Below are 71,438 nucleotides of genomic sequence, written 5' to 3'. Positions count from 1 at the left end.
ATAAATGTTTTAGTCTTTAAGGTGCCAAAAGACTCTTTGCTGTTCATGTATGTTATGGACAAATTAGGGGAAATTAATTTAAGTCACCCATCTGAGGAAACCCTTGCAGTCCACACTCATCCAGTAGAATATGTGACCCGACGCTACAAGAGCTGAGGGCATGCGGGCCAGTCCTTCCAAGAATTGCTACAGCGGTTGGCTGGAAAGTGTGGACAGCAGTAGTACTATCTCCCAGTACACTTACTGTTGCAATAATACTTTCTCGTCCAGCATACATCAGCCTTGCTGTTGGCGCGTTTCTGCCTCTGCCTCCCATCTGCCATGAGATTGTTGCATTTGTCTGTATTCGCTTCCATTGGACTTCTGTAAAGAGAGAAGTCAGCACACCATTTGTGGAGCACAGTACCCACTACCCCAAGTGTTCTGGACCATTTTTATTTCAAAACCACTGAAAACTACCATTCAGTGCGATATATGACAACTGTTATATTTGAGTGGCAGGGATCACACACATTACCTCTCCTCCCCAAGGCCTTCTTAACCTTCTGATTGCCACAAGAAATTTGTTTGGTGAGCCATTCTAGGGAGGGAGGGCTGCAGGTTAGGAGCCAACACCAAAAAGGCCCTGTTCTTTGTCACAACCTTTTCCATCTCTCTGCAACCCACTGTGCAAAGTAGGGTGGTCATTATGGAACATAGGACTTCAGGGTTTCTTCAGTTCAGTCTCTCCAGGCGCCAGGCAGGATTCATTCCTAGCCCTACCTGGAGATGCCAGGGATTGAACCTGGGACCTTCCCCATGGAAAACAGGGGCTCTGCCACTGAGCCATGGCCCTCCTATGCCTCAGAAGTGATATCTCTGGTTAAACTACATTCTCCACTTTGAATGTCCATTAGTGTTTCTCTGTTATATCAGTGTGTGTGTGTTTAATAACTTTTGCTATGTTTATATTATTTTATATATTTGTCTCATCATAATGAACTGCCTCATGCAATAAAGTTAGAAAGGCATTACAACCATTTTTTTAAAAAAGGAGCATTGGTGATCATACACATTAGTGGCTGAACAGAGAAAAAGTGTGAGTAACCATTGGTACACACGGGCATCCTGATCTATTGGCATGTTTACTTGGAATAAAATCCAACTGAAGTCAGCGGGTCTTACTTCCAGGACTGTAGCCTTACAGGCATCCACAATTATTTTCTTTATTGAGCCACTGGTGGACAGTAAACATAGTTTTCTCAGTCATCTTTACCACAAACATTAAATGTTCTCCCTCTCCCACACACACGCAGACACCTCACCTTTTTGTGTCCTCTTTGTGGTTCATGATTAAAACCCCCAATAGCCCTGTGAGGTGATGGTGGTTGTGAACATAGCTAGAGAGCCTAATGATTTCAGCATAAATGTAGGTTGGTGAGTAGTGCTTCTTTACAATATCTAAACTCTAGGTGGGCTTTTTTTTAGAACTCGGTCAACAGTTCTCTACAGCATTAATGGGTGCAGGCAAAATTCCAGATGTTTATAAACCCACTGAAATTACTCAGCAGCCTTAATCATTTGCCTGTATTTGACAAGGTGTTTTGTACGTGCTTGGGATTTGTTGCTTTAAAGGTCATCTTAGGTGTAGAAAGGAACTGATTCATTTCTACCAGGAAGTGTATTTCCTCTGCACCTTTATTTGACTAATGTCTTGGAACAAAAAGCCACAACCAACCTTTATAGAAAAGGCTCAAGGCTTTTGCATAAAACAGTTATGGGGATGGACTGAAAACCTGGCCAAGTCATATTTGAGTTTGGGGCTCTGGGACTGGAGGCTTTTTGGAAGAAAATAAACCTGTTTGCTCCCTGATATTCCTGTTGCGCATAAGAAGATCCTGCAGCTGGCCAGACCAAATGTCCATCTACTCAGCATCCAGTTTCCCAGTCTGGCCAGCAAGATGTCTCTGGGAAGCCCACAAGCCAAAGATGATGTAGCCTCTCCCAGTGCTGGCCCCCCAGCTTTCAGTGCACACACTGGGGCTGTTCACACAACATGTTAACCCACACTCAGTAGTTGAGTGTGGGTTGTTTTGAACCATGGTTTGTTTGTTGAACTGTGGTTACTGTGTTCTCTGAACGCAGCCAGAGTGGCTTGCTGAACATGCACAGTGGCATATTTCCTTGAACAAGCCACCTTGAGAACCCACGGTTTGTTGCTGGGTTGTTCAGGGTGGTTAACAAGCCACCCTGGCTGCTTTCAGACAACATAACCCACCCTGCAAGAAACGTGCTGTGTTCAGATAATACACTAACCCACGGTTCAACAAACAACCCACAGTTCAAAACAACTCATATTCAACCACTGAGTGTGGGTTAGCATGTTGTGTGAGCAGATACTGGAGGTAGCACATAGCTAGAGATGTACGAAAGTTCTGCCACGGATCTCGGGGAGGCCAAATGCCAGCACATTCGGCCCCCCAAAATCGGTGGTGGAACGGCCTGTCACCCACGCCACCCCCCCGGGACGGAACTTACCTGGGGCGGATCTTCCTGGTAGCGGCGGTGGCGGCAGCGGCCAGTCTCCTGAACGGCTGCTGCCACCGCCATTTCCAGGTTTAAAAACAACAACAACGTGATATCACGGCTAGATTTTTAAAAAACACCGTGATAGGCTACGTAAATGTTTACGTAGCCATTCCCCTTATTTTCGCCGTCTTAGTCTACGTAAATGTTTACATAGACTAAGAGGTGCCAAAATAAGGAACGCAAATGGTGGCGCCCATGGGCACTGCCATTTGCGTACGTGTGTTTTTTTAATCAGCCGTGATAGGCTACGTAAACATTTACGTAGCCTATCACGGCTGACTGCAGGGATGCAAACGGCGGCGGCTATGGCCGCCACCATTTGCGTCCCTGCTAGCTAGCAGCCAGATGTCTGGCTGCTGGCGGAGCCGGCTGGCGGCTCCGCAGAATCACTGCGGAGCACAGCCAGCTGGCCAGGATTCCGGGGGGGGGGGGGGAGGAACGGAGCGCCTCCCCCCTGGCGAGGATTCCGGGGGAGGGACGGAACGCCTCCCCCTGCACCATCAGCATAATCCCCGAAAGGTAAGTACCTTTCGTACATCCCTACATATAGCTATCATGCCTAGTAGCCATCAATAGCCTCATCCTCCATAAATTTGTCTAATCCCCTTATAAGTTCATCCATGACCGACGGAAAGTGGCCCTATATCTTGAAAGTGAGACTCCTATGTAGTGACACCCACTCTCTGGAACGCCATCTCCCATATGGTTCAGGAGGCAGAAAATGATGAGTTTAAATGCCTCCTGGAAACACACCTGTTTACTCAAGCTTTCCCTGGCGTGTATTTGATGGTCACGATGCTGCTCCATTGGATTGTTTTCTATTGTTTTTTAAATTGTTTTTGTTGTTGTTGTTCCTGTTATTTATCTTTGTTGTAGTTGTGGTTGCTTTACTGAGTGCTTCAATAGTGACTTTGAATACTTCGTTATGTAAACCACTTTGAGATTTTGTTATATCAAGCAAATAATGTATTATAAAAAGGTTGAAATGGCAAGTATAGTTCTACTGACATGTCACTGTGTGAGGGCTTTTCCCGATCTGGACCAGGAAAGAAGCTAAAGTGATAGTTTGGTGGCAAGGGCTACATTGCTCAGTGGGAGAGCACCTGCTTTGCTCACAAAAGGTTTCAGATTCAATCCTGCTGTTTCTAGGTATTTCTGGGAAAGGCTCCTGCTTGAAACCCCGGAGAGCCACTGCCAGTCAGATACCAGTTTAATGGTCTGACTTGCCAAAAGAGTTTCCCCACGCCCTGCGGTCACATCAGGAACGCTTGCAAGCACCGAACACCACGCTAATGTTCAGCAGTGGGTTTCCCCTGCGTCTCCACAGGTGCATAGCCATCCACAACTGATGGCTGGCTCTGTCCAATTGACAAGTGCCCAAACCCAACATAATTACTATTGCAGGACAGCTGAGTGATTCAAGAGCCTTTGTTGTGAATTATTTCCTTGTTTATACATCGTAGTTACAGCAACGGTATCAGTACGGGTGAAGCAATCACCCCTGATACATCTACTTTTAAAAGAAAAGCGATCCATGCTTTTGGTACACATTCTGAGTATATATTGTTGTTGTTCAGTCGTTCAGTCGTGTCTGACTCTTCGTGACCCCATGGACCACAGCACACCAGGCCTTCCTGTCCTGCGCTCTCTCCCGGAGTGTGCTCAAGTTCATCTTCGTTGCATCGGTGATGCTATCTAGCCATCTCATCCTCTGTCGTCCCCTTCTCCTTTTGCCTTCAGTCTTTCCCAGCATCAGGGTCTTTTCCAGAGAGTTTTCTCTTCGCATTAAGTGGCCAAAATATTTGAGCTTCAGCTTCAGGATCTGTCCTTCCAATGAGCACTCAGGGTTGATTTCCTTTAGGATGGACTGATTTGACCTCCTTGCAGTCCAGGGGACGCATAAGAGTCTTCTCCAGCACCACAGTTCGAACTGAGTATATATAAGCCCTGTTTATTTATCACAATAGACTTGGACTAATTGAGCAAGCCAGGGAATCTGTATTTGTACAAAATTTAAATGAGATTGGAAATGGTTCAAATAATATTGGAACGATAAATTCCAATGAGAGCCAGCGTGGTGTAGTGGCGAGAGTGTTGGACTGGGAGTCGGGAGATCCAGGTTCTAGTCCCCACTCAGCCATGGAAGCTCACTGGGCAACTTTGGGCCAGTCACAGACTCTCAGCCCAATGCACCTCACAGGGTTGTTGTTGTGAGGATAAAATGGAGAGGAGGATTATGTACGCCACCTTGGGTTTCTTAAAGAGGAAAAAAGGTGGGATATAAATGAAATAAACGAACAAACAATAAATAAAATTGCAAAATGCTTTTCTGCTTCTATAAGTGGATTCCCTAAAATAAATGGGAAGTATTTGTATCTTAACATATGCACCCTGTGTATCATCCATGTAAGTACAGGAGATTGGATTATATTTCAATCTGAAGTTTGGAGTGGCAAGTAAAAAAAGTAGTAGAAGGGAAGAAAGTGAGAAACTCTATTGACTAGGGGGCTAAGTAAATGGCTGAACTGTTTTTGGTTTCCTTGGCTTGCCTTTGTAACGTATTTGGTAATCTTCTGACTTATGAAATGATATAATGGTTGCATATCTGTATTTTTCTCCCTCACATTATTAAATGTCAATGATTTAAAATTTAGAACAATAACCAGGGTGCCAGTCCCAGTGAGCCAACCAGAGGTGAATGTGTTCCTTGGACTCTATCACCCAAGGAAGGAAATGGGCCCGTTTTCCTTGAATGGCATTCCTGATTGCAGGGATTCAAAGGATGCAGAATGGAGGTGGGCGATTCCATGTTAATGATTTAAAATGCTCAAAGCAAAGAGCTCTATGCATTTTTTCAGGCCATGAAAGGGCGCCAGTGTTTCTGTATTTTTAAACAGAGTTATGATAGCAGTAGATCAATGGGGAAGCTTCACAGCGCCACACCCGATTATTGAATCTGTGTGCCAGGAGATACATGGGCTGGGACGGACTTCACATGAGAGTGCTTTTGCATGATCCCAAGAAGGGCCGCAACGGAAAGAACAAATGAGCAGCTCTTCCTGTTTTTGCGTCTGTTTGCTCCAAAAGAAACATGTGCTCACCTTCCTTGGGAATGAGATCTGTAGCCTCTTTCCTTTCCTTGTGGAGCCAAGGCACAGGAACACATGCGCGCACACAGTCCTGCAACTCTGGGAGACCTTAAGAAGGAAGCTTGAACCTCTCCTAGGCCCTGCTCCGCAGGGACATCAATCTCTCACGCCAAGAGCCATGCTCATGTCTCAAAAAGGCTTGGGGAGGAACAGAAGACTCTGGGGAGGATTTGGATGGGCAGCGATCCATAACAGATGGGTGGTGGTGTATGTGAGGGCTTGGGGTGGGGTGGTAGCTGTGGGAAGGGGGCAGGGTGGCCCCAGAGAGCAAGTGTGGGTCAGTGACTCAAAGGGAGAAAGTAGGTAATCCCCCTGGGCTCCTTCCACAGAACAAGTGAGACAAGCCTGGGCAACGAGGCCCCTTGGGCTGATGCAGGATGGGGCAGCTTCCTATGTTACTCTTCAGTTCAACTCCCCCACCCAGCTCTGTAGCTCACCGAGTGATACTGGGCCAGTGGCTCTCATGGAAAGAACAGGATTGTTGTGAAGATAAGGTGGGGGTGAGGGTGGGGGTTGGGAGTACCACGCACATCGCCCTGAGCTTCTTGGAGGAAGGATGGAATAAAAATGCGCAAAATTAAATAAATACATAAATAGGCTTTAATAAACAAACCACCCCATAGCTCAGTGGCAGAGCACAGACTTCACAGGCGAAATGTCCAGGGCCAGCCCTGCCACTAGGCAGAGTGGCAGAGGGCAAATGTCCTAAGATGTCCAGCAACACGGCTGGGAAGGACCCTTCTCTGCCTGAGGCCATAGAGAGCCCCTGCCTGTCTCGGTAGATAGTACAGGGTGTAATGGGCCAGCGTTTGAGTGGAGGAGGGGGCAGCTTGACACGTTCACAATGCATGAAAATTGCGATCCGTCCCACCCACCCCCACCTCCTATTTCATGTGGTCAATCAAAGCATTGTTCATGTAAAGCAGGTGTGGGGAAACTTCCAGATGTTGTTGGACTCCAAATTTCTGGACATGCTGGCTGGGGCTGATGGGAGCTGAGAGTCCAGCACCATCCGGAGCGCTGCAGGTCCCCTACCCTTGATGTAAAGAGAAGGAAGGTGAGCTTAAGACAGCAGTGGCAACTGCCTGGAATAGTCTCTGTCTCTCTCTGCTTTGCAGAAACAAATTTGCCTTTTTGGAGTCTCTGGATGTATTTACTAGATGTAGTATTTACAAAACACTTAAGTCAAACTCAGAAGATTCATCCTCTTTCAACATAAAAAGGTGGCAGAGCAGCTTTTAAACTAAACCCTGGAGGAAAGCCGACAGGAGCTGGGAAGCATCTGGTTCAGGTTAAACCATCTCAAGGGGATGAAGATGTGAATGTTTTCGATTGCCCAAATGTAGAAGGGGAGGAAAATAGGCCATGAGTATATGGTAGAACATGATAGCCAATCAGAGATGCCTAAGTGCTATAGTAAAAGAGGCACACACCAGACACATCCGGGGAGGGACACCGTGTATAGGTGTTTCCATGCAAATGCTGGAAGTCTCTGAGCCAAAACGGGGAAGTTTGGAGTGCTTGGTTTTAAAGGAGAGCCTGGATATAGTGGGCATTACTGAAACCTGGTGGAACGGAGAGAACCAATGGGATACGGTCAGCTCTGGATATAAGCTCTACAGGAAGGACAGGGAAGGGCATACTGGGGGAGGTGTTGAAAAAGAGGGCATAGTGTCGAAGAGGGCATAGTGTCGAGCAGACTAGGACCATGTCTCCACGACAACAGAAGGAGAAGCAAATGGAGTGCTGGATTTTTTTTTAAGGAGTCAGCTTTGCTGCGCTTTGATCCATGCAGGGCTCCACGAGGGAGTGCTCTGCACCAGTAAAATTCGCTTCACAGAACATACTTCCTGGTGGGGGTGGGGGTTGGAGTGAACGTCAACTGACTGGCAGGGGCTGCTCAACCGATCAGAGAGGCTTCCCCCCTCCCCTCCTTTCCCCTGAAACTCCCGATGCACTTGCATTTCAGGAGCAAGGTTCACAGAGTAAAATGAGAATTACTTCCAAGTAGACACACATATGCTTGTGCTGGAAAAGCGGGGGGGGGGAGATAGGGATGGGAAACCAGCCCCCTTTCTAACCGCAGGATCTCTACAACGAAGGTGTGAAGTGGTTACTTCCTAGGGCAATAAACCAAGCCATGGAGAACTGGAGAATTGCAGGTTCGGTAAAGTGCTTTACAGGCAGGCTTCAGGGAATCAGCGCTTTAAAATATGTATTTCAATTCAGGGGGATCTCTGTAAATTCTGATGTGCGCAAGCCTCATTGAGCACAATGGGGGTTACATCTGAGTAGACACTAATTGGTTTGTGCTAGGAAACACGGGACAGGAAACATCAATTGACTGGGGTCACGGTGAAAGGCGCACCCCTGGACAGGGCTGGCACAACCGAGGTCAACGCAGGGGTTGGGGCACACAGCAGCCATACCGCGGACAAGCCAACTTAAGGAAAAGGACCAGACTTCACGCAGACTCAGGAAAGCTGGTTTTTCCCTGAGAAGCTCCGGGGCGGCTGCTGGGTGGGCACGACGTCATCATCCCTAACGACCTCAGCACACAGCCAGCATGAAGTAAATATCTGGTGGAGACACCCAGAACACCTCAGAGGGGCAGGCTCTTCCACAGAAGCGCTGTGGGCTCCAAAACTAATTTAGTGCTAGGAACATGCTATCGTGCCCCAGACCGGAATGCTCAGGGTGACCTTGAGATGGAAAACGAAATCAGGGAGGCCTCCGAACAAGTGATAATGGGTGACTTCAATTACCCCCCCACAATTGACTGGATAAATGTGTGTTCCAGCCACGACAAAGAGGTTACATTTCTTGATGCCCTAAACGAATGTGCCCTAAAACAGTTGATCATAGAACTGACCAGAGGGGAGGTGACCTTGGATTTACTCCTAAGTGGTGTTGCCCAGGACCTAGTACGAGACGTAAATGTTGTTGAACCAATTGGAAACAGTGACCAAAGTGCTATCGAATTTAATATATATTTAACTGGAAAATTACCCAGGAAATCCAGCATAGTCACATTTGACTTCAAAAGAGGAAACTTCTCTAAAATGAGGGAACTAGTGAAAAGCAAGTTGAAAGGAGGAGTCAAGAGGGTCAAATCCCTTCAAAATGCTTGGAGGTTACTCAAAACTATAATAATAGCTCAGCTAGAATGTATACCACAAGTTAGGAAAGGCAGCAGCAAGTCCAAGAGGTCGCCGGCGTGGTTAACAAGCAGCGTCAAGGAAGCTTTTAGAGAAAAGGAGGCTTCCTTCAGAAAATGGAAGTCTTGCCCAAGTGAAGAAAAGAAAAGGGAGCGCAAGTTTGTACAAAGGCAATGCAAGCAGACAATAAGAGATGCCAAAAAGCATTTTGAAGACCATATCGCTAACAATATCAAAGCCAGCAATGAAGAATTCTTTAAATATATCAGAAGCAGGAAGCCTGCTGGGAGGCAGTTGGACCACTGGATGACAAAGGAGTTAAAGGTGTACTAAAGGAGATTGTGGAGAAGCTGAACAAATTATTTGCATTGGTCTTCACTGCAGAAGACATAGGAAAGATACCTTTGCCTGAACTGATGTTTTCAGGAAGGGAGTCTGAGGAACGGAGGCAAACAGTGGTGACAGAAGATGAAGCTCTCAACCTTATTGATAAATTGAAAGCAAATAAATCACCGGACCCAGATGGTATCCATCCTAGAGTTCTCAAAGAACTCAAATATGAAATTGCTGATCTTCTAAGCAAAATATGCAACATGTCCCTAAGATTAGCCTCTGTACCAGAGGACTGGAAGATGTAACACCAATTTTTAAAAAGAGATCCAGGGGCAATCTTGGAAATTACAGGCTGGTTAGCTTAACATCTGTTCCAAGTAACTTGGTTGCAAGCATTATTAAAGATAAAATTAATAATCATATAGAAGGACAAACCCTGCTGAAAAAGAATCAACATGGCTTACACAAAGGGAAGTCCTGTCTCACTAACCTTTTAGAGTTCTTTGAGAGTGTCAATAGACATGTAGACAGGGGTGATCCAGTAGACATTGTTTACCTGGACTTCCAAAAGGCTTTTGATGAAGTTGCTCACCAATGACTCCTGAGCAAATTCAGCAGTCATGGAATAAGAGGAGAGGTCCTCGTATGGATCAGTAACTGGTTAAAGAACAGAAAGCAGAGAGTAGGAGTAAATGATACATTCTCCCAATGGAAGGAAGTAAATAGTGGGGTCCCACAGGGACCCAATGTATGGGGACCAGTGCTTTTCAACTTCTTCATAAATTATCTGGAATTAGGAGTGAGCAGTGAAGTGGCCTTATGCCACTCATATTGACACTGATGACACCACATTATGTAGGGTGGTTAAAACAAAAGGGGATTGTGAGGAGCTCCAAAAGGATCTCTCCAAACTGGGAGAATGGGCATCCAAATCAAATGGCAAATGCGATTCAATGTAAGCAAGTGTAAAGTGATGCACACCGGGGCAAAAAAATCCCAACTTCAAGTATAACCTGATGGGATCTGAGCTAGTGGTGACCAACCAAGAAAGAGATCTTGGGATTGCGGTGGACAGTTCAATGAAAATGTTAACCCAGTGTGTGGCTGCTGTAAAAAAGACAAACTCCATTTTAGGCATAATTAGAAAATGTATTGAAAACAAAACTGCAGATATCATACTGCCCTTATACAAATCTACAGTGTGACCGCACTTGGAATATTGTGTACAGTTCTGGTCACCACACCTAAAAAAGGATATTGTAGAATTGGAAACAGTGCAGAAAAGGACAACTAAAATGATCAAGGGGCTGGAGCAACTCCCCTATGAGGAAAGGTTATAACTGCTGGGATTGTTTAACAGGAAAAAAGGTGAGTAAAGAGACATGATAGAGGTGTACAAAATTATGGATGGTGTGGAGCATGTGGACAGGAGGACAGTTTTCTCCCTCTCTCAAAATATTAGAACTCGGGGTCATCCTATGAAGCTGACTGGTAGAGATTCAGGACAGATAAAAGGAGGTACTTCTTCACACAGTGCATAGTTAAATTATGGAATTCGCTACCAGAAGACATAGTTATGGCCACCAATTTGGATGGCTTTAAAAGGGGGTTAGACGAATTCCTGGAGGAGAAGGCTATGAGTGGCTACTAGTCCTGAAGGCTATATGCTACCTCCAATATCAGAGGCAGTATGCCTGTGTACAATGCATATGCAATGGAAATGGCAACCCACTCCAGTATTCTTGCCAAGAAAACCCCATGGAACGTATCACAAGGCTAAAAGATATGACGCCGGAAGATGAGCCCCTCAGGTCGGAAGGTGTCCAATATACTACTGGGGAAGAGCAGAGGGTATTTCCAAGTAGCGCCAGAAAGAGTGAAGCGGCTGGGCCAAAGCCAAAAGGACACTCAGCTGTGGATGTGTCTGGCGGTGAAAAGAAAATCCGATGCTGTAAAGAACAATATTGTTTAGGAACTTGGAATGTCAGATCAATGAATCAAGGTAAGCTGGAGGTGGTCAAACATGAGGTGGCAAGATTGAACATCGACATCTTGGGAATCAGTGAACTAAAATGGACAGGCATGGGCGAATTTAATTCAGGTGACCATCATATCTACTACTGTGGGCAAGAATCCCTTAGAAGAAATGGAGTAGCACTCATAGTCAACAAAAGGGTGGGAAAAGCAGTACTGGGGTACAATCTTAAAAATGATAGAATGATCTCAGTACGAATCCAAGGCAAATCATTCAACATCACAGTAATTCAAGTCTATGCCCCGACCACTGAGGCCGAAGAAGCTGAGGTTGATCGGTTCTATGAAGACCTACAACACCTTCTAGAACTAACACCAAAAGAAGATGTCCTCTTCATCATAGGGGATTGGAATGCTAAAGTAGGAAGTCAAGAAATCACCGGGATAACAGGCAGGCATGGCCTCGGTGTACAAAATGAAGCAGGACAAAAGCTAATAGAGTTTTGCCAAGAGAACACGCCGATCATAGCAAACACTCTTTTCCAACAGCACAAGAGGCGACTCTACACATGGACATCACCAGATGGTCAGTATCGAAATCAGATTGATTATGTCCTTTGCAGCCAAAGATGGAGAAGCTCTATACAGTCAGTCAAAACAAGACCTGGAGCTGACTGTGGCTCAGATCATGAGCTGCTTCTTGCAAAATTTCAGCTTAAATTGAAGAACGTAGTGAAAACCACTAAACCATTCGGGTATGACCTCAATCATATCCCTTATGACTATACAGTGGAGGTGAGGAATAGATTTAAGGGATTAGACCTGATAGACAGAGTGCCTGAGGAACTATGGACGGAGGTCCGTAACATTGTTCAGGAGGCAGCAACGAAATCCATCCCAAAGAAAAAGAAATGCAAGAAAGCAAAGTGGATGTCTGATGAGGCTTTACAAGTAGCTGAGGAAAGAAGGGAAGCAAAAAGCAAGGGAGAAAGGGGAAGATATATCCAACTGAATGCAGAGTTCCAGAGAATAGCAAGGAGAGACAAGAAGGCCTTCTTAAATGAACAATGCAAAGAAATCGAGGAAAACAATAGAATGGGAAGGACTAGAGATCTCTTCAAGAAAATTGGAGATCTCAAGGGAACGTTTTGTGCAAAGACGGGCATGATAAAGGACAAAGAAGGCAGGGACCTAACAGAAGCAGATGAGATTAAGAAGAAGTGGAAAGAATACACAGAAGAACTATAAAGGAAAGATCTTAATGTCCCTGATAGCCATGATAGTGCGGTCACTGAACTTGAGCTGGACATCCTAGAGAGTGAAGTCAAGTGGGCCTTAGGAAGCATTAGTAACAACAAAGCTAGCGGAGATGACAGTCTTCCAGCTGAGCTATTTAAAATCCTAAAAGATGATGCTGTTAAAGTGCTGCATTCAATATGCCAACACATTTGGAACACTCAACAATGGCCGCAAGACTGGAAAAGGTCAGTTTACATTCCAATTCCAAAGAAGGGCAATGCCAAAGAGTGTTCAAGCTACCGTACAATTGCGCTCATTTCACATGCCAGCAAGGTGATGCTCAAAATCCTACAAGCTAGGCTTCAGCAGTATGCGAACCGAGAACTACCGGAAGTACAAGCTGGGTTTCAAAAAGGCAGAGGAACTAGAGATCAAATCGCCAACATTCGCTGCATCATAGAGAAAGCAAGAGAATTCCAGAAAAACGTCTATTTCTGCTTCATTGACTACGCTAAAGCCGTTGATTGTGTGGATCACAACAAACTGTGGCAAATTCTTAAAGTGATGGGAGTACCAGACCACCTTACCTGTCTCCTGAGAAACCTGTACGAGGGTCAAGAAGCAACAGTAAGAACCAGACATGGAACAACCGAGTGGTTCAAAATTGGGAAAGGAGTACGACAAGGCTGCATATTGTCACCCTGCTTATTTAACTTATATGCAGAGTACATCATGAGAAACGCTGGGTTGGATGAATCACAGGTCGGAATTAAGATTGCTGGGAGAATTATCAACAACCTCCGATATGCAGACGATACCACCCTAATGGCAGAAAGTGAAGAGGATCTAAAGAGCCTCTTGTTGAGGGTGAAAGAGGAGAGTGCAAAAGCTGGTTTGAAACTCAACATTAAAAAAGCTAAGATCATGGCATCTGGCCCTATCACTTCCTGGCATATAGAAGGGGAAGAAATGGAAGCAGTGACAGATTTTACTTTCTTGGGCTCCAAGATCACTGCAGACGGTGACTGTAGCCATGAAATTAAAAGACGCTTGCTCCTTGGGAGGAAAGCTATGGCAAACGTAGACAGCATAGTAAGAAGCCAAGACATCACCTTGCCGACAAAGGTCTAATCAAAGCTATGGTTTTCCCAGTAGTAATGTATGGCTGTGAGAGCTGGACTATAAGGAAGGCTGAGTGCCGAAGAATTGATGCTTTCGAACTGTGGTGCTGGAGAAGACTCTTACGAGTCCCCTGGACTGCAAGGAGGTCAAATCAGTCCATCCTACAGGAAATCAACCCTGAGTGCTCATTGGAAGGACAGATCCTGAAGCTGAAGCTGAAATATTTTGGCCACCTAATGCGAAGAGAAAACTCTCTGGAAAAGACCCTGATGCTGGGAAAGACTGAAGGCAAAAGGAGAAGGGGACGGCAGAGGATGAGATGGCTAGATAGCATCACCGATGCAATGAATATGAACTTGAGCACGCTCCGGGAGAGAGCGCAGGACAGGAAGGCCTGGCGTGCTATGGTCCATGGGGTCACGAAGAGTCGGACACGACTGAACGACTGAACAACAACAACAAATGCCTGTGTACACCACTTGCTGGGGATGGTGCTGTTGCACTCCTGTCCTGCTCATGCGTTTCCCGTGGGCAGCTGGCTGGCCACTGTATGAACAGAATTCTGGACTAGATGGACCCTTGGCCTGATCCAGCAGGGTTGTTCTGATGTTCTTTTATGGGCAGTTTTTGAGGCTTGACACAACCATCCAAGAACGTAAGAAGAGCCCTGCTGGATCAGAACAAGCGCCTGCCTAGTCCAGCGTCCGGGTTCCCACAGTGGTCACCAGATGCTCCTGGGAAGCCCACACGCAGGGCATGAGAACAACAGCCCTCTCCCGCCGTTCCTGCCCAGCAACTGGTATTGACAGCATGCTGCCTCTGATCCCGGCAGCAGCATGTAGCCATCACAACTAGGAGCCCTCTCATATCGCAGTGCACGTGTTCAGCAGGGAATGCTGCGTGCGCTCATTAGGGAGTGCCCATGTCCACGTAAAGCATCGCTGGAGAGAAGAGGCACGACCTCCTCCCCTGTGCAAGAAACCAAAAAGAGTCCACCTCTAATGACAATTTTTATTTTATTTATTTATTGCATTTATATCCTGCCTTTTTTCCTCTTGCAAGGAACCCAAGGCAGCTTACATTATCCTCCTCCTCTCCATTTTATCCTCACAACAACAACCCTGTGAGTTTGGTTGGGCTGAGAGTCTGTGACTGGCCCAAAGTCACCCAGTGAGCTTCCATGGCCGAGTGGGGACTAGATCCCGGATCTCCCGGCTCCCAGTCCGTCACTCTCACCACTACACTACACTGTCACTACAATGACAAAACTCTTGTAGTCTCTCCAAGACTAAAACAAACTAAAGGTAAGGAAACCAACGTTTCCTGTCCGTCTCGTGGCAGACAGACCAAAGAAAAGAGTAACACGGCCAAAGGTGGCCGGGAATCCCAACAGGACCTCCAGCAGTCAGAGTTGAGGTTCAGTGCACACACTGCCTAGTTCTTTGACTCTCCCCTACGGCCAGTAAGCAAACTATGCCAAAGGAGTAAATATAGGCAAACCTGTAAAAAGGGGTTGGAGATACATATTTCATCTATATTTGGTACACAGCCTATACATTCTGGCTTCTGCATTTTGTGTCACACGTCCACCCATACACACACCAGCTAATTTACAAAACAGCCTTGCGTTTTATTATATCCCATTGTACAACTTTACACAGTACCATTTTCAAGTTCATTCTTCTGTACAATGCAGTTTGATGAATGCTTTTGGTGTCTTGTATATATTTAACAATGAAAAAAAGATACAAAAAGAACATAGGGAGGAACTTTCCTGGTTGGTCTGTCAATTAAGCAAGTACCCTGTTTGGAAGCCTGTTGATTCCGCTTTGAAAAACATTGAGCATATTCCGGTCACGCCTTTGGAGTTAATGCCTCTCAGGCAACGTTCTGAGTATTCCTGAGAAAAGTCTGTAAAATGTCGAGTTGCTCCTAGCTCTCTTTCAGAATTCAGATGAAGATCTAAGCGTGCCATAGCCATCCCCTGAAGTTCCACTTATAGCACAGAACACATGCAAGGTGTTGTACACTGACGAGGAATGGATTGTGTCTTCTGGGTACATCTAAAAACAAAAGCCGAGTTAGCAAAACCTTCTCTACTTCTTGCAGCAGCAAAATTATTTCGACAACACAAAAGGGAAACGTAGCATGGCATTACCCAGCCTTGTCTTCAAAGCTGATATTGCAAAGGCAGCGTTAAGAAAACACAAAAAGAGAACGGGAAAGAGGTTATTCAGCAATGATTGTACTCTGAAATGTCTACTACGTAGCTTTGAGAATAGATGAGAAGAAACTCAGCATGCCATCTAGTCAAACTCTTGGCGCATTATTTGTTTCCACACAAGCCTCCAGCAACGGAAATCCCCTCGCTACGCTGCTGAGCTTGTTCCACTCCTCTTTCAGCGTGGAGGAGTCTCCTAATGCTTATCTTCAGGGTGCTGCTGGATTCTGCCTCCAGCTCTTTGGGAGAGGACAAATTTGGGGCAGACATTGGTGCTGAAGCCTCAGCTCAGGCTTACTGAGACCGTCCTTCTTCCCAGCTCTTTAACCAACTGCTTACCCTGGAAATGGTGGCCCAGATCCCTTTTATTTCGAGGAGCCCTGCACAGGAGGACTCCCCATCGGATTGTGCCCAGTGTCCTTATTCTGCCTAGCTTTCCATATCTCACAGGTTCATGACAAGCTAGAGCATATCTGCAGAGGTGTCCTCAGTGTCCGGGAACCCCTTTGGAGCTGCTTACCAAGGCTTGGCACGCTGGGTTCTTGGTTGAAAGCTCAGAGATTTGCACGGGGAAAACAAAACCAGAACAAACACAGAGCCAATACTGACAGCCACACTCAATGAATAGCCCCTCGAGACGCTCCCCTAAGGAGTGGTAGAGCACCTGCTTTGCATGGCGAAAGTCCCACGTTCACTCCCTGGCATTCTCAGGTATGGCAGGGAAAACTCCTTTAAACCTTGGACAGCCATTGCTGCCAGTCAGTGTCGACAATGCTGGGCTAGACCAAGGGTCTGGCTCAGTAGAAGGCAGTTCCGTATGTTCCACAGAGTGTGGAATCCATTGGTACAGCTACAGGGGGGAATGGCACGGGATGGCAAAGGGGAAATATCCTGTCAGGGTTCTCTTTTTGCCCGGCTGAGAAGTCCAAGAGCCAAATCAACACTCAGACCAGAGGCTGCATTTCCAAGGCTTTATTTCCATTTACCAGATGCACATTGTTAGAGACTACAAATGAAACAGCCTTCAGGGAGTTCAAAGGGAAACTGCAAAAGTTTATCTCTGTTTGGGAAACAAGGCGGCAAGCTCTCTTAACTTAAGGGGTGGGAGGGGAAGATCTCCCCCTCTCCTGTGACACGTCCGGGCGCAGCTGTTGACGCCAAGCCAATCGGGCAGAGCGCCCAAGTTCAGCCTGTGCGACTTCCCGCTTGCCTGCGTCTGTGTATAAAAGTTCAGGTTGTTCTTCTGTCGCCTCCCCCTGTCCACTGTCACTCTCAGGGATGTGTGAAGGGCGGGAGGGCTCTCCATGCAGCTGTGCCTCCGAAGCCTGGGAAAGTTCCTCCCCCACACGCAGCAGCTCTTCCTCAGAATCTGAACCACTCTGACACTCTGTATGCTCAGGGGCAACCCTGACAGTATCCTCTCCTTAAACTGGAGCAGGCGTCTCCAACCTGGTGCCCTTCAGATGTTTTGGCTACAACATCCATCGCCCCCAGCCGGGTTGGGGAAGGCTGATTTGGGGTCTTAATTTGGGCCAATTTCCAAAGGCTCAGAGTCCGTGCCTGCAGCAGCTCCTCTCCCACTGCAGCAACAGATAAGAAGAACTCTCCCTCCATGCATTTTTGTTTGCTGATGATATTTCCTACTTAACTTTCATGGCATGAGAAACAAAAGGGCCCTCCATGAAATCCATAAGTTCCACCACCTGGTTCTCCCCAATATTAGCCAAATCCTGGCAAACTGCCATCTTCGCATTTGTAGAAGGCAGATATGTGAAGCACAGAAGTCAGAAAGAGTTCTTTCGTGCAAACCAAGAGCCTTCTTGGTTTAACAAAAAATGATGGGGAAGAATGGGTGAACCAAGTCTGCCCATTTTGGCAGAAATAAAAGTATTTCCTCTCTGTATGTGTGTGGCAGATGACTCAAATCCTTTACTAACTGATAAAAAACTGAGAAATTGTTTTTTAAAGCAGGGGAACTGTCCCATTCCTTCCTCCTCCCCCTTCGCAATCGACACACTCCAGGATACCAGGCTTCAGGCTCACTACTTTATTAGCTGATGACCAGCCTCCTTAGAAATGCAAATTCTAGGAAACTCTCAGACTACAATGGAAACTGCTACTCCACACAATTACGACTATCAATAGAGGAGCCGAAGTGGAAGTCAGAGAAGTTGCCAGCAGTCTGAACAAGGACCTCTTGGCCAGACTAGCTGAGGGGGGATGCCCCTCCCTTACAGTTGCCCCCTCCTGTGTAGGCTTTCCCACATAGCCAAGGAGCGTCTGAGCTCTGGCTCTGACCTTTCCAGCTTCGCTCTGCGACGGACCCTAGCATCCCTCAAGTCAAGCCCTGCACTCTCCTCCTCCCTGAAACCTGGGTTCTCATGGAGGGGGAAAGGGGGGGGGTTCAGGCTGAGCCATCTGTGCGCCAAGGTCTTGGGAAGAAGGCCTTGCCAAGTCTGAGCTCACTAGGGAGGGAGCCTCCCCCTGTTCTGGCCGTTCCCATTCTGAATCGGAGCTGCTGGAGATCTCCACACGCTCAGATTCATTCCTGAAAAGAACTTTTCCATTGCCTGTGTAATAATCTTGTGTGCCATCGATATCCAGAGCATTTCCTTTGAACACTCTTTCATTCATCAGACATCTTGGTGAGATTCTTTAGTTTTCTGGTTTATTAAACAAAATATAGCAGCCTTCCCAAACATGGTCCCTGTGTTAGGCTACACTCCCACCAGTCCGACACATCTGCAGTAGATCTTTGAGTAACTTCGGGGGAAACAAACACCCACTGAAAGGGTTTGGATCTTTCAGCCTTCAGCCTTGTTTTCTGTATGCATCTGATGAAATGGACAGAATGACGAAATCCACAGAGGCTTATGCCAGAATGAATTTGTTAAGGCTTTAAGGAGCCACAAGACTCCTCGTACTCATTTCTGCATGGTAATCCCCAGTGTAGCTTTTTGTTTTTAAAAAAACAACTGTGTCCTAGAACCACAAATAGCTCCAGCTCTTCCAAGAATGTGCATCTCCAGTTCCTGTTTTGCAAGTGTGGTTCAAAGCTGGAACTCTGCAGAGATCTCCTAAATTATTAGGATTATTTAAATTATTAATTAAATTATTACAAATGCAAAATTTGGGCTTCAATGGAATATAGAGATTTTAATTTTGGGACGGACTGAGGTTACAGAAAGTATAGAAATGCCGGGGAGAGGAAAGGAAGATATTAGGGGATTGGGGAGGGCTGGAAGCTGTAGTGGAAGGTCAATCAAAGATGGAATGCAGAATTCTAGGCCTGTGAATGCTGGAAGCAACAATGTTAGGTCCTTTTGGTTTGGAGGTTTAAGCTGCCCACACGTTTCCAAACACCTTCTCACATCCAGGAGGACTAGAAGCATGCTTGATTTGAAAATGTTTAAAAAGTTTCCTTGGGATCTTGCATAGAATCTGTATATAATGGAACATGCCCTGTGCACTCCCATCACAACCGGCTCTGTTTTAAGACCGCTAATTGGAGTGGGACATTTGCACGAACATAGTTAACTCTTTCAGTCTCTTGTTATTTTTCAGTGTTAGAATTATCTCTGTAGGTCTTCTTGGCACCCAACTCTCTGACATCCTCCTAAATTATGTAACTCTTGGGACAGGCCAGATTAGGGCGCCTGTATCTTCCCAGGACAGAAAGAGGGCTGGGTAACGGGCTGGAGAGCAGCAATGGCAGCCTGTTCCAGGCGACCTCTGATGGCCCCTTTACTCAGGGAACAGGCTGGGGCTCCGTTTTCCCCGTCAGAATATTAACAGAAGCGACTCCAGTCACCTGTATGCAAGTCAACCAGCAGGTAGCTGGGAGGGAAGTGGGTGTATTGCCATGGAGCGTCTCTGGGGACAAGACGGGAAGGGACTGGGGGTCTGGAGGCCTCCCTCGGCAAAGCCTTGCAACGCAGAGGGGGAAACAGTTGTTTTGATTTTGTTTGTAAGCTTCCTTGAAGGCTCTGTGCAGAAAGGTGGGCTATGAGACAGACAGACAGACAGACAGACCGACGGCAGCAAGGGCCAGGCTTCAGGCAGGTCCCAGCACCGGGGGCAGAGGGCTGGCTGTCAGTCACCTGGGCCAGAAGCAGGTGCACAGTCTGGAACGGGCAGAGGCTGAATTCACCTGCCTGCTGCCGCTCCCAATTCTGCCCTCCAGCCAGTTCCACGTCGCCACCAGTTCTCTCCCTTGGAGGGCTGTCTTTAAGGGCTGCAAACTCGCGGCTGTCAAACAACGCAGGAGCGCAGCACAACAGAACTGCAGGTGAGCCAAAAGTTGTCCAGTAAGAACTTTCAGCTCCCCGTTTGGTGGTGGGAGGTGTGGGGTGTGAAAGCTGCTCTGAAACTCTCCCCTGAGCTCACCCCTTTTCACCGCCGCCGTTTCTGCAGCAGCGGCAGTGGCAGCGGCATTCCTCTCGGCAGCTGGCGAATGTCATCCCTCCCCCTGCAAACAGGCTCTCTCCCCCCAAGAAGAACACTACGTGATGACGTGGCGTTCTCCACAGAGACTAGCGGGAAATAAAAACAGTGACTACCAGCTGCAGAGGGGAGTATTTCTTGGCAAGGTCTGTACAGCCCCCTTCTTCACCCCCCAAATCATGAAAGTGCCCCCCCCCGCCCTTTATGCCATTTGCAAGTAGAGCAGTGAAATTGAGTGAGAGGCTTTTTGGCTCAGCCTTACTGAGGACATAAGAGGAGCCCTGCTGGATCAGATCAAGGGTCCGTCTAGTCCAGCACTCTGTTCACACAGGAGCCAACAAGCAGGGCATGAGTGCAACAGCACCCTCCTAGTAAAAGCAATAGGGCAACCACAGGCTGGGGGGGGGTTAAACTGTCATAATTGACAGCAGCCTTTCCCAACCTGGTGCCCTCCAGATGTGTTAGACTACAACAGTGGTGTAGTGGTACATTTTGAAGTAGAGGTGCTTGTCATGACCATTCCTATAGCTATGCCCTTGGGGAAAGCCCCAAATTGCAGGCAGCTGTGTTGATCCATTTCAACAAACCCATTCTAGCAGACCGCCACAAAACACTTTGCATTACAACAGGGAGCAACATATTGTTGCTAGAAAACTTCATCCCCACCGCCAGCTACTGAGACTTGCAGCTAAGCTCAGACAGAACAGGGGAATTCTGAGGGGGGCGGCAGATGCATCAGCAACCCTGCTCATAAAATAGTTCTGGTGCCGCATCCCTGTGAGCCCTGGCTCCACTACACCGCTCCTGACACCTGCCAGGGGACCCCCTCCCTTCCTTCCTTCCTTCCTTCCTTCCTTCCTTCCCGGGCAGTGCCAGGTGGCGGGTCCAGTGGACACTGTAATTCCCACACTGCCCCTGATGTGGGACTACTCTGCAGCACTGAGGGAAATTAAAACAGGGGCTGGAGCCAGCTGCCTGGTGCTGCCCGGAGTGCTGCCAACACGCCCCGCTGCTTGCCTGGAGAGCCCCTTGCTTCCCCTCAGGCCCAGAGTCGGCCCTGCAGCTGCTTGGCTTTTGCTACACAGTTAGATAAAATCCAAGCCTTCCCCAGCCTGGCACCTTCCAGAAGTTTTGGACTTCCAGCTCCCATCAGGACTGGCCAGGATGGCCAATGGCCAGGAATGCTGGGTTGTCCAAAACATCTGGAAGGCACCAGCTTGGGGAAGGCAGCTCTTAATCCTCGTGTCCAGCTCGAATCAAGATTTGTTCGCACGCGCAATGGCATCTGCCCTCATGCTTCCTTCCTTCCCTCCGCTGTTTCCCCATTGTCTGTTTTAGACTGGAAGCTCCTTGGAGCAGGGACTTGTCCACAGCACGTATGTAGCTCTGTTCCGTGCCATGGAGACTGAGGGCATAGCAGACGCCTTAGTACAGAACAAAAAATCAATGGTCAAGTGCCTTGATGCCTTGCTTAGCAACGTTTGGAGACACTCTGCGCACGTTTGCTTTCAGAGCAGCCTGACTGCTTCCTACCGGTTTGTTAATGATGTCTGAGTGTCCTTTCACCCTGTCCCTGAAGCTGGACTTGAGCTCTTCGTGGCATTCAGCTTGATCCTCCTTGATGAGGCGTTCGTTGAACTCAAGGGCAATTCCTCAGGCCTGAATAAACTTCCTGGTGGGAGATAAAAAGCCCATGGGAATTAAGTGCCCTTAATGTTCAAGGTGTCACAGGATTTATGGGGCCTGTGATTCTTTGATCCAGGCCAGGATTTCAGAAGGCCCTGAACTAAAGACAGAGTAGTTTGTCCCCCCCTCCCCCCCACCTAGGACTAGGTATCCAGACCCTTATTTCTAGATTCCCAGGCCTCTGAACAGAAGTGTTCTCAACTGCACTGTGCGAGCAGAGGAGCCGCAGAACGAACAGGTGTGCGCTTTGGCTGTGGCGCTTATAGTCTGTGATGGGCTAATCTGCAGGTGAAAGGCGGCAGCTGTACAAGGTGGTGCCCAAATGCAGGCAGGTCCATGTACGGATGTGTCTGGGCAGGATCACATACAGCTGCCACCTTTTAGTCTTGCCAGGGCAAAGAAATCTGGTTCACCACAACAGAATTCACCACTGGAAGTTTCTTTTGTTTTCTTAACCTATCTCTATCCTACTTTTTGTGTCCAGGCCCAAGGCAGCTAATGCTTAAATAAATAAATAAATACTACAGAGCAGTTAATAACCTTTTTTTAGGGTGGAGTTTTAATTGGGGGGGGGGAAGACTGCCTCTCCTTAGTTATCAGAAATTTGGGAAACTCTGCCATGGAGCCAGTTATTTAGACACAGTCCTATGCAACCAGCCGTTAGCAGACTACCCATGGTAGAGTAGGCCCTGCAACCTCCAAGACGCTGGCAGGCATAAGGATGGTGCCTTTAAAGAGATCTTTGGTTTGAGCCAAGGCAGGAAATGTTGGCTTTAATAAAGGAGATTAATCATCATCATCATCAAATGTATATACCATTTTCCATAAAGGTATCAAAGCAGTGAACATAAACTACAATGACATAAAAATTACATTAAATGTAACAATAAAAACAATACAATCCAAATCGGCAATAAAGCCTGCACACTCTACTGTGTGCTGCAGACCACAGCTGGCTGGGTCACACTTCAGAGGAAGCCTGCATGAAGAGTGGAGTTTCAAGAAGACCCCCGAGTGTCAGTGGGGCCTGCCTAGTGTCCTAGTTCCAGAGGGTGGGCGCTGCAGCACTAACGCTCTGCTGCAAGAGCTCCTGAGGTGACTGTCCGGAGAACATGGCACCCTCAGAAGGATGAGCACATCGATCGGGCAGGGGCATGAGGGGTGAGGCAGTCCCTAAGGTAACCTGGTCTCACCGGGTTTTATGTGTTAACAAGACCTCGAACTTGGCCCGGAAGCTGATGGGCAGCCAGCGCAGCTCTTTCAGCAAAGGCGGAGTGGGCTGTCGGAAGGGGGCCCCTTTAGGGCATGTGCACAACGCGAGGTCTAGCATCACCAAAGCAATTGAAACTGCAAATATGCAAAGAAGCCTCATGGCAGGCGAGAAGTAAAATCAACCCAAGACGCAAGAAGCCAGCCCTGAAGGGAAACCCTCCTCTAAATTAAAAATAAATGGCTTCCCAACGTAAAGATGGGAGGTCGAGTGTGCAAACAGCGTGCCCAGTTTTTGAATAGCTCTGGTACGTCTCCTCACGATGGAATGCCCATCGCAGGAATCACTCGCTTGTGTTCGGGATGGCTCTGAGAGCAGGCTGGTCGACATTGTGTTTCACCATGAACAGCCATTCTCGATGCTAGAGCATCTTCCCGCCATGTTTGTGCCCTTCCTGAACGCTGTGCCCCTGGCGTGTCGGCTTTGGATCATAGCTGTAGAAGCAGCAGCATCTGGTCCTCGCTAGTGAGCCCCACTTCGATCTCCTTGCCACCCCACTGCCGGAAGGAATACTGACAGCTCTCTCAGGGAGAGACAAAGCATGGGGGCCATCTTCACAGTCAACCTGGTGCAGAGCTGGAGCACTTTGAGGTTGTTCACATCACATGGCATCATCTCCAATCTGCAACCATCCAACTGCTTCTGTCCTGAAAAGCTGCATTTTCAGAAACGCCTTTTACTCCATTTTTTAAAGTTAAAGCAGCTCCCAAGCAGTCCTGCTGCTGTGTGCCCAGTCCCCCAGCATTAAATCCTGGGCGCCTGGGCAAACTGTTATATTGAAATAAGTGGTGATACCCAGGGCTGTGCTTCTCAATGGCATTCTGCATCTTATAAATTCCACATCCATTATTGTCATTATTTTTAAGTGAAGTTTCTGGTCCTTCTGGTGGAAGGGTAAGTTCAAACTGTGTGGGCCTGCCAAGTGAAATCTAGGAAGTCCATGGGGCTGGAGAGGGGCTGAGCAGGATTTCCAGTGATCTGGGGGGTGGGGCAGGTGTTGGGATTTGTCACGCTATAAGTCAGGGTCATTGCTAGGCACTTAAAAGTTGCAGGGCCCAGGCCCATAAGTTACAAATCTGTATAAAATCTGCATGTGCTAATTCAAATCTATATATGCAAATGTAGATATTATTGCTAGGCTTTATTTAAATTTTACAGGAGGCACAGCCAGCCAAGTATTTTCTCATCCAAATCATCTCAAATAAAATAAATTATTCAGTTAATTTGCAACCTGCCGCAGACCACCTCAAACCAATGGAATACATTTTCTTTCTAAGTTTAATTGCCAAGCAACGGAAGATTTGGAGTGCATCTGTGTTGCAACACATGGGAGGGGAGAATTCATTAATTACATGTTGTGTAAAGAAGTACTTTATTTTACAGAAGGCTTGGAAGGTACCTTGCAGGTCATCTAGTCCAACCCCCCTGCTCAGTGCAGGCTCTGCAATGCAGGATACAACCACAGCATCCCTGACAGGTGGCCCTCCAGCTTCTTAGAACATAAGAAGAGCCCTGCAGGATCAAACTAAGGGTCCATCAAGTCCACCATTCTGTTCCACAGTGGCCAACCAGCTGCCCACGGGAAACCCACAAGCAGGACATGAGTGCAACAGCACCCTCCCACCCAAGTTCCCAGCAACCGGTGTACAGAGGCATCCTGCCTCTGATACTGGAGGGAGCCTAGAGCCATCGGGACTCATAGTGATTGATAGCCTTCTCCTCCATAAATTTGTCCAGTCCCCTTGTAAAGCCATCTAAAGTGATGCCCATCACTACATCTCATGCCAGCGAATTCCATAGCTTGACTCTGCGCTGTGTGAAGAAGTCCTTCCTTTGATCTGTCCTGAATCTCCCACAAGCTTCATGGGATGACCATATTGGGTTCTAGTATTATGAGAGAGGGAGAAAATGTCTCCCTATCCACTTTCTCCTTGATGACCTCCAGGGAGAGCACCCCCCCCCGCCGCCCTCCAGCAATTTATTCCATGGTCAAACTGCTCTTACTGTTAAGCCATTTCTCCTAAGGTTCAACTAACATCTACTTTCCTGTAACTTAAGCCCAGTAAGTCTAGTCATGCCCTTGTGGCACTGGCAGACAAAGTCTTTGCCCTCTTCCATGTGACAGCTCTCCTAGCATTTGAAGATTGCCGTCTTGTCCCCACGGCTCTTCTCTTTCCACGCTAGACAGTACGGCTGCACTATGGCCAAGCAATGCGATTCCAAAGGAGATACACAGAAGAGCACCTCTCATACCTTTCCCCCTCCCTACCTGCTTTCCAAACCCTCCATTTCTGTAGAGCACACACATGAGTACTCCCCCCCCCTTTATGGGCCTCCAACCCCTATTTCCATGTTTCCAAGCCAGTACATATAGCCAAGCACAAACAAGTGGTGTGGGAATGCTCACAATCCCAGTCATGCCAAAGGAGCTGGAGAGCTTGTTTATTGACGTGACTACTGTTGCAGTCTTTAGCACTGTACAGAGCAATATATGCCACAAAGACAGGGCCTTGCTCTGGGGAGCTTAGAAAGAAAATCTCAACAGAGGGGGAAAGAGAAGCCAGGTTAAGGACAGTTTGCTTATTTGTAACTGTGGTTCTTGGAGTGGTCACCTGTGAACTCACACATATGAGGGGAGGGTTATCTGCCTGTGCAGAACAGTCATTTGGAACATTCTAGAGCTACGGTGTTGGGCAGGAGCTCCTCCCACCTCCATGGCACCTGCTCTGGGCATGGCCCCTGCCTGCCTCTCAGTTCCAGGTCTGCTGCAGTGGAGGAACAAAGAAGGCAAGGCATCGAAGCAGGGAAGAGGGTGGGCTGTGTGAGTTCACAGATGACCACTCAAAGAACCACAGCTACAGGTAAGCAACCTGTAATTCTCCTTCTTTGTGGTCTCCGTGACTCACACATATGGCTGAATGACAAGCAAGAGACTTACCAAAGGAGGGAGATATTGTATTGGATTTGGTTGCAGAAGAATTGCGAGTAGTCAGGTCTAGTAGCATATGTATATTTCTTTGGTAGAGCAGTTGGCAACTATTATGAAGTTAGAGTTGGTTCTCATAGCTGTATTCACTATTTCTTGCTACTAACATCGAAGTTAGATAATGCGCAGTAGTACAGTTTGTATTTTTCTTGTTGATAAGAATGCTAATTTCATCACTATGAGAAACTGTCCTTCCTGCCAAAAAAGAAAGCCCTCCCGCTTCTCCTCCTTGGAGAAGGGAGGGAGGTGTGTGTGTGTGTGTGTGTGTGTCTTGTGACAATCTTTAACTCATTGAGACAAGCCTTAAAAAATCCTGGGCAGATCGACCTGCTACCTGTTCTCACCTGAGAGGAGGCATACACCACCTGCTCAGGAAAAGAGCCCTGGGACGAGGCCTCTTGTTCCGAGGGAACCAGAACAACACCAATTGGACTGTGAACTACCAATTGAGGGGCCTGTGTAAGCCTTTCCTTGCTTTTATTACCTGCATCCATTTCCCATCAATAAACAATGTAATTCTTTCACACAAGTGGACTTGACTCATATTGGTACCTTTGAATCTGGTTAGTGTGGGTTCTGGCTGGATCAAGCCCCAGGTTTAAGACATTTGGCGCAGCGAGCAGGGTACCAGTCTGACCAGTCCAGATGTGGGCAAAGAAAACTGTGGGGCTAGGGCCAGTCGGATTCCCGGATGCCTGGAGCCATCCTTCTGGGGTAAAGTGGCACAACCGTTAAGTAGGGTTGTCCCCCCCTACTGTTTGGAAAGCAGATTTGTGGAACAAAGGACTCACCCCTGCCATTTTGGTGCAATGCACGTAAGAGCTTGGAATAGACAAAGGGGAAATATCTGAGGCTGCGGGGTGGGCTGGATCTTCTTAACAGCTTTAAGAGATCTGTGGAATGTCAACCAGAATCAGGAAAATAACATCCAAGCTTTGAAAGATGAGATGTGGGCAGTTAAAGAATGCAACACAGTGTTACAAGAGGCACTGTAGATTGCTGAAAGGGAAGGTCAGGAAGCTGAAACCAAAGCAGAGAGCCTAGCGCTAAGAAACGCCAAGATGAACTGTTGTGCCCAGGCACAGCACTTAAGTCAAGCCAAAATCGGGCACTCATTATCAAGCCCAGTTGGGACCCTGAGAAGTGGAATGGGAATGTCTGAGAGTCGTCCCCTGAGAAGAAGAGTGGACCATGGGGGAGGATGAGGGCATGCCTTAAGAGTCAGCTACACAGGTGTGCCCACTGATTAAAAAAACAAAGGGCTCCTCTGAAGCACAAAATCCCCAAGATACATGCACTGTGCCGGATTTTTCTCATGCTGAATTGCAGGAGTTAGTTAAGCAAAGTCATCAGTTGCATAAAGAAACTGTATGCACTTGGCTTACCCGTTTGTGGGATTAGGAAGCACATGGTGTATTCCTTAGCCCAGCAGAGTTGCAGAAGATGGGAACTCTGTGTAATAACCCAGTGCTTAATCAGAATTTGTGAGGTGCTTGGTAGATTATGCTGACATTGATGGACTGGACTGGATTTTAATTGCTGTGTGAGCTCAGTACCGTGATGCCAAGAATTGGGATGAGGGAACAGTCCAGCCATGGCGTGATGTAGGACAGACTGGGCAGTTATTGCAGCACATGGCAACTCAGGCTGAAGTTTACTCTGGCAACTTCCAGGGGCCAGATCAAGAGGCTTTTACAATCAGCATGATGTCCAGACTCATGTCTAGTGGACCACCACACTTGAAGGGAGCCTTGCTGGAACCTGCCCAAGGACAGTTAGGTGACATCAGATAGGTGGGTGACATCGAAGAAGGGCAAGCCCAGGAACAAGCTGCCAAACAAGGGGAAAAGGAGAAAAACAAGCGAAAGGTATCACGAAGAAACACATTTTTGGCATTGATTAAGGATGGATTGTTGTGGAATGAAATTGATGGGAAACCCACTTCTGTATTGTCTGAACTTCAGAAGAAGTGTGGCTTGGACAAGCACAAGCCCACAGTGAAGGGGTGGAGGGAAACTCCAACAGCACCACCAGAGTCAGTTTATGATTGGAGTAGAGGTGAGACCCCGATCCTGCAGCCTCTCAAGCTGTACCCTGACTTGTCAGGATGCAAGATAGGAGTGGAATCCCGCCATCCATGTAGGGCAAATTAAGACCGGTGCCTTGGATTACCCAAGGCTGCCTTTTGAACTGCATGTACCTGTACCTGATGATGTGGCCTTTTGGAGTTGATGGCAAAGGCGTGATGGCAAGTTGTGGCTGAGTGGATTTTGGATTTTACTTGAGCCTCTGGACTAGTGGAGGAATACAATGGACTACTAAAACAACACATCAAATGGGTAACATCTGCCCACAACCTGAAGGGTGGTCCAAAGTGTTTGGCCAAGCAGAATTTAAATTGAACAGCCAACAGATGCCCTTTAAGTGTATATGTACTACCCCTGACAGAAAGCGTGGATCTTTTACCCAAATGAGCCACCCAAAGTGGGGGAGGCGGGGGTGGGTGGTAGAACCTATTGGCTCATTCCCGAGCGGGTGGAGGTGCCACAATGTTCTAAATTAGACAAACTGCAAATGTCCTTAATGTATTCAGTAATCCGAGGGGGTGGGGGTTCTTTTAGGGAAGTATTTTTATACCGGTACTTGTGCCTATGTTTCCTGCCATGTTATGGTGTAACTTTTCTACTCCAACAGGTCATCGAACACCTGTCACCTGGGTCAGCTGCATGCATTGTCCTATGTGTCACCCCAAGCAAGCAGCAGCTTCTCCTGTGCAAAGATCAAGATGCTGTGTCTTGCAAAGCAACCAACAGTAGGCGAGTAGGTTTTCTGAATGATGGTGTTCTATGGCTGTAGAACAAAAGTGTCCTTCTGACATCTAGGGAATGGAGGTTGACTTCCAAAGCGCTGGTAGGTTGAGAAAGGAAAGTTGGTAGTCCAATAACTTGAGTTAGATGAAGACTCTTGGTGCAGGGGCTAAGCTGGAATGGAGAACCTTGAACTGGAAGTTTGTTGCCCAAATGTGAGGAAAGGGCAAGAAGCAGGGTGAATAGTCATGTGGAAGTAAGCATTGTGAAGATCTCTTGTTGCAAACCAGGCTCCTTGATGGAGGAGAGGAAGAATGGCGGTGAGTGTAGTTATCCTGAACTTTTGGGGGTGGATGTACCAGTTTAAATCATGAAGGTCCAATGTAGGGCGAAGACTCCCATCCTTTGAGGGGACTGTAAAGTACCTGGAGAAGAACCTGGTAGTCCTTTGAGCAGGGGAGTCTTACTATTGCACCCTTGCTCAAGAGGGTAGCGATTGCTTCTCTTAGACCCCGAGTCGGGCAAGTAGAGAGGAAGATCCCTGTTGGGGGAGAATCTTCAAATTTGGTGGCATAGCCTAGGGAGATAACAGAAAGTGCCCATTTGTGTGTAGTAATGGACTCCGAGTCTGCTCTGGTGAGAGGGAGCCCGGGGTTGGGCTCCTCTGTAGGAGTCAAAGGCCCATTAGTTTTGGTCAGGGTGTTTGGCGCAAGTGGGTTGGCGGTACTTGTTCTAGAATGGTCTCTTCGAAGGAAAAGATGAATATGAGCCTTTGGGTCTGAATGAAGTCCACCCTGTGTGCCGCTCTGAGCAGAGAGGGCAGCTGGAGTGTCTGTTGGTCAACGGCACTCTCCCACCACAGTGGGTACTCTTTCTGAAGAAGGGCTTGGGGGCCGCATGCCCCTCAGGGACAGGAAGAAAAGGACAACTCAGAGGAAACAGGAAAGTAAGAGAGAAGGAAACCAAGTATGGAGCTCTGTTCAGCATCCCGGGGGGGAGAGAAAGATCCTTGGAGATTTTTATTTATTTTTCTAGCTACGAGGCAAGAGAACATTCCAAATGCCGCTAGTTATCGCAGAGGATGGAAACAGAGACGCAGGTGGGAGCCACATCTGGAGCGCGTGCAGAAGAGGTGGGCAGGGCTCCCGCCGAAAGCTCTGTTTAGCGCTAGAATGTTCCGAATGGCTGTCCTGTGTAGGCCCCCGCCCCCTGGTGTGAGTCACAGGGGTCGCAAACAGGAAGCGCGCCTTTCTGCAGCTAGTCCACACTGCTTGCCTGCTGGATGCTAGTATCTGATGCACGCCAGTTGCAGTGTGTGTGTGGGGGGGGCGAGTCAAAGGCTGGCAAACGAGACATGTCACAACCCCCCGGAGAGGCCAGCTGTTTGTCAAGCGCTCTTCCTTTTGCTTCCTGTCTGGAGGCCAGAAAGCAGGTGATGCCAGTCCTCTCAGAGTGGACATCCATGGCTTTCAAAAATAAAAGCTTTTCTTTTGTGCGTCAAAAAATGATTGGGGCAGAATCCGGATAAGCAAGTTTTCATCTGGCCCAACGTAGCTGCTTAAGCAGAGTTTTGTGACAAGGAGAGAGCATTGAGCTGCCTGCAGCAACACACCAGAGAAGCGGTTTCATGTGTCTCTCCTGCATCTTACAGTCTTGATTGTGCCACCTCCTTCAGACATGGCTGGGGAATCCTAGGAGTGGTAGGACTTCTTTCTGTCTAGAAATGCCTAGGGTTCAGCCCTTAGTAACTTAGGTTGCAGTCTTATACACGCTTACCTAGGAAGTAAGCCCCATTGAACTCAGTGGGACTTATTTCAGAGAAGACAAGGGTGTATGAATCTGTCAAGCGCAAGCTCGCTAAAGTTTTTCCACTTTTAAATTCATTCCATCTCCTTTCCATATCAGATTATGGATTTTTAAATAATTTGCATGAAAATTCACACGTATTTTCATGCACATGCATTTTTGAATGTATTTTTTCAAGCACCAATTTTTGCAAGGGACGTTTTCCATTAAATACAGCGTTTTTGTGCACATTGTTTCAAAATAGCTGCATTCTTTAACACTCTTTCAAAGTCTTATCTATTTTTGTGGGTGCACATTCCGATTTGTGTTTAGGTTCGGGAAGTGTGAATTTGGTAAGTTCTCACTGAAGTATGAACCAAACAAATTTCTTGCCTATCCCTACTAGGCAAGTATAAAGTTGCAGTTACTCTCTCCTTTAACCTTTTGCTAGTCAGGCAGGTTTTACAATGTCTCTGCCTTCTGATGCCTCCCTGAACAAAACGCAACATAACATTGCTGTCTGGAAGAGCAGTTTATGGCACTCCAAAACTGACAAAATAGGAAGAGGTCTGCAGAGATGTCTCTTTGTTGAGAATTCTGTTTGCTGACATCTGTGAGTAGGGATGTACGAAAGTCACTTACCTTTTTGAAAAGTGACATTTGTGGTGGTGGGGAGGCGCTCTGTTCCTCCCCCCGAAATTCTGGCCGGGGGGGGAGGTGCTCCGTCCCTCCCCCCCGAATCCTGGCTGGCCGGCTCCGCTCCGAAGGGATTCTGCGGAGCTGCCGGCCGGCTCCGCCAGCGGCCGGACATCCGGCCGCTAGCTAGCAGGGACGCAAATGGCGGCGGATTTACGTAAACATTTACGTAGCCTATCACGGCTGATTTAAAAGAAAAAAAACAAATGTGCGTATGCAAATGGCGGCGCCCATGGGGCGCCGCCATTTGCATTCCTTATTTTGGCACGTCTTAGTCTACGTAAACATTTACGTAGACTAAGACGGCGAAAATAAGGGGAACGCAAATAGCGTAGACGCTACGCTATTTGCGTTCCCCTTATTTTCGCCGTCTTAGTCTACGTAAATGTTTACGTAGACTAAGACGTGCCAAAATAAGGAATGCAAATGGCGGCGCCCATGGGTGCCGCCATTTGCCTACGCACGTTTTTTCTTTTACATCAGCCGTGATAGGCTACGTAAACATTTACGTAGCCTATCACGGTGTTTTTTAAAAATCTAGCCGTGATAGGCTACGTAAATCTTTACGTAGCCTATCACGTTTTTTTGTTTTGTTTTTTACTGGAAATGGCAGCGGTGGCAGCCGGGTGGAAGACCAGCCGTCGCCGCACCGCCGCCGCACCGCCGCCGCCAGGAAGATCCTCCCAAGTCAAGTCCCATCCCGGGGGTGGGGGGAACCGTTCCGCCACCGATTTCGGGGGGCCGAATGCGCTGGCATTCGGCCTCCCCGAGATCCGTGGCGGAATTCTCTGACATCCCTATCTGTGAGTATGCTGGCATTATGCCCTTGCAACACCCTCCAAAATGCTAGCAGTTCTATTTATGGATGAATTTTATTTTGCTGCCTTCCACTGTCTTAGTTGTTGAATGCTTCTCTCCCCTCCTCCCCCATTTCCAAAATGAAAATACTTTCTGTTCTATGGGAAAATATATGCCAGTAAAATCTGAGGTCCGAATCAGCCCCCGTCAGTAGCCACGGATGTAGACAACTCTTGAGCTATAACAAGCTTACATCTTGAGGTAAGTTGGCAGGGTCAGCCTCATGGTCAGCATCCCTTGCAGGAGGAAGTAGGGAGAATAGGAGAGTAAGGGGAGGAGACAAGGAAATGGCAGAACGACTCCTCAGAGATCCTCTCCCACCTGACTCAGGTACGTATTAACCCTTCAAGTTCAGGTTGAGTGACTCATGGCCTGAGTCCCTCTAACACCCCTTCTCGAGGGCAATGGGTCACTGCGCTAATCCCATGCCCATCGGGTGGCGATGGTGCAGTTCCCCTGGCAGAGGCTTTGTCAGCACATCTGCCACCATTTCTTCAGTCGGGCGATGCTTCAGTTCAATCACCTCTTGCTCTACTAAGCCTCTTATCAGGTGATGCCTCACGTCAACGTGCTTCATCCGTGGACTGAGTTTCTCGCTCGATGCCAGCTTCAGGCACCCCTGAATATAGCACTGTGGCTTGTGAGTTCTCCAGTTCCATGTCAGTGAATGATCGTCTGAGCCAAATCACTTCCTGACCTGCACTGGCTGCTGTCATGTACTCTGCTTCTGTGGAAGACATGGCCACAGCTGCCTGCTTCTTACTGGCCCAACTGATAGTCCCACTGTTGTATGTGAACAGGTTTCCTGATGTGGACTTGTGGTCTGACTCATTGCCCGCCCAGTCTGCATCCACAAACCTGATCAGCCCTGCGTGCGTGCTGCTGGGCAGTTTGAGCTTTGCATGTGCGGTACCTTCCAAGTAGCGCATCATGCGCTTCGCTCTGTTCCAGTCGTGTTGAGACGGCTTGGCCGCTTTCCTGCTCAGGATGCCCATGGCTGCAGCTATGTCTGGTCTGGTAACTGTCGCGATGAATAGCAGCTTACCAATGGCCCTTCAATACTGCTGATTATCTGGTAATGGGATGTCATCACCTCGCCCTTTGAAGTGATCTCTGGTCATGGGAGTCTTGACTCCCTTCGCTTCTGCCATTCCGAACTCCAGCAGCATCTCCTTGACCTTCTGTCTTTGACTAAGGAGGAAGCTCCTATCGTCCCCCTTCTCGACCTGTATACTCAAATAGTGTGCTACTGGACCCAGGTCCTTGATTTCAAAGTTCTGCTTCAGTCTAAGCATAATTTCTGTGCCTTTGCTTTTCTCTCATAGCACAGGATCAAATTGTCCACATACACCAGTATGTATGCCCACCTGTCCCCTTTCTGTCTGGTATAGAGGCAGGAGTCTGCTTTCCCCTTGGTGAAGCCCAGATTTACTAGGACTCCATTAATTTTCTTGTTCCAGGCCCTGGCGGCCTGCTTAAGTCCATAATCCATATGCTTAAGTCCATAGTTTTGTGCAGTTTGCACACTTTCCTTGCTCCTTCTGGTTCTACAAACCCTGGCGGTTGCATCATGTGCAGGTCTTCCTCTATTTCACCATACTGGGATGCTGTTTTAATGTCTAGATGCCTAACTTGCACCTCCCTGCTGGCTGCTACGCTCAGCATTGCTCTAACGGTGGTGTGCTTTACCACCGGGGGCAAACGTTTCATCGTAGTCCTCCCCATACTTTTGAGAGTACCCCTTCGCTACTAACCTGGGTTTGTAGTGTCCTACTTCGCCGTCTGCATTGCACTTCACTTTGAAGGTCCACTTGCAGCCGATTGCCTTGCAACCGGGGGGAAGTTCAGTCAGGGTCCAGGTCCCCTTTTGGTGTAATGAGTCCATCTCTTCCTGTGCTGCCTTCTTCCACCTGTCTGCCTCGTCGTTGGGCAAGGAGGCAATGTCCTCCCAACTCGCTGGCTCTTGGATCTGCTGTGCTCTGCCTGCAAAGTAATAGTTCCTGTACCTGGCTGGCGGCATGCCTTTGGTGGCCCTCTCCGACCTCCTGGGTTCCTGCTGCTCTGCTGCGTTCAGCTTGGGCTCCCTGGTGTCACCAGCCCCACTGTCGGGATTAGGTGTGCCGGCTGCCCTCTCATCTTCCTCGGGCACTGTGGGCTCCCCTCCTCCACTCTCAGGTGTGCTCAGATTCACCTCTATCAGCTCCATAGTCCCGGGTCTTGCAGTCTCATCAAACTGCACACTTTGGCTGACTATGCTGCTGCAGTCTTGGGGAATAAGAATTCTGTAGCCTTTATGGTGGGGACTGTATCCTTCCAGGACCCCTTTCATGGCTCTGTCAGCCAGCTTGTGTAGGAGTGATCTGTTGCGCCTCTCAGCCACGCCATTCTGTTCCGGCAAATAGCTGACCGTCTTGGTGCGCGATGCCTCGGACCCGGAGGTATGCTTCCATCTCTCTTCTGATGTACTCTCCTCCATTGTTGGTACAAATGGCACCCAATGTCTTGCGGAATTTGTTCTTGGTTGCTGCAACAAACTCCTTCAAGCTTGCTCAGTACTTGATCCTTACACTTGAGGATGTACACTGTTGTGAATCTGGAATAATCATCAATGAAGGTGAGGAAGTACTTACCCCCTCCAGGGGTTATCGCCTCCATCGGTCCACAGAGGTCAGAGTGGATGAACTCCAGTGGTTCTTTAGCTATGCTACCGCTTTCCTTGGGCAGTGGGGCTCGCGTGGGCTTGGTCTTGATGCAGCACACATAGCTCATCCTTGACCTGCATGCTGGGATCTGTAAGTCTGCAGTGAGTTCCTTGGTCACCAACTCCTTCACTGCCTCCATGTTTCTGTGCCCCATGCGTCTGTGCCAGAGGTGGATGCAACTGTCATGGGGTGTGTGGTCTGCCCTCTTCTCTGCTGCCAGCAATCTCATACATAGAGTTTCTTACCCTGGCATTGCCCTACAACCTTCCTTCTCCAGAGATTTGGCATTCATCCCCTTTGAAAAGTAGGATAAATCCGTCTCCTGTAAGCTTTCTTGCTGAGAGCACGTTCCTCTCTAGGTCTGGCACAAACAAGACGTCTGTTAGCTTTGTCTCACCATGCAGTGGTGCAATACAGTCTATGGTGCCTTCTCCTATTCCTGCTGCTTTTATCCGTTTCCCATTACCCAGGTAAACATAACCCTGCTTTTGGTGATCCAGTTCCTGGAAGAACTCCCTCTGGCTAGCCATGTGGCTGCTAGCTCCTGAGTCCAGCACCCAACAGCACGCAAACTAGGTTGTGCCTCTGAGCTCTGGTTAGTCCGAGGTAAACAGACCGGCCGGCATGGGCCCCTCGCAGCAGACTCTGCCTTGCCCTCGGTTGCTCTTGGGCTCCCCCTTGCAGCCATTTTTGGGACAGTCTCTCTTGAAATGTGTCTTGGCTTATTTGTAGCATTCTCTTGCCTTTGCCTTCAGGGCTTGTCCCGATTCCCTCCTGGCCTTTGTCCCTGGCCTAGCCTCTGTCCTCTTGCATGAGGCGTTGGCCATGTTTTCCATCCTGCGATTCCACTCGCTAATCAGCCCGGCCTTTACGCAGTCCGCTTTTAGCTCTGCTTTTGGGGGTGCTTCCAAGGCTGTTATGAGGGGTTCATAGGAACCATCTAGGCTGCACAAGATGATGGCCACGACATCCTCCGCTGGGGTCTCTGAGCCAACTGCCCACAGCTCCTCAACAACTTGCAAGACCGCATTTATATGGTCTGGCAAGCTGGCTCCTTTCTCGAGCCTCATTTTATTTTTTTTATTTATTGTATTTTTATCCCACTCCTCAGCCAAAAAAGGCTCCCGGTGCAGCTTACAATCAATGAACAAAGAAGACAGTCCCTGCTCACAGGCTTACAATCTAAAAACGACACAACACACAAGGAAAAGGCAATGCGCAGGTAGGCTGGTGCACCATCTGCAGAGCCTTCCACATTTGCTTAGCTGTTTTCTCATTTCTGATATGGAGCAACTGGTCATTTTGGACTGATAGAGCAATTGTTGCCCTTGCTTTTCTGTCCCTTCTGTCACCACAGCAATGCAGAAAAAGGGTTTTATTTAAACATTTCTTCTGAAGGGAGCAGGGAGAGGAGAGCTTTGTGGGCTCCACTGGAGGTCCCTACAGGTGCCACGGTGGCCACGGACACCATGCTGAGACCCCTGCTCTACATTATAAGGAAAGGAAAGCATGATAAGAAAAGTGATGTGTCCCATTCTGTTACTTTGCCAATGGTTGTGAGTTCATTAAATATAATGGTTCTTTTACACAGGGACAGTAAGTGTAACTGATGAAGGCAAACCACTACTCACAATACCGTATACAAGTGTTCAAGTTGCATGCTAGATTTTGGTTTTTTAGTGACTCTGGGTTGTTGGTGTTTGTTATCTGCTCCCCCGGTCCGGCCCTCTTTGAAACACTACATATGGTTAACATTTTTTAAATTAAGACCAGCACATCTGAAAATGTAAACCGCAGTGAAATACTCCCACTCTCATGGCAAGGCATGACCATCTCTGAGGGATCACAGGATACTGGCAAAAGATCAAATGTATCTGTCGACTGGGGATCGAGAGTTTATCTCACTGCCCCAAATCGTGCCAGGGTGCAGCTGGCTGCCCTGTTACCATATTTGCTAGACTGGAACAGGATGAAAAATCAGGGAGATGAACTGGCTTAGCAGACAGATGAAAGAAATCACGCCTGATTCGACTGTGGCCAGTGTGGCATTTGGCACACATACTTCCACATCCGTCCTGAGAAAAACATGGGACCACGACCAACTGACCCAGAGTTATTTAAAGTCATTAGTCTGATGTTTAGCTGTCCTTTGCGCCTGGGATTGTGGCATGGGAAAGCCATGTAGCCTGGTACACTTTACCACCAACCTGTTCCCCCAGCCCAAGGTTTTGGTCTACAACTCCCATCATCCCCACCATTGCATATGCTGGCTAGGTCCGATGGGAGTTATAGGCCAAAACACCTGGGGGGTCACAACGTGCCAGCCCCTGACCTACAGGCAAATATAAACAGTGTCCTCGCCTTGCCTTTTGGTGTGTGTGTGTGTGTGTGTGTGTGTGTGGACAGACTCTGCACCATCTGCATAACTACGCCTCCTCTTGTGCACAGTTACTCTGAAGGCTTCGGTGAAGTACTCTGAGGATGAATCTAATGATTCAGAAGCCCATAGCGTTGGCCTTTGAAGCAGAGTTTGTAAACGCCAGCTAAACATCAGTAAAGAGTCAATAAAAGTAAAAGCCCACAAACCAGCGGGGAGAAAGGAATCTGGGCCATTTTAAATGCAAGAGTGGAAAGGACACCAAAAAACCAAAAGAGATAGTCTTCTATTAAAAAACATTCTTTATACAAAATAACAAGTCAGCTGTTAAAAAACACACGAAGCAAATAAAGTGCTCCCACTTGCCATTCCCACATCTAAAGTCATAGGTATGTGATTAGGGTATGCAGAAACCCTTCCAGGGTTTCTACAGTCACGTCCTTGTGACAAACAAGACAGTTAGGCCAAGAATCCAGGAGTGAGACATCATACCCTGGGCTGGGAAAGACAGCAAGCAAGCACCAGCTTAGCCATTCAACTCAGTTTTCTCTTAGGCACTCAAAAGAGGCTTAAGCAGTTTCTGGCTGATCTTGGAGAATCCCCCTAGAACATGGTTTAAGAAGGACTAGATGGAAAGCCAAGCCTTGCCAGATCTGTTGTGAACATTCCTGCAGTTCAAGTCGCAAAAATGACAGAAACTGGTAGTCCTCCAGAGCAAATGCTGCTTCACAGAAGCTAACACAGGACCTGATGTTCACATTTTTGATGGGATGAACACAGATGACAAATTGGGGTGGGTTTGACAACACATCAGGTGAAAGAGGCCATTTAAATTATTTCTGTGGCCTGCTTGGTTCAACAAGATACTTTTAGCAAACAGATGCCAGGGCAAGAATGCTGTGTGTAACAATGCGTCTCCAAGAAGATCGTCCAGCAGCTGGGAGCACCAGTCCTTGTCCCTGAGGCATCTGCTTTACATCCAGAAGTCATCTGATATAAACAGAGCAACTTTGTTCCTCAGTTCTCATTCCTAGGAGGCTTTATGAATATCAACACATGGGTTTGCTCATCCTTGATTAGCCCTTCTGTGGATAGTTTCTGGGGACAAACAAAAGTGTCTTGAAACAATGTAATGCACGATATGATTGCTTTTTCTTAGGAAGGAAAGGAAAAGTGCCAAATGCAGGAACGAGAAGGGAGAGACCTCAAAGGTGCATGGAGGATTATTATTGCCCAGCACATTTCAAGTACTATAACTCTTCCTTACAGACAACTCTGATTAAGTTCTTTCAAAGATAAACCAAAATGGTCTTCCTCACTGTCTCAAAACAATGGATTATTTTGGCTGCGTTTGGACATACAATAGCCCATGATGGGTTAATAAGCTACTCACAGTAGCTTATTTATGAATTAGTCCATGATCCCCCCGCCAAACAGGCTAATAAGCTATCGTGAGTAGGTTATTAAGGTACTGTGTGTAATCTGACTCCCCCCCGCCCCCTGTCCTGCTGCAGTCCTCCCACCCGAGCAGTGGCGCTGTTTCCCATCTACAGCACTGGATGTTTGCAGTCCGAAGGCACTGATCCAACAGCCAGAGCCGTGGCAATCACTCATTCAGCAGCGAAGATACCAACTGTGTAAAAAAGGGGTTTGTGGCCATAAAAGCTGGGGGGTTGCAGAAGCAGGAGAAAACTTCACACACAGCCCCTCTGAGGGGCACCTGCTTCACCAGCCAAACCCCGCAGGATCCCTCACCCAGGACCGGAGATCCCAAGTGCACCAAAAAAGGGATTGCAGCTTTAAAGGCTGGGGGTTTGCAGGACTGGGAGAAAATGTCACACACATCCTTCCCCACTGAGGAGGCACTCGATCCAACCAAGAAACTGCATGCAATTACCCCCAAACCTTAGGGGTTTGAAAGATCGCTCATTCGCTAAAGCGATATAGCGCCTTCCCACAAAAAAGGAATTGTGCAAAAGTTAAAAAGGAAAATTTAAGAAGAGGAACACAGGCAACTAAGGAAAATGGAGGGGAAATGGGGGAACCAGGGGAAAACATGTTCGCTCTTTGCCCTATCACAGCAAACTGTCAGGGAGTCTCCATTAAACAGAGAACTCCCGCAAAAAACAGAACAGCGAGCTGAACTGCTCTTGCTGCGCAACTCTGTAGGCAAGCAAAATAACCCACAGTGCCCGACAGACAACATGATAACCCATAGCGGGTTAAATAACCCCCGCTGCAGACCGTGTGTTATCGATGTGGGTTATTTTGGGCAAATAAGCCATCATAGGTAAAAAAATTCCCAACAGACAACTCGATAACCCACGATGGGTTAAATACGCCACTGTGGGTTAATTAACCCACCGTGGGTTATTGTGTCGCCCAAACCCAGTCTTTGAGACTGTGTTTCTTTAAGCTACTCATTAGGTTGACTTTTGTGAGATCAGGTGGAAGCTCAGCTGGCTGGTACTCACTTGAAGATCTTCACTTTGCTCTTCAAACGCTCGTCTCAGAAACTTTCCAGGATCAGGAATTGTTGGAAGAATCAGCAGCTTAATCCTTCAGCATGTGAAAAAAAAAGAAAAAAAGAAAAAGAGCAAAGAATTAAGGAGTTCTAGATTGCAGACATTGTTTAACCGACTAAACAGTATTTCAAGGCTATACTTGAGGATTATTTACATATAATTATTTACATATAAGTATGTAATTATTTACATATTATTTACATAAGTATTTACATGGAATTATTTACACGGAATTATTATTTACAAAGAATCAGCAGCTTAATCCTTCAGAATGCAAAAAAAAGGTGAAGAATTAAATTCTGGATAGCAGATATTGTTTAGCGGACTAAAATTTCAAGGTTGTACTTGAAGATTATTTACATAGAACCAGAGCACGCCAGGATTATCACATCCCTTATTTCACTCTCCACAACATGCTCCATATAGCATTTTACAGTGAAAGCAAAACATGGTTTGATCCTGCTTTTCTCAAACACTCGAGCTCTTGCTACATCTCAATCTATAAGTTTAATCTAATTTGGATTTCATCTTGGAACAGAGCTTCTAGAAGCAAGAATAGGTAAGGATAACTTCCCCTCTCAAGCTTGCAAACTAGAATGAACAAATAGCGTATGTATGAACACGGAGACAGCTAGCTAGATAGCTAGTCATGTATAATAATTCTCAAGCTCTCCCCCTTAACCACAAATGCCCAACAGCTCTACAGTTTATTTTATTTATTTATTTCATTTCTATACTGCCCAATAGCTGAAGCTCTCTGGGTGGTTCATAAAAATTAAAACCACAAAGCGCAGCATAAAACAATATAAAATATGAAAGCTTAAAACCACAATATAACAGTACAACCAGAATAAAACCTAGCAGCAATGCAGAAATTTAAAATACAGATTTAAATCACCAAAGCTAAAAGACAAGGAAACTAAAATGCTAAAATACTGGGAGACCAGAAAGGTCTTCACCTGGCGCCGGAAGGAATACAACGTAGGTGCCAGGTTAACCTCTCTAGAGAGCTCATTCTACAGCTGGGGCGCCACAGCAGAAAAGGCCCTCCTCCTGGTAGCCACCCACCTCACTTCCTTTGGCAGGGGCTCCCGGAGAAGGTCCCCTGAGGATGTTCTTAGGGTTTGAGCAGGCACATATGGGAGGAGGCGATCTTCAGATAACCTGGCCCCAAGCCATTAAGGGCTTTGAATGTTAATACCAGAACTTTGAATTGGGCCCAGAAATGGACTGGCAGCCAGTGCAGCTGGAAAAGTACTGGCGTAATGTGATCATGTTGCCCAGTCCCTGTTAACAATCTTGCTGCCCTATTTTGGACTAGCTGAAGTTTCCGGACTGTTTTCAAAGGCAGCCCCACTTATAATGCATTGCATTAATCCAGATGAGAGTTTATCAGAGCATGGATAACTGTAGCTAGGCTACCTCTGTCCAGATAAGGGCATAGTTGGTATACCAGGCTAAGCTGATAAAAAGTGCTCCGTGCCGCCTGTGCCTCAAGTGACAATTCTGGGTCCCAGAGCACCCCCAAACTACAATCCTGATCCTTTAGGGGGAGTGCAACCCCCTCCAGAACAGGCAGAACATCATCTAGCTGGGCAGACGAACCACCTGCTAACAGGCTGGCCACTGGTGTATATTTGTTAACGTCCTCAGGGTTCAGGTTAGGCTTTTTCAGGAGCGGCCTGATTACTTCCTCTTTTAAATAGGCAGGCACCACTCCCTCTCTCAAGGAGGAATTTACAACCTTCTCGACCCAGCCAGACATCCCCTCCTTGTTAGATGTAATAAGCCATGAAGGGCAAGGGTCGAGCACACAGGTGGTCGACCAGACTTGGCCAAGCACCTTTTCCGTATCCTTGGGCCTCAATAACTGAAACTGGACCAGACAGTGCTCTGGATGCCACTACTAATGGAACTGCATTATAGGAAGAATATGGGAAGTTTATAGGAAGAATTAAACAGAAGGGGAACTACTCTGGAAAAATATACATGTGGTATACAAAGAGTGCAAAATCAGTCTCTTACCTCTTCCAGTAAACTAGCACAATGATAGGCAGGACTGTCACACATAAAGGAATGAGAATTAATAAAAAGATGTTAAATGCGTTGTCTGTCTCATCTGAAAAAGCAAGGAACAGCAGGCAATCAGGGACACAACTCCAGTTTAGGAATCAAAAAGCCGTAATGATGACAGAACAGCCCAGAGCTGCTTTTCCCCACCATGTCTTTAAGTCACATATTGGAAACTGAGGGAAGATGGCTGAAGTTCTCAGCTTTTCTTGGTGCAAAATGTGGACTACTTTTATTTATTATTTATTTATTATTAAATTTATTAATCGCCCATCTGGCTGGTCACCCAGCCACTCTGGGCGATGTACAGCGTATAATAAAACAGTTTAAAACAATAAAATTCTACAATAAAAACATTTTCTAAAAATACCCTAACCTAGCCCAAATGCCTGCCTGAACAACCACGTTTTTAATGCGCAACGGAAGCTTGTTAAAGTGGGGGCATGGCGGAGTTCCCTAGGGAGGGAGTTCCATAGAGTGGGGGCCACCACAGAAAAGGCCTTCTACTGCGGCACAGAGTTTAGATTTCTGGCACAGAGGATGTGCAACCCTGCTAAGAGGCCATCAAAAGGCCAAGACTTTCAGTGCAACCAAGTCAGGCTCTCCTCAACGTCATCCACACGGCACCCAGGGCTGCCCCTCCTGTCGGCTCTTTAAGATCTGGATATGCAGAGCGCCAGGAGTTGTGAGGCATGACCACTAAGTGCAGAATTTCTGAGCACAGCGTTGGTGCCTTTGACCTCGCACCGACCAGACCTGCCAGATGCATCAGGTTGAGGAGGGACAAGGCTCAGTCACAGAGCACTGCATACAGAGGCCCAAAGGCCAATCCTTGGTATCTCTACCATGAAGGATCAGCTAGCAGGATATACCTAAGGCTTCTGTCCAAGACCTGGCACTGCCAGTCATAGTAGGCAGTATTGCGCTGGACGGGCCAATGGTCTGACTCAGTGTCAGGTGGCTGATCCTCATGTGGCTTCCAGAGTCTGTGCAAGGACACTGTTCTGGACTATACGGCCATGTTTTCACTGGGGTCACAGATCCGTCTTAGCTATTTCCATTGTCTTGATCCACCACTCTTTCGTATTTGGCATGGTATGCAATTTCCAGACTCTTGCAGAACCAGTTCTAGCTGCCAGCAGCACCTTCATAATAAGGGATGTAGCTATTTGTGGGATTCTCCTATCCAGACTTCAATATCACCTGAGGATTAAGGTTAAGATTACTACTTGAAATCTGGTGAGGACCTCATCCAGAATGTGAACCCCAAAACGTAATACAACCACCAGAAATTATAGAAAGTGTGTGTGGACATTTCCTACAAATAAATCTCTTTGGCATGTTCGGTTCAACCTGGCTGGAGTCATATAACATCTGTAAACTACACATTGAATATTTTCTTAAACTGGCATGGATGTTTGCCTTAGGGGTATCAGATAATGATAATCTTAAAACATGGTCCCATGTTGTCTTGTAGAAATCTCTTTGTGTGTCCAGCAGAGATAATGCCCTTTCTTCTGCAGTGTTTTCATAATAAGCTGTCCTTCCTCGTCGTTAAATAGTGAATCCAAAAAGAGTTGCCCTAATTACTGTAAAGAAACTGTTTGATTTGAAGATAGTGGGGTGGGACGTGGGGGAAACTGATCATTATAAAGTAATCAGGTATCTTCATAGAATTTATTACATTTAGGAATTTTTAAATAACTGGTTCTAGGGAAGAAATGAAGGGGCTAATGATGCTTTTATAGTTCCTCTATGATTTCAATAAATGTACCAGCGGCACTTTATGTCCCAATAGATCACCCCTGCTTGATCTTTCCAAGCACAAGATTTCCAACAATGAAACAGAAATATGGTCATGTGCCAAGTAACAGTGTCATTCTGATTAAGGGATAGCCAATTTCATCCAGGCTTTCTTGACTTTCCAGACTTGCGCAATGTTTTCAGAAACATTTTTCAGTCCCCCCACACCCCACCCCAGTTTGTGGTCCCTTTCTTCTAAACTTTTATACAGCTTTGTCACTAATTTATCCACCACCACCCCCCACATCAAATCTCTATCGGTTATCTATGTCTCAAACCTTTCATCTTTTTCTTCCTGTGTCTGAAACTTCTCAAAAAGTTTATGTTCTCTAGAAAAAGGCTCTTGATAGAGTATAGGTGATACCACATTATTAATTCCTTCATTCGTCTCTCAAAGATCCTTGGCACCTATTAACTTTTGGTTGCTATTTTTCCTTTGTAAGTGTCATGTCCCTGACTAGCAGTCAGGTCAAAGAGGAGAAACCAGCTGGCTCAGGGAGACTGCCAGAGCAAGCTGCAGAGCTGCTGACCCCAGACTCTGACACTGAGACTGTCAGCACAAACCCTAGCCAGAGACCCACAAACCGGACCACCTCTTCACCCACCCTACAAGCCAGATTTGCTTGACGAACCAGCCCCCTTTACACCAGGGGGCCTCATGCTCCTTAATGCCTATTTTTTATTACATTTCTACACCACCCAATAGCCAAAGCTCTCTGGGCGGTTCACAATTAATTCTTGACCTTAGTGCACATTATTGTTCTTGACCTTAGCGCACGTGCTTACAAATGCATGTGCATGAACGTAATGTCACTGTTCTGCTTGCCTTCCAGTTCTCACCACTGGTGCAGTTAGGGCTGCACTGCAAGGCTTCAGTCCCAGAGCCCCCAAATGCCTCTGTGTATCAGCTTGCATTCCAGCTGCAGTCAGGTGATCAAGCCCTACTTCATAAGCTCTCATTGCAAGACGCAGGAAAACAACAAGCCGAGATTTTATTGTGGTGGCCTCAGTACTTCAGAGTGACTTGCTTTTAAATATGTGAAGAAGCTTTACCTTGTTTTCAAAAGGGCCATAATACCTTCTTTAAAAATTCAGCGAGTATTTGGTTTATTTAATAATTTGTGGGCTGATATTGACAGTTCTTATTTTTAGCATTTGTCTCTTATTATGCCATTTTTAATACTGTGTACCACACTAAAGTAGAGCTGGCTTGAAAGTTTGATCGCCTGGGAGAGGTATACTGGCCCAAGAGGGATAAAAGGCCTCCATTGAGCTCTTGACCATTGGAGTGATTTGTCTGTTTGGAGCTATCCAAGGTCCTGCAACTCCAACCTGAATAAGTCACCCTCAGGTGTCTGTTGGTGTCTTGTAGACTCCCACTCATACTCAGGACAGGACAAAAAACTGTAATTTTAACCTGATGATTTTGTACCTCCATAAAATATTCTACAAGGAACCACATAAATCAAGAGCACATATCAAAGATAGTATAAATTAGGTACCTAGTAAATCTGAGCTAGCCCAGTATAGTCCTTCAAAATCAAATGTAATAATTTTCTAAAATTAGATAAGGCAATTCATCAATATAAAATAGAATGATTCCAAGGAGTTAATTCAAAGAATAAATACAATCAGTTCAATCAACTATTTCAATAAAAAATCAATCCAGGCAATTCATTCAGTATGTGGCTCAGCAGGTTCCCAAAAGGCAGATAGCTCAGCAGGATCAAATCAGGCAAACGGCTCATTCATTACAAAGATGCTTCTCACCCCAATCCACCTTGTTGCTCCAATCACTCCAAAGGCCCCATGTCCTCGTACAGCGGCTGCTGACATCGCCTTGAATGGCTCTCACCCGGAAAGTGTGGTACGCATTGGGCCTGAGACTAATGGTTACACTGGTACGATCCTCGTAACGCTTAAAAGAGAAAACAAAGAAACTGTTTTCATAATCTACCGACATTCTGTAGGTTTAAAACAAATAACTAGAGTAATAAATATTGTTTTATTCAAAAGGATTAATCCACTCATCAGTCTCTGGAGGCAGGGCTAAACTAAATTTCCTGTCTCCACCAGTGAGGAGAAACCCCTCCCAGTTTGAGGGGACACATTTGTTGTTGTTCAGTCGTTCAGTCGTGTCCGACTCTTCGTGACCCCATGGACCATAGCACGCCAGGCCTTCCTGTCCTGCGCTCTCTCCCGGAGTGTGCTCAAGTTCATATTCATTGCATCCATGATACTATCTAGCCATCTCATCCTCTGCCGTCCCCTTCTCCTTTTGCCTTCAGTCTTTTCCAGCATCAGGGTCTTTTCCAGAGAGTTTCCTCTTCGCATTAGGTGGCCAAAATATTGGAGCTTCAGCTTCATTATCTGTCCTTCCAATGAGCACTCAGGGTTGATTTCCTGTAGGATGGACTGATTTGACCTCCTTGCAGTCCAGGGCACTCGTAAGAGTCTTCTCCAGCACCACAGTTCGAAAGCATCAATTCTTCGGCGCTCAGCCTTCCTTATAGTCCAGCTCTCACAGCCATACATTACTACTGGGAAAACCATAGCTTTGATTAGACGGACCTTTGTCGGCAAGGTGATGTCTCTGCTTCTTACTATGCTGTCTAGGTTGGCCATAGCTTTCCTCCCAAGGAGCAAGCGTCTTTTAATTTCATGGCTACAGTCACCGTCTGCGGTGATCCTGGAGCCCAAGAAAGTAAAATCTGTCACTGCTTCCATTTCTTCCCCTTCTATATGCCAGGAAGTGATGGGGTCAGATGTCATGATCTTAGTTTTTTTTAATGTTGAGTTTCAAACCAGCTTTTGCACTCTCCTCTTTCACCCTCAACAAGAGGCTCTTGAGATCCTCTTCGCTTTCTGCCATTAGGGTGGTATCGTCTGCATATCGGAGGTTGTTGATAATTCTCCCAGCAATCTTAATTCCGACCTCTGATTCATCCAACCCGGCATTTCTCATGATGTACTCTGCATATAAGTTAAATAAGCAGGGTGACAATATGCAGCCTTGTCGTACTCCTTTCCCAATTTTGAACCAATCGGTTGTTCCATCTCTGGTTCTTACTGTTGCTTCTTGACCCTCGTACAGGTTTCTCAGGAGACAGGTAAGGTGGTCTGGTAGTCCCATCACTTTAAGAATTTGCCACAGTTTGTTGTGATCCACACAATCAAAGGCTTTAGCGTAGTCAATGAAGCAGAAATAGACGTTTTTCTGGAATTCTCTTGCTTTCTCCATGATCCAGCGAATGTTGGCGATTTGATCTCTAGTTCCTCTGCCTCTTCGAAACCCAGCTTGTACTTCCGGTAGTTCTCGGTTCGCATACTGCTGAAGCCTAGCTTGTAGGATTTTGAGCATCACCTTGCTGGCATGTGAAATGAGCGCAATGGTGCGGTAGTTTGAACACTCTTTGGCATTGCCCTTCTTTGGAACTGGAATGTAAACTGACCTTTTCCAGTCTTGTGGCCACTGTTGAGTGTTCCAGATTTGTTGGCATATTGAATGCAGCACTTTAACAGCATCATCTTTTAGGATTTTAAATAGCTCGGCTGGAATACTGTCATCTCCGCTAGCTTTGTTGTTACTAATGCTTCCTAAGGCCCACTTGACTTCACTCTCTAGGATGTCCGGCTCAAGTTCAGTGACCGCACTATCATGGCTATCAGGGACATTCAGATCTTTCCTGTGAGGGGACACATATTATGTATTAAAAGCCACTGGAAAAAAACAAGGCCCTGGGTCCAGTGCTCATCAATGTTATTAATGGCTTGGATGAGGAGATGCAGGGAAAGCTTATCAAATTTGCTGATGACACAAAATTGGGAGGGATAGCTAATACCCTGGAAGACAGAAAAAAAATTCAAAGTGATCTTGATAGGCTGGAGTGCTGGGCAGAAAACAACAGAATGACATTTAATAGGGATAAATGCCAAGTTCTGCACCTAGGAAAAGGAAAACAAATGCCAGCTGAATCACAAGCTGAACATGAGCCAACAATTTGATATGGCTGCAAAAAAGGCAAATGCCATTTTGGGCTACGTTAATAGAAGTATAGCTTCCAAATCCCGGGAAGTACTAGTTCCCAGCTACTCAGCACTGGTTGGAGTACTGTGTCCAGTTCTGGGCACCACACTTTAAGAACAGTGCAGACAAACTGGAGAGAGTTCAGAGGAGGGCAACGAAGATGATCAAGGGACTGGAAACAAAGCCCTATGAAGAGAGACTGAAAGAACTGGGCATATTTAAACTTGAGAAGAGAAGAATGAAGGGAGATAGGATAGCGCTCTTCAAGTACTTGAAAGGTTGTCAGAGGGGAAGGCCACAATCTCTTCTCGATCATCCCAGAGTGCAGGACACAGAATAATAGGCTCAAGTGACAGGAAGCCAGATTCCAGCTGAACATCAGGAGAAACTTCCTGACTGTTAACAGCACTACAACAATGGAACCAATTCCCTAGGGAGGTGGTGGGCTCTCCCACACTGGAGGCATTCAAGATGAGGCTGGACAGCCACCTGTCAGGGATGCTCTGACTTGGACTCCTGCACTGAGCAGGGGGTTGGACTTGATGGTCTTATAGTCCCCTTCCAACCCTACTATTCTATGATTCTAAGGTGAGTAACGGAGTAACAAATATCCAACTGGACACTGGTTTCCCCGAAACCAGTGACTCCTCGTTTCCTCTCAAGAAATCAAGAAAGACCTGAAGAATGCTTCACAAAGAGGTCCACGCAAACTGAAACTGCCGTGCCCAGAAGAAGCCAAGAGCTGCATGAAAAGACACCCACCCATTAACCAGCTGGATGTAGCACAATCAGACAATAGAGCTGTGGCGGTTACTCTAGATCAGTGTTGACAGGTTGGAATCTGTTTGAATGATAACTATGGTCCTGAACCTACTGTACTTTGAATCAGCACCCTGGTCCTTGTCCGGAGTTCTGGCTTTGCTGCAGTATCCAACTGACTCCACAGTCCTCGGCCCAGCAGGCTGCCTCTGGCGTGGGCCATCACTTCCTCTTAGTGGCAGAAGTCGCAATGGATCGGGATAGCTAGGCCCTTAGGAACTAAGTAAGCATTGTGTCTGGTAGGCTATACACATTCACCATCAAATCCACTTGCCAAGAGCAGACAAAGAAACCCTTTTTCCCTGATGGATAGCTGAAAGGTCACGAAGAGCAAGTCTGATCTCCTCACTTGTGCTATCCTCCTGAGATAGATGCACAGTGCCCTATGCATATCTAGTGTGTGGCAGTTTTGTTTCTTGGGAGAAGTAGACTTGTGACAAAAAGGATGAAGGGCGTAGTTCCTGGGACTTGCATTTACTTTTGGCAAAAAGGATGGCTCTCTGCATAAAACTATCTTGTTCTTGTGAAAGGTACACAGACCTGGTCATATAGAAAAAGTTCCCATTTCTGACATTCTCCTAGCTGGGACCACAGGCACTAAAAACAGAATCTTATAAGAAAAGAATTTTATTTTACTGTTTGCAAATGTTTGAACAGAGCCTTCATTAAAGCTTTGATCTCTGTGTGGAGCTTTCATGAGGAAAGCAATGAACCATTCGGGTGGGGGGTGCATTGTGATAGCACCTTCTCATGGAAATGGAATTCCATTGCTGGTGCTCAAAATGTTCGACATAAGAGTCCGCTTAACTTTTCAGAGTCTTAGATTTAAGACCCTGATCCATCCCTTCTTGAAGGAAGAACAGGACTTTAGAAAGCAACAAACTAGGAGTGTGAACCTTCCTCCTCCTGCACCAGTGATGGAAGGCTTTCCAAGCAGCTTCATATTTCCTATTTGTTGAAGGTTGTCTGGAGGCCAACAAGGTACCCACTACTTCCATATGGTAGCCATGAGCTAGAAGCTCACGCCATTCAGTCCTCAGGCGGTCAGAGTCAGCCATCCCAGATCCAGATGGTACATCAGACCCTGATTCAATGACACTTGTTAAGACAGAAGTCATCAGGGGGGCAGTATGGACATCAACTCTGAGAACCATGGCCTGCATGACCACTGTAGTATTATACATATCAATTCTGCCCACTGCAGGCAAGCAGAATAGAAAGGCAGACTGTGACCACGCTAGTTTTCCTGGAACTCTCAGAGAGCAATCCTATGCCCCCTAGAGAGCGGGGGCCCAGAAGTTGTGCTCCCTGCCCCGGCCCATCATAGCTGGCATGGTTCTCTCTGCACCGGCTATGTCTCCGCACTTGGAAACAGAGTGTGGAGATGCGGAAAAGGGGGAGGTCCTGCAGGCGGGGAGGGAAGGAGGCCATTGAAACGCCTGTACGCACCTTCCTATCGGGTCTCCAAGTTTCCCTTCCCTCTCCCTCCCCGAAGCTGTGGCTACATGGGTGAAATCCTGTCTAGCCAAAATGCAGAGTGGTGGGGGCATGAAGGAGAGGGTCCTGATTTTGGAGGCTGGTGACTATCCAGATAGGACTGCACCCTCAGGGGCTTTCAATACCATCAACTGTGATATCTTTCTAGAATGCCTGGCTGGGTCTGGTTTAGGCTCCAATCTTACATGGTCAGTTCTATCTTGTCCCCTTATGCTAATTAATACATACATGAAACCACTGGGGGAAGTCATTTGGATGTTTGGGCTGCAATGATGCCAATATGCAGCTGACACACAGTTCTACCTTGCAGTTTTGCAACAGATGAGGAGGAACAAGATGGTTAAGAAATATATTTAGGACGCACTCCTATTGGTTGTGCCCTGCTGGGCTGCTGCTAACAGGGTGAGAAGAATGAAGGAGGTAATTTTTTCCTCTTTGCCCTCTATTTTTTGCTTTTTCCTCTAGATGGGCCTCTGAACTTGTCTAAGGAGGGTGTGCGGGGGGGGGGGGGCTGGAGAGGCCATAGGATTCTTTGTATCTGGGCCTTACCTCTCTCCTTGGCACACAACCTTTCTGACTTCTCTGAGACCGCTTTTGTGACCTCAGAAAGCAGCTGGCATGGTTCTTTCTACAGCGGCTGTGAGGGCAGGGGGAGGGATCAGATAACAGACGCCCCCTTCCGAGGTTGTAGCAGTGTCTACGGCCTTGGAGGGGGGATTCCAAACATTCCTATGGTCCCCGGGACGCTCTACTGGGACCACAGGATTGCTCTCTAAAGAAAATTCTGTTTATAAAAACAGAAGTTCTGCTGTACGATATGAGAACAACTTACTGTTTTTTGTGATTCAGTGTTATTCATTTCTACTTCATAGCATATGCCAGCCAATCTGCTAGGAGTCCATGTTAGAGATACTCCGTCACTGCTCTTTGTGATGTTTATAATTGATGGAGGATCAAGTTTTAGTGGTAAACCTAAAGGAAAATAAATAAATAAATAAATAAATCCCCCACAATTCTAACAAATCCAACATTAACATGATGGTGACATATCTGTATGACCAGATCCAGCCAGGTAGCAAGGGGCAGACGCCCCCTACTCCAGCAGGATGGCCCCTTCGAGGGTCATCCTGCTGACTATACCCTGTCAGCCAGAGGAGGGAAGGCTTGCTGCTCTCAACAGATTGATGGGCAAAGCAAGACGGAAGTACTTGACTCATTGACTCCTCTCAGCCCCCTGGACCATCCTCTCCTGTGCTGACATACTTGCTGCCCCGTCCATGTCATGCCCCTGCTGGAGGACTCCTCCTTCTCTGAGGAGCTAGAGCTCCCAGAGACAGATGATGCCATCGAACATTCTAGATCAGGAGACTACAGACAGCCTGAGCCCTCAGGGGACCACGGGTCCATCCCCACAGCAAGAGCGAAGCCCTGCTTCAGAAACAGAGAATGAGTGACTCCCCAATCCCAGACAGCATCGTCGCCTTAAGAGGCAAAGCAGCAGGGCTGCTGTAAGAGGTGCCCAACTACATGGAAGGACTCCCCAGGAGAAAGCGACTCCTCATGAGTAGGGCTCTGAACAGAGTGCTCTGATGCACTGCAGCCGAGTCCTGGGTCGGGCTCAGGCTCTGGTGTTAAAAGCCGTCAGTGTTTGCCCAGCCCCTGCTGGAAACAACACTGTTCCTGCAGATCCCATGGTCTCTGCCTTGCCCCCTGAACCTTGCCCCGTGATGGATGCTCTGTAGCACTAACGCTTGGACTCCTTCTTGACTTTGCCTCTGTGTGACGTATCTGACTGCCTGTGTTTTGACCTCTGCCTGCTACCTCAACCACTCCTGCCCTAGGCTGACCATACGCATCTGACTGCTTGCCTGAGCTTTGACCCTTGCCTGTTTCATGGCTTTCCTTCTTGGTTAGCCCCTTCACTCAGAGTCTGCTGCATCCAATGCAGGACTGTCCAGCTGCTATCCAGCAGCCTTCTCTTGCAGCACTCGCACGTGCTATGGAGATTCAGCAAAGCCTTCCATGCCCATTCAAGATGCTTGCTGTACCTTCCAAGCAAGGGCACTGGTGGGAAATCTTGCCCTTGTTTCAGCTCCCATTCAGGAATGCAAGGCCTTCTAGCACAGGTGCCTACCTCTCACCCACTCTCATCCAAGCCTTGCCCACTGCGCCTTGCCCTAAGCCCTTCTCTCCTTCCTGGTAAGTGTCCCAGCAGCTCTCTCAAGTTAGGAGGAAAGGGGACATGCCTTTTTGAGATGCTTCCCTTGCTCCTGGGCTGTGTTTCCACCAGCTATTTACTCCAACCTGGCTGCGCGGTGAGGTCTCTGTGTTTCCGTGACATCATGGCCATTCAGCACCAGCCCTGCATTTTATCACTGAAAAACCACTTCTTCTGAGACTGCTTACAGTCAGACTTCTCCAGCTTACTGTGGCTCCATTACTGGCTTGTTTCCACAATCGCACTGGGTCCAGTATCATAGTCCTGCCCATGGGGCGTGTAGCCTAGCCTTTGTGGGTGTGTTGCTCTGATCTCAGTGACCCAACCCTTTCCTTCCCTATTTTCTGGAAGTTTCATCATTGTTTTGGAGAAGGATGCCAAGGGACCAACTTTTAAAACATCACTGAAAATAAGCACTAGAACACAGCCCAGAACACAGAAATGATGTATGGCTTTTTAGACGGAGAGGGAGAAAAGCAGGAGGGCTGTTTTAGATATTCTAATGGGCATTAGGTTTTCAACGTCATTTCTTACTCCAAGGCTTTTGGCATGAAGCAGGCCATCAACCAACCAACCAACAGAAAAACCTACCATCTTCCAAGCCTTCTTTCACTATACACACAGGTTGAATGCCTCTGGAATTGCCTCGGATAGAAATACTGAGAGGTTCGCGTCCATACAATGCCAAGGTGAAAGCGCATCGGAAGGAATCTCCTTCTTTAGTGTAATTTGTGCACGGCTGTTGTTTTTTCAGGTGGCTATACCTGGGTGGGAAAAGCAACATCAGGACTTTATAAAACCAGGGTGGTGTTGGGCAAACACACGAGTGCCCACAGACCATGAAGAAACATGGTGACTGAACCAAGCTTGCTTCCTCAAACAGATCTGAAGCCTTGTGACAGGAGGCTATTTTGGAAGTTGGCAGAAGGATATTAAAACAAGTCATCCTGCCCAGTAACACTCCTGAATGAATCTGCTGCCACATATCTATTCCCAGATAATTTTGGAGAGACAGAAAAACATATTTTCAAGTACAAACCAGTAGGACAGGTTGTAGAGGGTGTCATGATCTGCATTCTCTCCACGCTGCCACGAACACACCACATACTGTTCATTATGCCAAATGCAGTTGACATTAATGGCGCCTGTACCTGCAATACCTGGAAAGGAAAAGCAAAAGCATAATTCCTCTTTGTTTTCTGAGACTTTGTCGGCTCTCTCTGTCTGCAGAGCAAAACTGCTGAAAGGCCAGAAATTGGTCTTTGAGAATGGCCAGAATGAAGGGCTTGGGCTAGCAACCTTCTGTCATTCCAAACTCAGCTACACAAATTAAACTTGTCTGCACACATTTAGTTTATATAATTCATTCTAAAGTGATTGAAGATGGGAGGCTGAAGTTGGAAGTAGGGCAGGAAGATAGCAGGTACGAAAAACAGGAGTTCCCAAACTCTCCCCGGACCATTCCGAGAGAATTCACCATTCAAGATCCATACAGCCGAAAGTGTTTTCACCAGTTCTCAGATATGAAAGTTGCTGGGATATTCTATAGCTCTTCTAATGTTTTTGTTCTTAATCATCAGTCCCTCTAGTAGCGAATTCCGGTGGTGAGTGCTAACAAAAATGGACCAAAATGAGCCCCTCAGAAATAAGAATGGGGCAGCAGCATGCTTGGGAGAACCCCAAAGTTTGCAAAAGTCCAAAAAATATCTTTTAAAAATAACTAAGGAGGCAAGCTTCACAGAAATAGCCCATCTACCTGATGGGATCTATAATTGTGCAAAATTTCAAAGTGATCCGATGCAAATGGCCACAGATACAGCAAGTTAAAAAGTGATGAAAACGGACACAGTTATAAGTTTTCCTCCAAGCTGTGGCTCAGTATATCATATATTGCTCTCAAATTCTGGGTGTAAATTACTGCCGATGTACTTTATTGAGGCTTGTCAAGGAGGTGTGCCTTTCATTGGCTTGGTGAAATTCTGAGCAGTGGTTTAAAAGCTTTCAAAGTTTTTCTGTCCCATGAAAGCCTCTGGCAGCAACTGCTGGCAAAATGATGCTGGGAATGCTCAGTTCCACTCTGAAGCTAGAATGTGGTCAGTATTGCAGTGTTTTGTGAGAGGAGTTCTTGTCAGAATTATGACAGTCGGGGTGGGTGGGAGGAAACTGTTAACTGAGGTAAGAGTGAGGGAATCACACACACTGACTGAAAGATCACAGTTGAAGAGAGGAAGGAAAAGGAAAAAGCTATGCTGGAGTCCTGCGCAGGCTTACTCAGAAGTAAGCTCTTCTGAATACACAGGGACATATCTACTCCTTTGTACACGTCTACTCAGTTAATGTCTTGTTTGTGTTTTGCTTTTTAGTTTCTGTGTTTTTTTTCCCCCAGAACATCATAATAAATTTCCTTTTTAAAAACCAGGGATTTTCAATGATAAAAAAAATCTGACAGTTTAAGACCAGAGTTAAGGCTATCTCATGTTAGCTCAAGCTCCAGAAAGCCAGAAAACAGGATGCTAAGGCTCATGCCTTAACAGACGTGCCCCGTGATCAGTAATGATGTTGTGCAACGTCAGAAATTGTGTGTGCTTACAAGCAACAAACAGGCATGGGTCAAGTCACAGGAGGATTTCTCCAGCAACACAGTAAGGTTCAGATGCTTCATCAAGCAAGACAGGACCAGGACAACGTGGAGCATCTTTGCTGGTCCCAGGTACTCCTTTCTCCCTGTCTAGATTTGGGCCTGAAAAACCCAGGATAAAAAGGTACAAGGAAGGTAAGTTGTAAGCATGCAAAATTTGTGACATTGCACAACATCATCACTAATCATGAGGCGCGTCTGTTAAGGGTTCAGCCTTAGCTTCTGATTTCCTGTCTTTGTGGAGCTTGCGCCAACATGAGATTTTTTTTTAACTCTTTGTACGGCATTTTAGTTTTTTAATCATTCGTAATCCACCCAGAGATCATTGGTTATTGGATGGCTTAAAATTAAATAAACCCAATATAAGGAATACATACAGTATTTGAAGTCTTACCCTTTGGTTGAAGAGGGATATTAATCTGCTTTTCCTCACCCTCATTTTCTGAACATGATGTTCTTACTCCAAAAACAACATTTTTACCCAGAGGTACTTGCAATGTCCGGAAAGGTCTCGAACTCCATCTCTAAGTTTGGAAGGGGGAAAATCATTCCATATATCTGGATGAAAAAGTATGCATCTCAAGCAAGCCCAAGTTCAAACCTAACTCCAGAAGACGGTCTCTAATGGCAACACGAAACTATATAGTAGTGCTAGTCATTATATCCTTGCAAGTCTTTGGCTACAATCCTATACACCAGGGGTGGACAACATGCGGGCCCCAAGGCCTTTCCTGCAGCCCCCCAAACATGCTTCTGGGGTACTGCTGAAATGCCCCCCCCATGATACAAGCAGCAGCTGCCAACGCAGCCAAAGCTGCCTTTCCACTTGTGCTTGCCTTCTCACCATGAGAAAGAAGTGGCCAGTGATCTCACCTCTCTCCTCTCACATGGCTCTCTAGTGCAAGAGGACACCTCCTGCACTATAGAGCTTCCTCTGTTCAGATCAATAGCGCTCAGATGAAGGCACAGCTGAAGCCCCCTTCCCACCACAGCGATCTAAGGCAGCATTGCTGAGGTGGGGAAGAGGCCTTAACCTTCCCCCCCATCCTACAATACTGCTCAATATTGCTGGCATGGAAGAAAAATTAAAGGCTTCCTCCACCCACCCCAGTGATGCTGCTGCAGATCTGCAACAGGACTTGGGCGGGAGGGAGTTTGTGTGTGTATCCGTATGCATGCATGCATGCACATGTGTGTGCAGTCTCTGGCCACTACACAACACCACATACAGCTCTCGGGGTCATAAAAGCTGCCCACTCCACTGTGCACACCTACTTGGGAGTAAGCCCTGTTGAACTCAGTCAGGCTTCCTTCTAAGTAGTCATACATAGGATTGCACTGTAAATATCTCTTCACTTAAACCAATTACTTCTGTTCTCATTTTTTCCGTTTGTTTAATTTTCCTTTCTTTGCACTAAAATCATATTACACCTGTATACGTTTCCCTTCGCTGGCTTCATCTATTATTCTGCATTGAAATTAAACTGCTAATTTTAACTTTTAAGTTTCTTCATTATCTTGCCCCTTCTTAAGTATGTCTGTTGCCTTCCTTTTATCCTCCTGGTCACTCTCTTCATTCATGGAACACTAATCTTCTTATTAAACCTTCACCCCTTTGTGCTACCTCTCGTTTCTGTGTCTTCTTCCACACAGCCCCTCACGTGTGGATCACTGTCCTTCTAAATATTTAGCTGGCTTCCTCTTTCTTTCACCTTAAGACGTTATTAAACATTCATGTTTTCTCTCCTGTATAACGTTTGCAAAATGATACAGGAACCTCTTCATGGCTGTGGCACCTGTTAGGACAAGCTGTACCCTGCTGGAGTTACACATGGGAGATTGCTACGAACAAAGGCTCATAACCCACGCTGCAGATGAGGGACACGCACAGGGGGATCATTATCAGCCAGGCCTCTGCCCATAAGGAGTTTGGATTGGATGTAGCGTGGAGAGAGTAACTGGCCCCCTTCTCCTCGGAGGGAGGTATTTGCTTATTTGTTTAGGAGACTTATATAGCCCCCCTCAGCGGAATGGAAACATCAGTTCAACCAGATCAGATTTTTAGATTCCACCAGCCTGATCTAAAATAACTGTACAAAGACAGGTTTCTTGCTCCTTACAGAAAATTAACCCAAACCCAAAAGAGTTGAAGACATAAGAGAAAGTAGGTGATTAGGAATTGAGAAGCAGCAAAGTTCTAGTTTCCATCACAATTCCTGCACCTGTAATTCATCATTTTTGTTGCTTTACAATAGGAATCCAAAGAACCAGAAAACTTACTACTTTGCTTTTTCCACCAGTGCTCACCACACTCTTATACTCTAGGTTGCAGATGCCATTAAAGTCTTTGACAGGATTCCAGGTCACGTTCAATTGGCAGCGCTTGTTGTTGAAAGTGTGAGTGACATTAGTTACGGGAGGCAACAGGGCTCCTATGAGAAAGGAAGGACAACCATCACTCTCTGTTCTTTTAAGAGTTGATGGACGCATCCATGCAGCAACCGGAAAGGCAGTCTAACTACACAATTTAGCTTCAATTGACCTTTATTTTTAACTTAGTACAGCATCTAAAACTATCCCCAGCTTGGTTAATGTAAAGACTGCCCCGTTTCTCTCTGTGATCCACTGGTAAAAAGGGCCAGTGTACTTCACCTAGGATGGAAACGCATCTGAGTAACAGCGGGGTTTTATATTTTCAAAATAGGGGACCCAACAGTTTTCCCTTTCTGGTTCCCAGCAATCCTAGGGGCAGCTCCAGGTCTAACCCTGTAATCATCTAATGACCCGCAGAGCCTAATTTTAATCTCCGCAGATGCCCCTGACCCACTTCATCTTGGGACTCTGAACACGGAGACACTGTGATTTCATCATCAACTCCATGTTTTTTCCTCCCCATTCTCCCCCCTTTTGTTGTTGTTTATTTGCTTCCGACTCTTCGTGACTTCATGGACCAGCCCACACCAGAGCTTCCTGTTGGCCGTCGCCACCCCCAGCTCCCCCAAGGTTGAGTCCGTCACCTCCAGAATATCAATCATCCACCTTGCCCTTGGTCGGCCCCTCTTCCTTTTGCCTTCCACTTTCCCTAGCATCAGCATCTTCTCCAGGGTATCCTGTCTTCTCATTATGTGGCCAAAGTAATTTTTTTTTGCTAAGTAATCAGTTTTGCCTTTAATATCCTTCCCTCAAGTGAGCAGTCTGGCTTTATTTCCTGGAGTATGGACTGGCTTGATCTTCTTGCAGTCCAAGGCACTCAGAATTTTCCTCCAGCACCACAGTTCAAAAGCATCTATCTTCCTTCGCTCAGCCTTCCTTATGGTCCAGCTCTCGCAGCCATGGGTTACTACGGGGAATACCATTGCTTGAACTATGCGGACCTTTGTTGTCAGTGTGATGTCTCTGCTCTTCACTATTTTATCAAGATTTGTCATTGCTGTCCTCCCAAGAAGTAAATGACTTCTGATTTCCTGGCTGCAGTCAGCATCTGCAGTAATCTTTGTGCCTAGAAAGACAAAGTCTGTCACTGCCTCCATGATTTCTCCCTCTATTTGCCAGTTATCAATCAATCAGTTATCAAGCTGGTTGCCATAATCTTGGTTTTTTTGAGGTTTAACTGCAACCCAGCTTTTGCACTTTCTTCTTTCACCTTCGTCATGAGGTTCCTCAGCTCCTCCTCGCTTTCAGCCATCAAAGCGGTATCATCTGCATATCAGAGATTGTTAATGTTTCTTCCAGCGATTTTAACTCCAGCCATGGCTTCATCAAGCCCAGCACGTCGCATGATGTGTTCTGCATACAGGTTGAATAGGTAGGGTGAGAGCATACAACCCTGCCGTACTCCTTTCCCAATCTTAAACCAGTCCATTGATCCGTGGTCTGTTCTTACTGTTGCTACTTGGTCGTTATACAGATTCCTCAGGAGGCAGACAAGGTGATTTGGTATCCCCATACCACCAAGAACTTGCCACAATTTGTGATGATCCGCACAGTCAAAGGCTTTAGAATAGTCAATAAAACAGAAATAGATGTTTTTCTGAAACTCCTTGGCTTTCGCCATTATCCAGCGGATATTGGCAATTTGGTCTCTAGTTCCTCTACCTTTTCTAAACCCAGCTTGTACATCTGGCAATTCTCGTTCCATGAATTGCTGGAGTCTACCTTACAAGACCTTGAGCATTACCTTACTGGCATGTGAAATAAGTGCCACTGTTCAATAGTTTGAACATTCTTTGGTGCTTCCCTTTTTTGGTATGGGGATATAGGTTGATTTTTTCCAATCTGTTGGCCATTCTTGTGTTTTCCAAATTTGCTGGCATATGGCATGCATCACCTTGACAGCATCATCTTGCAAGATTTTAAACAGTTCAGCTGGGATACCGTCATCTCCTGCTGCCTTGTTATTAGCAATGCTTCTTAAGGCCCACTCAACCTCACTCTTCAGGATGTCTGGCTCTAGCTCACTGACCACACCGTCAAATCTATCCCCGATGTTATTATCCTTCCTATACAGACCTTCCGTATATTCTTGCCACCTTTTCTTGTTCTCTTCTGCTTCTGTTAGGTCCTTGCCATCTTTGTTTTTGATCATACCCATTTTTGCCTGGAATTTACCTCCGATGTTTCTAATTTTCTGGAAGAGGTCTCTTGTCCTTCCTATTCTATTATCTTCTTCCGCTTCCACGCATTGCTTGTTTAAAAATAATTCCTTATCTCTTCTGGCTAACCTCTGGAATTTCACATTTAATTGGGCATATCTCCCCCTATCACTGTTGCCTTTTGCTTTCCTTCTTTCTTGGGCTGCTTCCAGTGTCTCAGCAGACAGCCATTGGTTTTCTTTTTCTTTGGGACTTTTTTGTTGCCGCCTCCTGAACAATGTTGCGAACTTCTGTCCATAGTTCTTCCGGGACCCTATCTACTAAATCTAGTCCCTTAAATCTATTCTCCCCCCTACCCACCCCCAAACTGGCTTTTTGTAACAACGTCACTGATGAAGAGATCTGGAAATCTCAAAAACGTGTACATTTTTTGGTGATCTTTTGGTTGTCCTAAAAAAGGTATTACCCTAATATGGATTTGGGAATTTTCTTTACAGTCAGCACAGCTACCTTTGCTGTTTTTTAAAAAATTATTATTATCGTTATCTCTGGATTGGGACCATGGTGTGTGTGGGGGAAGGGGGACCAACCCTTTGCAGGACCCCTACTGGAAATCCCCCTTCTCCAGGTCTGCTATTTCATTTTATTATTACTATTATTTTATTTATTTATTACATTTCTATACTGCCCAATAGTCCACTGATATCAATGGACCTTTCTTCCCATTGCAAACAGCAGGTGGAATGGGAGGGCCTGTGGAGGGGGCACCGTCCACCATGCCATGGTTCTGATCCAGTGCACACACACCCAAGCCAGCTATTTGTTTAACAAAAATCAGAGACACAATGGAAATTACATCAGAAAAGTTGTGTCTGGTCTGGCCTTCAGTTCTACATGGTTTCTAATACTGTCTGCAATGTGCAGTCCAATCACAACTACTCAGAAGGAAATCCCACTGTCTTCAACAGGGTTTACTTCCAAGTCAACATACACAGGATTGCAACCTTAGCTTTCCTTCAAAGGAGCGCAGGAAGCTACACTGATACCAAAGCAACCACTGGTCCACTTTGCTCAGTATCGTCTACGCTGACCTGCAGTGGCTCTCCAGGGTTTCCAGACAGGGGCCTTCCCCAGCCTGGAGATGCCAGACGTTGAACCTATGACTTTCTTCGTGCAAAACATATGCGCTACCACTGAGCAACAGCCCTCCACTTCATGTTATAGTGATCAGGGGATAACGCTGTAACTGGCGCAAGGGAAACCTAAGGGGTCACAACTTCATGGTTCGCTCTCAAAAATTCCAAACGTAAAAGAAAAACCTTCTGTCTGAGGGCGGGGAGCAAAGATTACTTGTAACAGCAGCCAGGAGTTCTTGGGTACTGCAGTGCACCTGGGCCACTCTCTGGCAGGAAGGAAAATGGGCCAAAGGGCTGACACGTCCGCTGTACCACACAGACCAGGAACAAGACTGCGGAGGAAGAACCAGCGCGGATGCTGTCCCTGCCCTTGCACACACGCCAGCACGCAGATCACACCAGCAAGGGCATCAGTCTGCAGATGACTTCAGGCACATCATGGCATAGACTCCACCCGGCAAACACCCAGTCTTAAACTATCTCATAACTATGCGCTTCCATGGATGCAGCTTAGACTAAGTCTCCCAGGACAAAGAGAAAGGGATTCGTTCCAGAAGCCCCCGGGAGTTTAATCTCCTCCCACAGTCAGGAATGAAGAGGCAGGCGAGCGTGACTCAGAAGTAGCTTTGAAGGAGACAAATAACTCAGCTCAGGAAGTTGGGCAATGGGAGTAGTTAAAAGTAGTAGTTCTTCACTTGTGTGTTTTGTCTTCTTCACTTGTGTGTTTTGTCTGTCCCATTCACATATGGAATGGGAGGTGAGGGGGAGAGGTCTAATTTTTACAATGAAAGATGTGTACATAAATGGAAGTGAACTTGACAACCTTGCATTAGCTTGCATTCTTGTTCCAGGCACTTTTTCTTCCTAGCCCAGCTCAATTTAAAACTAGGCTCAGAGAAAAGCTCATAGGGTACTGGAACTCAGGGAGGCAAGGTGGAGGAAAGGAAAACGTTTAGCTCCTCTCATTCATGTGCACCTTTTCACTGCCTCTTGCTTCAGATAGTAGACAAAGCAAAGGATGCTGAATTCTTAAAAATGCCTGATAAAAGCTCCTAAGACAGCTGTGTAAGGCAATGAGTAATATATTTTAAACACGTTTGAAATGTATCCTAAACATTTTTAACAATAAAAAGCAGCTAACAGTAAAATGTTAATAATCACACTGAAAACAGCAATAAAAAAACCCCAACTATAGCAGCATTAAAAAAATCTACCCCCCACCCCCACAGATAGTCAGTCTCCTGAAAAGAACCACACCTTACAAACATAAGAAGAGCTATGCTGGACCAGACCAGGGGTCCATCTAGTCCAGCATTCTGTCCACACAGTGGCCAACCAGCTGCCCACAACAGGGCATGAGCACAACAGTACCCTTTCACCCATGTTGCCCCGCAACTGGTGTACAAAGTCTCACTCCTCTGGTACTGCAGGTAGCACATGGCCATCAGAACTAGTAGCCATTCATAGACTTCTCCTCCAGGTATTTATCTAAAGCCATCCAAACTGGTGGCCATCACTACATTATGGGGTAGCGAATTCCATAGTTTAACTATGTGCTGTGTGAAGAAGTATTTCCTTTGATCTGTCCTGACTCTCCCACCAATCAGCTTCATAGGATGACCCCAAGTTCTAATATTTTGAGAGAGGGAAAAAAATGTCTCCCTACCCACTTTCTCCACACCATGCATAATTTTGTACACTTCTATCATGCCTCCCCTTACTTGTCTTTTTTCTAAGCTGTTCTAAACAATCCCAGCTGTTGTATCCTTCCCTCATAGGGGAGTTGCTCCAGCCCCTTCATCATTTTAGTTGCCCTTTCCTGGACTTTTTCCAGCTCTACAATATCCTTTTTTAGGTGTGGTGATTAGAACTGTACAGAGTATTCTAAGTATGGTTGCACCATAGATTTGTATAAGGGGAGCATGATATTGGCTGTTTTATTTTCCTTTCCTTATTATGCCTAACGGAATTTACCAGTTTGTCAGCAGCCACACACTGGGATGACATTTTCATCGAGCTGTCCACTACAACACCAAGATCTCTCTTTTGGGACAGTCACCACTATCTCAGATCCTATCAAGTTATACTTGAAGGTGGGATTTTTGAACAGGTGGCAGAATGACATTAAGGGTAGGAGCAGGTGGGCTTCCCTGTGGAGGGCATTCCACAAAGCTGGTGCATGACAGAAAAGCTCCTGCCTGCAATAAGATCTCTGATGTTGATGGGAGTGACGGGAGGGAGTGCATGTTACAGGCCCACCCAAGTGGCTCTGATTCAGCTTGGGATGCATGCTCCGATCCAGCACTTCCAATGCCTGCATTTCAGTGGTCTATATGGCTCCGTGGCACTAGAGTCAGCGGCTCAGTTTTCTCAGACAGCTCCCTGCTGCATGCGTGCGTGTGCGGGAGGGGTGTGTATTCTGCATGAAAAAGGCACCTGCCTTTTCCTGAGACTGTTTTGAACACATCTCTCTCATATGTACTGAGTCGATTAATTAATGAGATTCTATGCTGCCCAACTGGCAAATTGAGAGTTTGCCAGTTGGGCAGCAACTTTCGGCAGTTTGCAATAATAAAACCAAAAAAACAGCAACACAAACAACAAAATAACCAATCATCATCATCATAGTATCAAAATACAATATCAAACATTAAAAATATCAAAAAACATTGAGGAGCTAGAAGCAAAATTAGTCAAACAGATTAAATATTAAATGCCCGCTTAAAGAGCACGGCATGAAGATATAACTGTTTTCCTTCTTGATTTACACAACCGCACATTTACTTGTTTTGAAAAATAATCTTAAACCAACAGCCTGAGTCAAGATCGTCAGTACTGACTACCCTATCATACAACAAAGCCACATTTTAGTCTGTAGTTAATAAAGGATTAATCCAATCAGTGCTTCCAGCTGGATTATCCACAGACTTATTTCTGCTGACTTTGTAGCCCCCCCCCCCCCCAAAGTCTTATTTGGAAATCCTGCTTTTGCTCCCTGCCTTTCCACAACAGCCTTCTGAAATTTCACTTCCCACACAACTCTACGCCTACCTCCACAGCCTTAACGAAAAAATGAGAAATTGAGATTGTCCATGCTGCTGAACTCTTCATCCAGCACCAAACTCTGCACTGACATGATGGGCATGCAGAGCTGCAGTAAGAACTCAGCAGGTTGCTCACAACCCCCGAGGGGCAGCTTCAGGATTTGGGGGGCTCTTGTACAAGTTATCCCCAGTGCCCCACATAATCTAGCTCAGGGGGGGGGGTGTACAAACAGAATTGTCTCATCACACTGCCTCTGAGCTTCGCAAGTACGCCGTACAAACTGGGAATGCTGGGTCAGCAGGTCTTGCCTGATCCCACCACCCTTGGGAGCCAGCCCTGCAAAGGCTTCCAGATGGCAGGTCAAACCTGCCGGCTGCCCAACACAGCCCTCCCACTGCCAAGCTCAGTTTCTGCCCTTGTCCTTCCGGACAACGAAAGTAGCACAAAACTCATTGCGCAACACCTGTTCAAGGCCAATCTATCCAAACCAAACAGGAACATTCCCTGATGCAGTTCAAAGTTCTACGGTGCAATTCAAGGAACTAAGATTGCAGAAACAAAAAGTTATTTATTACAAAAAACCCAATTTTGATTAAAAAAAATATAGAGCTTGCTGTCAAAGTTAATAGAAGGGCAACTGCAAATAAAAAGTTCATGGAGTCACAAACATGTGACCGCGCACATAGCTGGGTTTGCTCTCACCACACACATGCAATAGATTAGTGTTTACGAACAATGCAGTGTCAGCGCACTCACCTTCTGACAGTTTGGGAGCCACCAATCCTGCAAGGAATAACCCAACTCAACGGACATCTCCCCTGCCCCTGTTAATAATCACCATTGGATTGTAATTTATACAGCAGCCTAATCACAGATGCAGAGTTACAACAACAAAATATACGAGGGAAGCAGTATTCTCTTTATGATGTGGGTGAGAATGGGAGCCCCAGTAGGCACACTTATTTGGGAGCAAGCAGCACTGAGCAGATGGGGCCGTGCATCTTCCTCAACACGCCTATGGAGTTTTCTTCTGAATGAGGTGACCTCCCTCAGTCCTGAGTAAACACGCACTTTCTGGGGAGCGGGCGCCACTGAGCCCAAAGGGGTCTGCCTCCGAGCAAGCAGCCACTTAAAGGGTGAGCACTGCCAAGCCCAATGGATTTGACTTCTGACTTAGCACGCGCTGAGGAGGTATAGGCAAGCCCAAGGGGGTCTCCTTCTGAGTAAAAAGCACGGAACCCAAGGGGGTCTCCTTCTGAGTAAGCCCAGAGGAACCCAAGGGAGTCTCCTTCTGAGTAATCCCCGCGGAACCCAAGGGAGTCTCCTTCTGAGTAAGCCCCGCGGGACCCAAGGGAGTCACCTTCTGAGTAAGCCCCGCGGGACCCAAGGGAGTCACCTTCTGAGTAAGCCCCGCGGGACCCAAGGGGGTCTCCTTCTGAGTAAAAACCACGGAACCCAAGGGAGTCTCCTTCTGAGTAAAAACCACGGAACCCAAGGGGGTCTCCTTCTGAGTAAGCCCAGAGGAACCCAAGGGAGTCTCCTTCTGAGTAAAAACCACGGAACCCAAGGGGGTCTCCTTCTGAGTAAGCCCAGAGGAACCCAAGGGAGTCTCCTTCTGAGTAATCCCCGCGGAACCCAAGGGAGTCTCCTTCTGAGTAAGCCCCGCGGGACCCAAGGGAGTCTCCTTCTGAGTAAGCCCCGCGGGACCCAAGGGAGTCTCCTTCTGAGTAAGCCCCGCGGGACCCAAGGGAGTCACCTTCTGAGTAAGCCCCGCGGGACCCAAGGGGGTCTCCTTCTGAGTAAAAACCACGGAACCCAAGGGAGTCTCCTTCTGAGTAAAAACCACGGAACCCAAGGGGGTCTCCTCCTGAGCAAGCGCCACAGCACCCGGGCGTTTCCCCCGAGTAAGCGCCTCGCACACTTCCTAGGAGCATGCACCACTGACGGAGTTGACTTCTCCTGAATGAGGTGACCTCCCTCAGTCCTGAGTAAACACGCACTTTCTGGGGAGCGGGCGCCACTGAGCCCAAAGGGGTCTGCCTCCGAGCAAGCAGCCACTTAAAGGGTGAGCACCGCCAAGCCCAATGGAGTTGACTTCTGACTTGGCACGCGCTGAGGAGGTACAGGCAAGCCCAAGGGGGCCTCCTCCTGAGTAAAAAGCACGGAACGCAAGGGGGCCTCCTCCTGAGCGAGCGCCACCACACCGAGCAGCGTCTCCCCCGGTGAGCGCCGCGCGCCCCACGGGCCCCTCCCGAGCAAGGGGCGCGGAGGGCGGCGCCGCTGGCCGCGCCCCCGCCTCGGAGCCTCGGCGCCGCGCCGCGGGGAGCGGGCGCGTCGCCCCCCGCGCCGCCCAGCCCTGCCCGGCCCTGCCCGGGGCGCCTCGCCCGCCCGCCCGCCCGCCCGCCGCCGCCGCCGCCGCCGCTCACCTGCCACGGCCGCCCCGGCGAGGGCGGCGACGAGCGGCGGCAGCAGCCGCGGCGGCGCCCCCATGCAGCCCGCGCGGCCTCGGCGTCGGCTGCGGCGCGGCCGGGGCGGCGCAGGCGGGAAGCGGCCGGCGGGGCCGCCCCGCGGGGGCGCGGCCGCAGCCCGGGCGGGCGAGGGGCGCGGCCCCGCCCCCGCGCCCCTCCTCTTGCGCGCGCCCCGCCCCCGCGCCCCGCCCCTCCTCTTGCGCGCGCCCCGCCCCCGCCCCTCTTGCGCGCGCCCCGCGCCCCGGCCCCGCCCCTCCTCTTGCGCGCGCCCCGCGCCCCGCCCCTCTTGCGCGCGCCCCGCGCCCCGGCCCCGCCCCTCCTCTTGCGCGCGCCCCGCCCCCGCGCCCCGCCCCTCCTCTTGCGCGCGCCCCGCGCCCCCGCCCCCGCGCCCCGCCCCTCCTCTTGCGCGCGCCCCGCCCCCGCGCCCCGCCCCTCCTCTTGCGCGCGCCCCGCGCCCCCGCCCCCGCGCCCCGCCCCCGCGCCTCCACTTGCGCGCGCCCGGCCGCCGGCCTCGCCCCGAGCAGCAGGCGGCGCGCCCCGGCGGCCCCGCCGCCTTCGGACGGGGCCCCCGGGGCGTTCGGTCCCGCCCCGGCCCGCGAAAGGGTGCGGGAGGAGCCGCGGCCCCGCGGCCGGCCCACCGCCGAAGCAACCCGCGAGCCTCGGGAGCGACCCGCGCTGGGGGCGACACTGCGCGCCACGGTGGCGCCGCGAGGGCCGCCGCAGGCCTCCGTCCCGCCGCGCCTCCCCCGCCGCGCCCCCCTCTCGGAAGCGGCGGCACAACTGGCGCGGCCTTGGTGTTTCTTTAAGTCACTTAAATGGGAGCCGAACTCCTCGCCGCCTTTGCGAAGGTGGGGGCTTCAGAGCGTTTGCAGTTAGCACAACGAGAGCAACTCAAGACTTGGGTCAGGCTTGTGCCCGGTCATCTATCCTAGGAGGAATATGAAGACATTAGGAACGCGCGGGGAGCCTGCTGGACCAGGCCCGGGGCCCGGCGAGTCCGGCATCCCGTTCGCCCTGTGGCCAGCCAGCTTTTGAACGGGAACCCACAAGCAGGGCATGGGCGCAGCAGCGCCCTCCCGCCCACGTTCCCCAGCAACTCGGGTACATAGGCTCACTGCCTCTGGCACTGGAGGTAGCGTAGGGCCGGGGGGACTACTAGCTCTTGATAGCCTCCTCAAGGAATCTGTCTAACCCCCTTTTGAAGCCGTCCGAGTTGGTGGCCAACACGACTACATCCTGTGGTACCAAACTCCACGGTTTAACTCTGCGCTGTGTGAAGCAGTCCTGTCTTTCATCTGTCCTGAATCTCCCCCCAGTCAGCTTCTCACGCTCAGCTCCACTGGGACAAGCATGCCTCCTTATTTACAATAACAGCTGACATTTAAGCACAATCCAGTGCATGTTTACATGGAAGTAAATGCCACTGTGTCATCCCACTTACGCAGGGTTTACAGTGACACAACTGAGATGATACATGTCCGGCCAAAATCGGTTTTGCAGCGTGGAGGCCTTCAGCCATGGGCTTTTGCAGGGTAGGCCTCTTTATTACAACATAATTTGACTTGTTTATGCAATATCATGCCATCGTGTATGCTTTCTTTTGAAGGCTAGATGAGACATTTATGATTTGTTTCAGTATTTTCATGTTCCTTTTAACATTCATTTTTAAACAGAGGTCATTGGTTTTAGTGCCCTTGAGGAAGCCTACGGTCAAAATGTCCAAAGGATTATGCTGTAAATTGATTAATCGGTTAGAATGATCTCTTTAAAACTGTTTGAGCTACTAGAAAGATATCCACAAATCAACTGGGCAGCAAGCTTTAAAAATACTTATTTTCTAAGTATTTAACATGAATACTTGTGAAAGTTTGCAGATGGCAAGTGCCATGTTTGAAGAGGCATTTCCCATTTCCCCTCAAAGAAGCAGTTGCATCATTTTCTCATCCATCCTTCCAGTCGTCAGAAGAGGGAAAGAAAAACACTCTGGGTGAATGACCGGCTATGAAGGTGGTGCCGACGAGAGAGATTTGGATTCTGGGACCACGGGCTATACTTCCTGGAAGATGGACTGTTGGCAAAGGACGGGTTGCACCTCACAAAGGTTGGGAAGAATGTGTTTGGCCACAGCATGAAGAACTTCATCAGGAGGGCTTTAAACTGAATCCTTTGGGGAAGGGAGATGTAAAGTTGGGGGTAACAATGGACGTAGGCGCATGCACTGCAGCAGAGAGAACAGCTCTGATAGCGCCCAATAATAGCCTTCAGACACATGTAGGAAGAAAGCCAGACTATGAATGAAGCACACGGCCTTTGATGTCTATATACCAATGCCCAGACTATGGGAAACAAACAGAACGAACTTGAACTCTTAATACAAGAGGGAAATCATGACTTGATAGGTGTAACTGAGACTTGGTGGGATGACTCTCATGACTGGAATACAGCAATTGAAGGATATAACTTGTTCAAAAAGAACAGGAGGAACAGAAAGGGAGGTGGGGTTGCACTATATGTGAAAAATACATATCTCTGCACAGAAATACAGGAGGAGGAGCTTGGTAGCCCCATCAAGGGCATCTGGGTTAAAATGAATGGAGCAAAGAATAAAAGGAACATGGTGATCAGAGTCTACTACTGGCCACCCAATCAAGGAAAAGACAAGAATGAAACTTTTGAAAAGCAAATAGCCAATGTTTCAAGGAAGCATGATGTAGTAGTAATGGGGGACTTCAATTTCCCCGATATTTGTTGGGAGACAAATTCTGCAAAACATGGCCCCTCCGGGAAATTCCTGACTTGTGTGACGGATCACTTCCTCCTAGAGAAAGTAGAGGAAGGAACTAGAGGATCTGCTATCTTTGACTTGATCCTAACCAACAGAGATGACTTAGTGGATAAAGTAGCTGTTACAGGAACTCTGGGGGAAAGCGACCATGATATACTTGAATTCTTGATTCTAAGGGAAGCAAAAGCCGAGTGTAGCCAAACGCGTACCCTGGATTTTAGGAAAGCTGATTTTAATAAACTCAAAACAATGATCAGTAAGGTCCCATGGCAAGCGACTCTAATGAGAAAAGGAGTCCAGGATGGGTGGGAGCTTTTAAAAAAGGAAATTCTCAAGGCACAATTGCAAACAATTCCAACAAGAGAAAAAGGTGGAAGACAACAGAAGAAGCCAATGTGGCTTCACAAAAAGCTTAGAGAAGACCTGAAAACAAAAAAAGACATATATATGAAGTGGAGAGAAGGCCAAGCTACAAAGGAAGAGAACAGGCAGGTAGCACAGAATTGCAAGGATGGCATCAGGAGGGCTAAAGCTGAGAACGAGCTGAGGTTAGCAAGGAATGCTAAAAGCAACAAAAAAGCTTTCTTCAGCTACGTGCATAGTAAAAGACAGGACAGAAATGGTGGTTCAGCTATTAAATAAGGATGGCAAAATGATAACAGATGACAAAGAAAAGGCAGAGGTGCTCAATTCCTACTTTGGCTCAGTCTTCTCCCAAAGGGGGGTCTATGACCTCCTGACAAAGGCAAAGTACAGGCTGAAGGGGCAGGATTGCAGCTTGAGATCGATAGGCATATGGTCAAGGAACACCTAATTACTTGGAATGAGTTCAAATCTCCAGGGCCAGATGAACTGCACCCTAGAGTAATAAAGGAACTGGCAGAAGAACTCTCAGGGCCACTGTCTATTTTCTTTGAGAAATCATGGAGGATGGGTAAAGTGCCAGATGACTGGAGGAGGGCTAATGTTGTCCCTATCTTCAAAAAGGATAAAAAGGAGGAACCTGGGAACTCTTCATAGGGCTTTGTTTCCAGTCCCCTGATCATCTTTGTTGCCCTCCTCTGAACCCTCTCCAGTTTGTCTGCATCCTTCTTAAAATGTGGTGCCCAGAACTGGACACAGTACTCCAGATGAGGCCTAACCAGTGCTGAGTAGAGGGGAACTAGTACTTCCCGGGATTTGGAAGCTATGTTTCTATTAATGCAGCCCAAAATAGCATTCACTTTTTTTGCAGCCACATCACCTTGTCGGCTCATATTCAAGTTGTGATCAACAACAATTCCAAGATCCTTCTCGCTTGTAGTGTTGTTGAGCCACGTATCCCCCATCTTGTCACTGTGCCTTTGGTTTCTTTTTCCAAGGTGCAGAACTTGGCGTTTATCCCTTTTAAATGTCATTCTGTTGTTTTCTGCCCAGCGCTCCAGTCTATCCAGATCACTTTGAATTTTGTTTCTGTCTTCCAAAGTATTAGCTATCCCTCCCAATTTTGTGTCATCTGCAAATTTGATCAGCATTCCCTGCACCTCCTCCTCCAAGTCATTAATACAAATGTTGAAGAGCACTGGGCCCAGGACTGAGCCCCGCGGTACCCCACTCGTTACCTCTCCCCAGTTTGAGAAGGTCCCATTGATAAGCACTCTTTGAGTCTGAATTAAATGCAGTATATTGCTTGCACTACTGAGTTTGAAAGGTATACTGATTTCCAGGTTCCCAACTACAGCAGTAGGAAATCCACAAAGGGACTTGTATACAGTCAACGCAACCAGCCATCCCTAGCGGCCCACCCCACCCAGGTGAACTCTTCATGGGGATACCTTCATTAGACTTGGCTGGCTTTCTCCCCACCCCCGCGCTGTTGTTGCTCTTCCCCCCTGTTCTGGCTTTCCAACAACCCTCCAAGGTGGGCTAGGGAAAGAGATAGCAGCTGGCTAGGTGGGAAGGAGTACCACCTCAGCATTACTGCCTTAAACCCTTGCAGTCCACACTCATTTTATCCAGTAGAATATGTGACCCCACACTACAAGAGCTGAGGGCATGCGGGCCAGTCCTTCCAAGAATTGTTACAGCGGTTGGCTGGAAAGTGCGGACAGCAGTAGTACTACACCCCAGTACATTTACTGTTGCAATAATATTTTCTCTTCTAGGGTACATGACATGTGGCCAGCCTCGCTATTGGCGCACTTCTGCCTCTGCCTCCCTCCCATCTGCCATGGGATGGTTGCATTTGTCTGCATTCATTTCCATTGGACATTTGTAAACAGAGAAGCCAGCATGGCATTTGCGGAGTGCAGTGGAGGAGTAGGAGGAGGCGGCAGCAGCTTGATACATTCACAGTGCGCGTACATTGCAATCCCTCCCACCCACCCCCATCTCCCATTCTGTCATTAACAGGGAGCAAATCATTGTTCATGTAAAGCAGGCATGGGGGAAATTCCTTGCTA

At 47.5% G+C, this 71,438-nt stretch overlaps 1 protein-coding gene across 3 annotated transcripts; it reads right to left on the bottom strand.

Annotated features, from left to right (window-relative positions):
- Positions 1-14,543: 14,543 nt before the first annotated feature.
- Positions 14,544-66,263, bottom strand: LOC146338354 (interleukin-13 receptor subunit alpha-1-like). 3 transcript variants are annotated; one of them, XR_014784794.1, is made up of 11 exons: positions 66,171-66,263; positions 57,252-57,403; positions 55,366-55,495; positions 53,373-53,493; positions 52,925-53,097; positions 50,948-51,087; positions 45,543-45,690; positions 41,925-42,018; positions 39,849-39,933; positions 21,741-21,879; positions 14,544-15,606 (listed from the first exon to the last, which is right to left on the bottom strand). XR_014784794.1 is itself a non-coding variant. In XM_084813569.1 (10 exons), the coding sequence occupies exons 1-10, from the start codon at positions 66,232-66,234 to the stop codon at positions 15,487-15,489; spliced, it is 1,227 nt and encodes a 408-aa protein (XP_084669695.1). In that variant the 5' UTR covers positions 66,235-66,263; the 3' UTR covers positions 14,544-15,486. The 3 variants fall into 3 exon arrangements, 2 of the variants coding, with proteins under 2 accessions (XP_084669695.1, XP_084669696.1); XM_084813569.1 differs by lacking the exon at positions 21,741-21,879; XM_084813570.1 differs by lacking the exons at positions 14,544-15,606; positions 21,741-21,879 and adding an exon at positions 36,365-38,472.
- Between the last annotated feature and the right edge of the window lie 5,175 nt (positions 66,264-71,438).

This window comes from Heloderma suspectum, chromosome 9 (assembly GCF_057233095.1).
Source record: "Heloderma suspectum isolate Gila_16-S chromosome 9, 16-S_ref, whole genome shotgun sequence".
Lineage (NCBI taxonomy): Eukaryota > Metazoa > Chordata > Lepidosauria > Squamata > Helodermatidae > Heloderma > Heloderma suspectum.
The sequence above is the reverse complement of the archived record's forward strand: the minus strand, read 5'-3'. Positions and strand labels throughout refer to the sequence as shown.

Excerpts from the sequence above, each read along its gene's own strand:
- LOC146338354 (XM_084813569.1), bottom strand. The coding sequence starts at position 66,234 with ATGGGGGCGCCGCCGCGGCTGCTGCCGCCGCTCGTCGCCGCCCTCGCC. Across the intron at positions 57,404-66,170 it reads CGCCGGGGCGGCCGTGGCAG|GAGCCCTGTTGCCTCCCGTA; the intron begins GTGAGCGGCGGC and ends CCTTTCTCATAG. Across the intron at positions 39,934-41,924 it reads GTGCTAGTTTACTGGAAGAG|GATTAAGCTGCTGATTCTTC; the intron begins GTAAGAGACTGA and ends CACATGCTGAAG.